The following is a 69,796-nucleotide window of genomic DNA, read 5'->3' as shown; positions in this document are numbered from 1 at the left end:
ATGTGTTTGTCCACGTCTCTCTGTTTTGTTCAAGGCCAAAGCCACAGGTCACAGCCCCCCCCCTCCCCCCCTCCCTCCTCATACACAAACATATCCCTCCATCTCCCATCAGCCTTCCTCCTCCTGCCCCCCTTTCTCCATCCATCCTCCCCTCTCCTACCATCTTGATAATGCAGCTCTTTTCTCCCTCTCTGGGTGGAGGGCGGCCCTGAACCAACATTGTCCCTTACGCTGGCTCTAGTGGGGGGCCCTATTGTGTGTGAAGGAATGGGGAGTTAACACCCATGTCTGAACCCGCTCAATGGGTGCATTGTGTCTGAATCTTCCTCTGGCTCACCCAATCTCACCCCGCGTCTTTCCAGTGCACAGACCGAGGCAGGGTCCACTCCATGTACTAACCCACTGTATGAAGAAAACATGCATATCACTCAAAATGTGCAAACAATCAACCCCACATTTGAACCCTGTACTTTTCATGTCTGGTCTTTTTTTTCTCAGTAAAACACAATGAGCTTTGTTTATGCTTCTGGTTGGTTCAGATATGGGGGAAAGTGGGTGCACAGTTACTAAAGGAGGCCCCTGCATCTCATTTTTCTGATAGAAAAGAACAAAAGAACACATAAAGGACAATATTGTATTAGCATGATAACAGGATTCAGATGCTTTCAGTGTTTTCAGGATATATGGCAGTAAAGGGATCCACATAAAGTAATTCTCAAGATTAAAAAGAGAACTTGTGCAAAGCTAAAATAATTTCGAGACAAAGAAATTACGAGACAGTATATACAAATATGTATTAATGATGTTGGTTACTTGTAATGATTCTGATGAGAGCGATTCAGATGTGTGGTAAAACATTTAAGACAATGAGCAGAAATGGACGCGTCTGTATTCTGAACATTTTATTTGTTTCTGTAGAAGTGAGCGCCTCAAGGCAGGTTACAAAAGAGCAAGTTGGTGTTTTCTTCCCACATATTTTTAATCAAAGTGTTAGTGTTTACATTTGCATTTGCATTGTGCAAAGGGAGGCTGAATGCCAAAGGTGAGATTTTGAAAAACACTCTATTTTCCCTTATTTTTTTTGCAGATGGAAACAAGGGTGGGTGGTTGGAAGGCTGCATAAAGGCTGCTACATGACTGAACTCAGAGACCCAGCGTAACTCATCATCATTGCCACGGGCTTTCGTCTTCCTCCTCTTCCTCCCGTGGCCCCGTACCTTCCATCCAAGGGTCCAGCAGAGTCAGTGAAGCCCGGGCGGGGAGCTGGTGAGTGGGCCGGGAAGGATGGAAAGGCTCCCTGAAGGCTGGAAACACCTCTGGAGCTAGCGGCATGCAGGAGAAATCAATATGAAACACAGAGCGCTGCACAGCTCTGAGTGGGGTTTCCTGTGTTAGTCTGAGGCCTCAGGGCCCCGCAGACCTCCAAAGGACAGGCCCTGTGTGGCCCCTCTCAGCTGCAGAGACTGGACCTCGGTCCCGATCTCCGCTGGCTGTGTGTGGTTCTGCTGAAGGGGATCGCTCCCTGAATAATACCCAGAATGTTGAGAGACTGCCGAGAGGGATGTTTCCTTTTCTCTTGATTTTTCCTTCCTTCATAAGATTGACATCTCCCCCACCTTCTGCCTCCGGCTGCTTAAAAACCAGTTTGGGAGTTCTGCTTTTGACTCACTCCCCATCCTTGACTCGCCTGCTGCTTAGTCCCTGGCCATTTTTTATATTTGACAAAGAGACTGTACCATCTTTATTTTCTCCTTCACTTTCTCTTGGCTTGCCGTTACCATGGTGAGCTGTAGACAAATGTCTGTTTAAAACCATAAACACTGGCACATGAAGTTTGAGCATCTTTTTTTTTTTTCCCCCAACATGGTGTCAATGCCACTCTTTGAAAAAAAGTGAGTAAGCAGCAGAGAGCAAAGAAGATCAGAGCGCAGAGAGACACTAACAGTCTGTAGTGGAGCTGGTGAAATGGCAAGTATCTCTCATTCGCACTCCGCATTTTCCACTTCATGAACAGCTCTCCATGTGCTGCCATTAAGTCATTCCCTGTCTAATGTAGTCCATGTGTGTGTGTGTGTGTGTGTTTGTGTGCATTTGTGACACACCCAGCTAGCACCCTATACGGCTCAGAGAGGATCATATTAGGATGTCAATGACAGCCTTAAAATACACGTCTTGAACTTTGAGAAATGATTGGGATCTGACTGTTAAATTGAATTATAATTTGGGATCCATATATTTTAAAATAATTTTTACACTTTATGTTAAACTTTATTACACACAGGGAGCTTTAGGGTTATTTTTGAGTAAATGGTCTGTATATGTTTGTCCTTAAAGCCTTTGCCAGCCTGCAGTAGTAGCAGCAGCACCCACAGCTCGTCGTCACAGCGATGCAGTGCAGTGGTTTCCATCCACATGGGCACAGATTCAGACAAAATGGCTGCCAGTCTCCCCTTTCTGCCAAAGATGGCGGCGCATCTCTGTCGCCTGCCATCTGTGCATCCGTTAACTGTTGTCGAATGCAAATCGGGGCTAATTGCATTTGCATAACCTCCAACCATCATGTTGTTTGCATGCGCTGATAATTGCTCGTATGAACGGGGCGTAGCAGAGATGAAGCTCCAGCGAGGTGGCGTTTTACAGCGTATTAATGGCTTTTGTTTTTCTCTAAGATTGTGGGGCTTTGCACCTTGAAATGTGTCTGATGTGTGTTCGATTGCTCCTGAGATCAAGATCATGGGTGTTCTGTGCCATATGCCGTGCTTGCATGTTATTCGCTCGCATGCAAATGTCACACTGTACAAAAAGATTAGGTCGGACTGTTTTTCAAAATCAGATTGCGCTCACACACACACACACACACACACACACACACATAACTCTTCGATGAAAACGTTAGCTCAGACGCACACACATTCTCTAATTAAAAAGGAATCTATAGGCCCAACAAACTCCAGACCATAATAGTCTCATTTTAATGCACATGTGTGTCTGGTTACCATGGCTCTGAACAAATAGTGGGGACGAATGATTTTGCGAGAGAAGGACTTGACGAGTCAATAAGTAGGTGATCTAATCCTAAAAGGATATCTGGATCATAGGTTTTGAAGAAATCTATCTGTGTTATTCCCCAAAAATACTCCACTGATGTGGATATTAAAAACGTACTTAAGAATAATCTTCACTCTGTAATCAAGGACTGAGGCGCTGTTTAAATGATTACCTCACGTTTGGTCTTTTACCGGGGTTATGCCGTTTTTGTTTCCCATTTGATGGAGCTGCTCTTGTTTGAATGCAGGCGTTAATTCATGAGACAGAAGACGTCTGAGTAACAATGTGGCGCTCGTATTTGCATTCGCCCATCAGGCCAGCTGCCGTGCTGTACAGTTATGTCTACTGTGGGCAGCAAAATGGCGGTCACGCAAATCATAAGGTCCGTCTGCTGGTCGTGGGAGCTGAGGCGAGAGGAGGAGGAAGGGGGGAGGAGTAGGGGGGAGTTTGGGGCGTCTGGTTCAAGTGAGAGAGAGAGGGTTTCGGGGTCTAGACTGTGGGGTGTGTGTGTGTGTGTGTGTGTGGGGGGGGGGGGGGGGGGTCGTTCATGAGGGGAAGATAGAGTGGGGGGCGAATTTTGTGGAGAGGTTATTATTTGAGAAGAGGAGGGGGGGGGTGTCTGGTTTTAGGAGGAACAATTAATGAGGGAGTGAAGGGGGGGTAGTTTGTCTGCATTTGTGAACATGCGTCTTGGACATTTACATAGAGCGAGTAGGGCGTCCATATGCTGCGTGGCGAAGCAAACCTTCTGCAGGGTCTCTCTCACATGATCTGAATGAAGACCCCGCCAAACGCTGCACCCACCCAATCACATTATCGGGAATATACACAACCACGTTTCTCACAAGAACACTCAAGCGCTTCGACTACACTGACGTTAGTAACATCACTGTTTCGGTCTTTTGGAGCAGCCAATGAGGAGATGTGAAGCTGCATCAGCCAATGACAGAGTGTAAAGAAGCAGGAAGAGGAAGGGAAGGCAAGAGGAGTTTACCCTTGATGTGCCGGGTGAGAAAGCATCAACAATAAAAAAGGATTCTACAGGGAGAAACCAAAGAGGAGAAAGAAGAGGGGAGGGAAAGAATATGAGCAAAATTGGTGATAGCGCAAAAATGGGGAATTAAGCCGTGTATTAGAGGTGAGAATGATTATGAATGAGTCGCATTTTCATTCTGCGTCAGTAAGAGATGAGATCATATAATAATTACACATCAATCTCAAAGGTAAGAAGGGAAAGGAAACATCCCAATTACTAACAAGAAAGAAATAAAGCCATCAAGACGAGGGGAGGCCCAAGTTGAACCTGGGGGGTGACGTACGTCTCTTTAGATAAAAGCATCTGCTATGTGAATTGTATTGACGGGAGAGAAAGCCAACAATAAAGCATTCAACATGGAGAAAATAAGCTAAACACAACAAATAACAGCCATATCCTGTGGTATGTTGCCAAAAAAGAACACAATGTTAAAGCACACAATTAGGACAGCAAGTATGTATGAGAGGCCGAGAAGAAATAAAGTCGTGAAGACGAGCCTCAAATATGCAGACACCCAGACACAATGCAGATGTCCATAATGTGGCTTATGAATACTGACGTGTTTAAACGGTGATCGTCTCCGACCTAGAGGTCTGAGCGGAGCGTGGGAATGTGAGGAGAGCGTATGCAGAATAGTTGGGTGCTGGCTAGACACTCCCGCTAGCATGAATGTTGTAGTAGCAGGTGTAAAGAGGACCCTAGAGTTCAGGGGTCAAGGCCAGAGCTGGGGCTGTCTGGCTCGTGTGTGTGTGTGTGTGTGTGTGGGGACACTCTGCTTGTTGTCTGGGTCTTGCTGGATGCTAATGAAGTAGCCCTTCTGTTTGATTAGCACTGCTGTCTTTTGTTAGCCCAGTCTGCTGCTTCACAGAGGACTAGACTGAGTGTAGACTTGAACAAGAGCTGCTTCATCATCTCACAGTCGCAGCAGAACAGCAGAAAGGCAGATCGACAGGCAGCCTGAAGTCAGACCTCCCCTGCTGAAACTTTGATTGTGTTGTCTGGGAGCTTTTTTCTCCACATCTTCGCTTTCTATGACATTTCTCCTCTGAGTGACACGTGGGTCTCAAGCTCTGCAGTGTGGTGCCACTCGCTGCTTCTCTCAGGATTGATGGCAGCTTTGTAACTGAACTCCATGATTCAGGGCTTTGGAGGAAATTGACAAAATCCTGTTAAGAGTTTATATTCAAATAGTGAATTAGCACCTTTGATGCGGTTGTTATTTCTGTCAAATCAAACGTTGAATTCACTTTGGAGATAAGTAGGAACCATGACGTCTCAAAGTTTAAACATGGTGTGATTTAATATTTCTGTAATGTCAATAAACCCCTCATTAAGAAACCACTGACATCATTTTAATTACGAGAATGCTCAAAGGCCTTCTCCTCCCATATACAAAAAATATTACAAATATTCAAATGAGCTACACTATTTAACTGGAAGGTGTGATAGTTTATTGCAGTGATCCCGGGTGCGATGGTTTGTTTTAAGTAAAAAAAATTTTTTAAAAACACTGTCTGGTGAGAATACGTCTAAGAGTTGAAGAATTATGAATAAATTGCTGCCAAAAATAGTCCCCTCACGGAAATCTCTGATAGGTTTGCTAAAATAAAAGTACCAAACCTTTTTCAGGGTGCAGTTTTGACCTGTTAAGAATTTCAACGATATGTTTGTGAACGTTTTTATTTCAAGATAAACGAATGCACTTTGGGTCCTATTATAGTATGAAGCAGCAAAAGACATACTTTGGTGTTTCTGTCTGATTTGTTGACGATAATAAAAAGCTTTGACTGGTGCCACATAAGTATACCAAACATCAGTCTTTAAACAGCTTTTCACGTAGGAGACAACTGTGTTACTTTGCTGTTACACGATCGCATCCAGCTGTGGAAGCAGGATTGTGTCTTCGTCAGACTCATATTTTTTGACGACCCCAGTGCTCATAAAGGTGTGTTACTTACAGTATCCCTTTAAGAGTTACAGCATTACCTCATCAGGAGTTGTGTAAAGGCAGGAAGTGGGTGAATGGGTGAAGGAGCCCGGTGCTAACTCTCTCTCTCCTTTATGCTTGTGGGTGCAGGCTTCATTAGCTCCACAGAAAGAGACAGCTCGCTCCCCGTCCCCTCAATAGACCCATAGACCTGTCTCACCGGCACAGGCTCGGCTCAGTGGGGAGGGTGTGTGTGTGTGTGTGTGTGTGTCAGCAGTATGTGTGTATGTATCTGTGTGTTCTCGAAGCATTCACACGACTCCGGGCTTCATAGTTTCTCACTCATGCCTAAAGGAAGCTCAGCTTTAAAACTGTTTTGAGACTCACATCTTTGTCCCTCGTTCTCTTGTTTTCTGTCACTTGCTCTCCATTATTCTCTATTTCCATATTGTGTTTTTTTTAATGGCCTTTTCTCTTAAAAGTCTTAGATCTCTCGTAGTGCTGGACACTCGGTAAGGACGAATGAAACATTTCATCAGTCTTACTGCAGAATATTTGAATTGTAGGACCTTTAATCGCATGTTTTATTTGATATAAATATTACTTTAGTATTTAAATTCCTGATCATTCTACGGACTATTTCAAATGCCCACTTGAACAACAACTTCAAACTTAAAATTTAATAGAAACACTATTAATTACAGTTATTTAAACTACCATAAAACAACTGACCCGTGGACCATATGTAATTATCCACTATTTGATTGATCTTCTTTTTTTCCCCCATTTTGCTTAAGACTGACAACATTAATTTAGCACATGCTCTTATCACATTTGTAGTAGGCGTATTTTCTCCAAAGAAGTATTTGAAAATAATCTGTATCCTGTATTAAGAAGCTCTGAGGTTGGTCAACATTGTTAGAATTCAACTGAGCTCCAGCATAAAGAATAAAAATATTAAATTATACTTCCTTTACTGATTTTCTCTTTAGTTTCTCACGCTGCTAAAAAGCATTTAGTAAATACGCAAAGCATCACCTAAGTTTGATAGAAAGAGAAATCCCACAGAGATGGTGGATGCGTATTCTTTTAAAACACCACCATGATGCCTCTGTTTCCCATCAGGCACTGTGCTCAAGCAGCTACTTGGCGTCCTCGTCTAGTGAGGGGGAGGAGACACGTGCATGAGAAAAGGTGCTAGCATGAATGATTAGCATGTGCAGCCGCCATCGTAGGCTCTGCTCATTGTTGTAGTACTGCATTAATGAGTCCAGTTTGTATCACACACGAGCAGAGCCTGAGAATAACATCTAGCAGCATGCACTCAGTCTCTGCAAAACAAAAAATATATATGGACATAATATAATGCACACATATATTGTGTGATTATTGATCATTTTATCCAGTCATGTCCATATCATATCTCTGCAGTTTTAAAATGCTGATCAATGTATAATGAAGAAAAGTTTGTAGTACCTGCGGAAAACTGCAGGCTTTGACTTTGAAATAGAAGCATTACGAGAGAGAGAGAGAGAGAGAGAGAGAGAGAGAGAGAGAGAGAGGAAGGAGAGTACCACGTTGTGGCCTGGTTTGAGGATCCACAGGGATAAAAACACTTTTTCCCCTGCAAAATGAGATAGGATGAATGTTTATTACACACACACACACACACACACACACACACACACACACACACACACAAGCACAATCACACTATCGCACTAACACACAAATGTTGTTCCCTCCATCAGAGTAAGCTTGGTCTAGAATTGTGCAGCTTTGTTGTTGAGGCAGAAGACACATATTGCCCCAGATTTAAGTGAACCTCTTTCACACATGGAGCAGTTACTTGTCAACTCTGGAAACGACTCCAATCATCATCGTATCCCTTTTTTTCTGCATCAATTCGTACCACAGATATCCAGTAAACTGTCTGCGTGTGTGTGTAACAGACAACCTGACCTCTGACCCTGCCCCGCTGAGAAGCTTTCATTCCCTTAGGGCTGTGGCCCTATCTCTCTCTCTCTCTCTCTCTCTCTCACACACACACACACACACACACACACACACACACACACACACACACAAACACAGACACTCTGTTGGCTCTATTGGTAAAGCGGTCCCTCGGCCACCCATTCAGGGCTCAGTCACGGCCACTTAGAGCGCAGCAGACTCAGGGATTCAGACGAGCTGTGATCCAATGACATGTATTTATAATGAGGGGGCTGCGGGAATGTCTTTGTTGGACGGACACAATGTCAGCAGAACAGTGTGAGACTGTGTGTGTGTGTGTGTGGTTTTTTTTCTTTTTTGGGGGGGGGGGGACTGATTCAGTCAAGTTGAAGTTGTTTTAAAGTCTGCCTTTAAAAGGATTGAAACATTTAATCATTTAATCACCAAACGTGAGGTAATCATTTCGTAGAATCAGGACTCTCATCATCTTTTCATTTGAGGTTTTTTTTACTCACATCAGATCTGACGTCTTTAAACCGAAAGACTGAATAGACAAATGTTAAACCTGTGTGGCTCATGATGGCCTGCTGTTGTTTATTTGTTTGTTCTGTTTTATCACAGCTTTAGACTTTAGAAGTTTCAACTCAAGCAAAGACCTTAATAAAATAACGTTGAGTAAACTGAGCCTCCAAGCTGTCCAGACTTAAACTCTGAAGTATTTTGCATTCATTTGACAGTATGTAGACTGTAACAAGTGGTGTGTTCCAGTCAGTCATAGCAAATCCACTTTTTTTTTTTGGTATAATTTGCCCTCTGCAAGGTGATGTCGTTAAACGTTACAACACATTATTTTAATTCTCAGACAAATTGCCTGGCAATATATAAACTTTAAGTAACAACATGGCACTTTGTTCTCGTTAGTCTGTGTAGTTTGAGTATGTAGTGTTGTGTAGACTAGTGTTTATTCAGGACTGCAGTCTGCCCTCTGCGTGCATGAGTCAGTCTTTGGGACAGTGTGGGCAGAAGAAGAGGAGCCCTGGAGAGTCCTCCAGGCTGAGGAAGGCCACTCATAATGACCAATGCCTGAAACACTGCAGCTACCCAGGGACCAATGTCTGCTTCTGATCTCCTCAGTCACCTACTCAGAACCCACACAGCCCTGATTTTTACTGAACTGTTGCTGCATGATATTGCACAAAAACATGACATTTTGAAAACCTGCAGAAATGTTGTGTTTCATTGAAGGTTTTGCAGAGAAACAAGAACTTCAACTCTCAGATTTCTACTGGTCATGTCCATATGTCGTTCAGTCATCGTTCAGTCATGACAGTGCAAAACCAGACAGCGGAGCGTGTCGGCTCGGTGGATGTGTGTGTGTGTGTCTTCTCCCTTGTGGAGTAATCTTGGGGTTCCCTGCTGATCATGTGTCCCATCCTTGCTCCAGACTACAGAGGTCAAAGGTGTTGGAGTGTGGGCTCAAACACAGTAGCATATTGGCAACCATTATGATATCTCTGCCCTCCCCTTTACACTGGAACCAACTCCGTCATTTTGTTTTTCTATCATGTTTGTGTGTGTCATTTCTGATTCTGAAGTTTCTGTTCATCTCACTGATCCCAGCTGAGAAACTGATATTAGTTGTTGTTTTTATTCCTCACATGTTAATTTCCTTTCCTCTGTCGTCTTGTCTTTCTACAGGTTAATGATGTGCTGAAAAAATCCCTAATTGGCTGAAAAACTTCTGAATCTAGGAAAAACATCTCAGACTGGATTGGATTGGATATCCTGACGGTTTTGGGGTTTTTTGCCCAATTAAATTCTTTACATGATTTTGAATGAACAGTCACAACTTGACCTCTGAGCTGAATCACAAACATGTCAAAAAACCGCTAAACTGGACTGACTCCAAGAAGAGGACAAAGAGCACTCAGTACTAAGATACAGTTTTCCAACCAGCTGTGCCTTTCTTAATGTTTCCTGTAAATTGGTTTTGTTTTATTAAGAATTTACATATGAAAATGTAAAATAATGAAAGAAAAATGGGTTTTATTTATTAAAAAATGTACATTGTATACATGATGAAATGTATTGCACTGTAATAAACACATCTGTTTTTCATGCTGAACTTAAATATCTGTAATCAATCATGTTGTTCATTTTCAAGAGTCTGAAATAATAAAATCCCAGAGTAATTAAAGTGTTTAAACTAAGAGCTCCGTTCGGTTGTCAAGTTTAACTGTGCTACAAAAATCATCCCGTATTTTCTCAATGGCTGATTGATCCGTTTGATTTCCTGTGAACCTTTATGTTTGTGTGTGACGGTTGTATTGTAAAAATTGATGTCTATTAAAAAGAAAATTAACTTTGTATTTCCTTTTTGTGAATTTATTCTGTTTTGAAACATACTTTTAGTCTTAATATCAGTAAAAGTTCGGACACAATTCTCCCAGGATTAAAATCATCAATGAAAGCTTTCATTACTGTTTTGTATTTCCAGACAAATAGGGTGAAGTGCTTCTATTAAACTCATTAACATAGTGTATAATTTTAAATTAAATAACATATTAACAAAATAACCCTCGTAAAACTTGATAGACTGTTTTATGGATTGACTTTTTCTGTTATTCCAGATTTTTTGGTTTCTAACTTATTCATGTTTTTAATAAAAAATATTTTTCTATAATTGAATAGGCCAAACATGACCAGCTAACTAATCTACTGTACAGGCCTGACCTCTCAGAGAGCCAAATGCTACATGTTTTTTCATCCTGAAGATGACGTCAGTGTCACTTTCTCTCCTTTATTTTAAATGCTCTGGCACATTTCAAATAACGTGTTTTCATATGAAAATTTTGATCTTAGAAAAACTCTAGTCCATTAGGCCTGTAGTATTATAGAGTGTATTCCTTTGATTAATATATGGTGTAAAAGAAACAAAATGATGAGGTATCCCTTAAAATAAAAAGAAGGAAAAACCTATAGTTTAACAGCTTTCTCCCTCAAAATTACAATAAATGTAAAAAAAAATAAGAATAATGTTAGTTCAGTCACAAAAAGGGACTTTATTTCCATCCAGTTTTTAAGTCAAATATTGTTTTCCATTTATGTTGGTATTTAAGTAAAAATAACAAGGGGAGATTTGACTTACTGTATTTCAGACAAGAAGAAAAGAGAGAGGGAGAGAGAGAGAGAGGCCATCATCTGAATAAATGCAAATTGTTCCTGCCTCCACCTGGCATCGTGCCAAGTATCTATAGCAACCACATCCTATGACAGCCTCCATCAGCCCCTCCCTCCTTCACTCTCTAATTAGTCCTCTATCTTCACTGGAGCGCTTTTCTTCTGCTGCTTTTTTCTCTCACAAATTCCCAGGAATCTTTGCACAAAAAGGCTGCTTCAGGTTTCATGTCCAGTTCAAAGACAAAACCAATTATCTATAATATAAGACAAAATAAATGTAAAACAAAAAAAACTCAATCAAATTAATTTGGGTTTATTTTATTTTTTGCCAAATCTTGTTATATTTTAATGTATCTGAAACATTTTGCTAAACTCAGTTATATTTGTCAATAAGGACGAATTTGAGTGAATTCTCCGTTGGGTTTGAATGAGGCTGTGTCGTATTCACGGTCAAGTTCAACTTGTCCAGTGAGGCCTCGGGCAAAGACGCAACACTATCTGACCTAGCTCAGCCTCTCTTAGCTCAAAGCGCTGGGCTGCAGCACCATCTATCGGTCATATGTGGAACTACAAACAAAGGGACTGACTTATTCATGTGTATGGAGCTCCCTCCAGCTTTCACTGCACATCATTACTCCCCACGTGTCTTCAGTAAAGAATTTAAGTGCTTAATTTACAGTCCATGGAACAGAAAGCTTTTTCAAAAGAGGCCCGAAAGAAAAGAACACGATTCATTGACAGTAGAATTTTTAAAATGCTGCAATTAAAGTACATTATTACAGTTTCTGGATTAATTTAATCATCAGCTTTATGGAACCAGAACACTCATGATGGATACACGCGCGCGCACACACACACGCATACCTTAATCCATATACTGTATAAGTAAAAGCATTTATCCATTATGAGACTGTTCTGTTTCCATGTTTATCAGTCAGCCTTTGAACTTATGAATGTATTGACGAGGTTTCCAACTCATTTTATTTTAAACATTTGTACATTCATGTTTTTATTTTCACATACATGTTTTAATAATTATTGCTGGTCATGATTGTTTGTTTTGAAACTGTTTGCACATTTTATCTTAATTTTTAAAGTAATGTTGCCTTTTTCCCCATTTCTGAGAAATGCATATATGCTTCTTTCTCATACTTACAGGATAAAATAAAAAGCAAAAGCAAATCCACCACAAGAAAAAGAAGTGGCTTGAAAAGAAAGAAAATTGTAACTGAATAAGATAGAGCATCAATCTGTTGTCAACATCCACTTTTATTAGAGTATTTCAAAATGTTCCTACAGATACAACATCATCAGCAGATACATAGCACAGGTCATGGTTTTTGTCTGCACGTTTACATTCAGTTGGCACAAATCTCAGATTTACAAAACAGCCGTCACATAGCTGTTGCAGTGAAACATGTTGGAACATGCAAACACAGTATTAATAAATGTCTGCACATTTATGATGAAACACCCCAAAACCGGATTTGATCTATTTACTTTGCTTTTACAAAAGCAAATTAAATCACATTTTCACCAGTTGTCGTTGTTTCTGTGTCGCTCCACATTAAGCCACTCTCAGGTTCTCAAAAAAACTAAAACATCTTTCAAATCAAAAGCATACAATTATTTGGCATTTTACGATTGTCTGGGATTTTGTGTCACTGTGAATTCCATCATTTGTTGACTAATCTCTTTTATTTAAAAAGGTAGGCCAAGAGAAAGATATGAATGTCTCGTATTGTTAGGAGTGTTTCCAATTAAAATCAGGGTACAAATATAAAATAAACACGACATTCCTCTGATTAGTCAAAGTGTGTTTTGAATTGATTGGTCAATTCAGTGAGGGATCTAAGGAGCATGTCTCTTGCCCTACACATTAATACCCCTCAAGGCTGTGTTAGTTTAAGTTTGAAAAAGTTTAAATACAAAAACTGAAGTTAAACATTCAGACTCAGAGGTTTCTAAAATCCCCAAAACACTAAACCCCCTGAAGTCTTGTCACTTCAAGACTGAAGCACGGTTAGGAAATGGAAGCAACCTTGAAAAAGGTTGGAAAAAGTAGCTCAGTCATAGTAAAAAAAACATTACTACACCTCACTAGGCACTTAGGAGTCAGAAACTACCCTTTGCTCAACTTTCAGCCAGTGCCTACACCTCGCCAAAGGCTGTCACTGAAATCACCTCAGCTACTTGTCTCTCTCATCCAGTCTAAGGGGAGTCGATTCAATATTAGATGATTATCGAAAGACTCTTTGTAGTCTACATTGTGTCATTTCACTGTTTGATGATGTGAATAATACCTATGCTTCTGAATCAGAGAGCTGCTACAAGTCGATACAAAAAAACCATCACAACATCCATGAACAGACAGGCAGCCATTACATTACATGATGGTAGTCAGACTGAAACAGGTCAGGGAAAGAATGAAGTGTAATAAATGAGGACAAAGGGTCAGAGAGGTTAAACTCCTTCTCTGATCGAAGATGTAAGTATTTAATTCAGAAGCTTAATCTATTTTATTTAACCACTGTGTTTATGTGCCTGTCGTAGTAATAGGACAAATGTGAATGAATCCTTTAAAACTGATAAAAATGTTTCCATGACCAAAAATGGAGGATCAAAAAGTGTACCCCAGGAAGCCTAGCTGTGCTCTCAGGTCCAGCTAACAAATAAACACATGTTCAGTTGAGTTTTCAAATACTAAGCTATCATTTCAGTACAAAGTGAAAGTTAGCTGCACTGATTGTATAAGATAGCTTTTAAAATGAACTGAAACTTTTCTTTATCAGAGATTTCAAGTGTACTCTTCTCATTTCTGTATACTACCAAAGCTTTCTTAAAATCACATTTCATAGAAAATGTCAGTAAGCGTCGTGTTTAGAGTCACATGATTAATCATATAACAAACATGTATCATGAAGCAATTTGTGTTGCCAGATTCTAACCAATACACAGCCCTCATTTAAAAATGATAATAAACACTACAACAGATATAATCAGTCAAATATTTGATTAGTTCACAAAGAAAAAAAGTATCAACTAATATTTATATATCTGTAACACTTACAAGCTGCTCATCAGTTGAAGAGTTTAAGTGGACAGGCTTTTGTTTTTGCAGTCTTTACTTTCACACAGAAGACTTCCTGTTTTATTTTGGTAAAAGTGCCCTCTGCTCCACTTTGCTCTGCAGCCAGCTGCTCGCTCGGCATGTGTGCTCTAATTATAGAAACGTGGACTCTCTTTGAAGACAGTGCGCCTTGCATCAGCACTGCTGAAAACTTCTCAGACAAGTGAAATAAAAGCCCAACATTTGAAACCCAGACAATTATTATTTTTTTTTTTTTTAAACATACATACTTGATTAGTATTTAAATATGCACTGATGTCGAGGACAATACTGGCCTCTAACAAAGACAATTAATTAGATCTTCACCAGGTATGTGCATATTTCCAAACAAGTTAGTCCATGAGCATGAATTGCTACAGCTATGAATGAAAGTCCATCCTTGTTAGAAAATTATTTCTAAAATCTGTCAAAATCTAAGCAAGTGCAAACAAAGAAACGCTGCAGCTGCAACACAAACTGCAAAAGGGAAGACAACATTTGTAAACTATGTCTGTGACTGTGTTGGTGCGGTGATACGCTGATCCAGACAGGATAACAGAAGTACCTTTAAAATATCATGAAAACCCCTAAAAGATGACACGAGTCAAAGCAGCAACAACTGAAGTTTGTGAACTTCATTAGGTAGTTCTCTCTGTCGGCTTGGATCATGTTACATACAGATGTTTCTGCTTGGCTGTTAAATCAGCAGGTTTGATTTAACAGGAAATACGTTTTCAAACAGCTTCATGGAGGTTTCATAGGTCTGTCAGTCATAAGCAGCTAAACTGAAAGATTCGTCTCACTGCGTCAAATCGGTTTGATCTGTACTTAATACTCCAGAGATCGAACCCGTGCTGCACTGAAAAACACAGCAACATAACCACAGTGAAAACAAACACGTTCATCAGGGCACTCGTGTGTCTACACTGAATGTGTACGTGATGTCAAATGATTCTACTTCAACTACAACTGAACGTCTGACCACATGGGTGCTGCTTTTTGTCTGTGCCGGGCAATGTGTTTGCTCTGAAGCCATACTCCTGTGCTTTATTATACACACATGATAAAATCTCATATATAACTAGCTTATCGTCTAACCTTTGGTACAATTCCTTAAAAACAAACTCACTAACAAAAAAAGTTAACAAAACCTCATCTGAAATGTACTCTTCTTTAATCAAACGCATCAAAGATTTATTCAGGCGGCAACTTCCACTGCATTTTCAATTTTAGTAGTAGGGAGACCTGTGAGTGTATGGTGTGTGTGTGTGTGTGTGTGTGTGTGTGTGTGTGTGTGTGTGTGTGTGTGTGTGTGTGTGTGTGTACTCTCTTATTGACAAGAACACTCACAGGTCTACTCTATTAGGACAGAAGTGTTGTAACTTTTGTGTACATACATTAAATCACGGAACATATTGCACTTGGATGTAAATAACAACAGTGTGTACAGGTTTTTCTCAGCATCATCCAACAAACCTCCCGCCAACAGGAAGTGATACAACCCATGTTAAACGCAAATTAGCAAGAGAGTACACTAACATTACCCTCGCATCCTGAGCCATTGTGTTTACTTCTACCCAACAACACACTTGTCACTCTCTAACTGTGCTTCTGTGCGGTGGTACATCAGGGACCTTCTCATCCCACTGTCCCCCTGTTCTCCCTCAGTATCGATATTATCGGTTGGTGTTGCCCCTCTGAAGCAGCTTCTTCAGGAGCATCTGAGTGTGGTCAAACGTGGTGAAGCTGATCCCCACCGCGATGGGCCCTTTGACCCAGTTCATGCTGAGACCTTTGTAGAGTCCACGGATAGCCCCCTCCTCAGACACAATCTCCCTCATGGTGCCCAGGATCGTACCGTACGTGTGACCTGTGACTCCAGCAGTCTGCATCCTGCGCCGGACCACATCAAGAGGGTAAGAAGCTGACTGGCCGATGAGACCCGCGCAGGCTCCAAATGCCATACGCTCATAGGGGTGGGGCTGTGGACGCCCACTGCGCTCTACAAAGAGAGAGACAACACTCCATAAACAAACATGTAACACGTGCAATATAGACAGCAGTTTTTAAAAGAAAGGGATTACAGATGAATCCATTTGAACTGACCTGTGTGTGCTTTCTTCAGTGTCTCATAGGTGAAGAAGCTGAGACCAGCATAGGGAACAACACCCAGGATGGTGGGAGTAAAGCCTCGATACAAAGCCTTCAGACCCTCTTCTCGAGATATCCGCACAAACACGTGAAGGATGTTACTATACCTAAAAGAGTGGAAACACCATAAACAAAACGCAAACAATGAAAACAGCAAATCTCACATTCAATGTGACCTCCACCACTGACCACATACTGCTCCATATGCACACATTCTTGTAGAAAGGGATAAAAAGGTGCAGAAATCTGGATCCATGGTCATGTCTGTGGATTAATGATTGGAACTACAACAACATTGTTGTGATGTTCGCCTTCCACAGACTTCTGGCAGAAGGTATTCTTTTCACACACGCAAACATACTTGTGAGCTGCACGTGTGAACACAAACAGCCAAACTGATAACCCTCACTTTACCTGGAGGTTTTCCTGCCAGCCCCTAAGTCAAATATCGGAATGACGTCAGGGTGAGCTGATGTATGAACACAGCAGGAAATATTCGCAGCGAGCGAGCAGGTGATGACATTTTTATTCTGTGATCGCCGTGCAACTGTATCAGTCTTCCTGCACTTCATGTAGCTGCTTCAATAGTCTTACACTTCCAAGGATGTTACTTTCCAATCTTTTTGTCTCTACTGTGAATATGGCCTCCTATCTAGGACTCCGTTTCTTCATCCACACATTGGATGGGTTGTAAACACAACACTTCTACTTCAGGGGCAATCTGTCTAAAAGATGTCTAAAAAATGTTCAGGGGTTCATGTGTTCAAAGGGTGAGAGTTAAACTACCGTTAATAGCCACTGCTGGAAAGTGGAAGCTTAAGATGAACTTACATTTCCTTTGGAGTTACAGCCATCCTAGCTCGCACCATGTCCAGAGGATAGGTCAACGTGGCCGCCGTGATACCAGCCATAGAACCCGCCAATAACCTTGGAAATGGAGGTAGAGCTCTGAAAAATCGAGACGAACACAGACAGTGTTTAAATCAGCCTTTATCTTGATTTCATTAAAAACACTTTTATCAATTTCCACCCAAAAACACGACAACAGTCTAAAGATGTGCCAGCAGACCTGAGTAGAAGGCATAAACCACACACACACACACACACACACACACACACACACACACACACACACACACACACACACACACACACACACACACACACACACACACACACACACAGACACACAATCTGACACTTACTTCCCCTGGAAGCCGTAGTAACCTCCAAGCAGCGCTTTGCACTGCTCGTATGCACAGAACTGGATGGCAGCGAACGGGATGACTCGCACCATGGTGGCAGAGTTCCCCCTCCACAGACTAAAGAAGCCATCTTTCAGGTAGGTGCGGTAGATCAACCTGTAGGCCTCCTGTGATTCATTGTACAGAAACACAAACATATTGTCATACTCGTGTTCAACAGAGATTAACATCCATACGAGCAGACACTTAGAATAAATATAAGCTTAACAAACCTTGGCTGAGAATCTCGCTGAAGACACTGAAAAACAAAGATGAAACACACATTTATCCTCACAGCTATGAATTACAGACCAATAAAACGTAAAGGTTACACATTAGATCGTATTAGATCTATGTGTGCCATTCCTATTCTAAAAAGAGATTCCACTTTTAGGTCAGCAGAGTCTCCGTCTTACCTTGGAAGATGATTTTCGTCCTGTCTAGTGGGGCGACAACCGTCTTGGCCACAGCTCCTGCTAAAGCCCCGGAGAAGAGCGAGTTGAGGACAGACTTAGTTTGTTTGTGACTCTGAACAGGGAAGAAAAAATAGTCACATTTTAAGGTCATCAACAACAATGGGATGCTGTTGATCATTAAACCAGAGTTATGTAAGAAGAATACATCAGAAGTACCAGCTCATAGGAACTTCACAGAGAGTGAGCAGTTCTCCTTAAATTACCAGGGGACATATAAGGCAACTGGAAGATATTGAGTCCAGATGAGTTTAGCTATTTCATACAAGAGCATGAAAACCTTCTGATAGAATTCAGACAATAAACGGTTAAAGCACACAGACTCTGAAATAACATCAGCCAGGCGACTACAAACCTGCCACTGTGTGTAAATCACATGTGAGGTACAACTTTATTAATCCCTCTAGGGGCAATAGGTTTGGAGCAACTTGTACATAAAATACATTAGGGATGTAACAATTCACTAAACTCATGATACAGTTCTCTCCAGTTTATTTTACAGAATGAGACTGTGAACAAATTCTGACTTTCTCTTAACAAGGGGAGCTGATTGGAGCTTCTCGCGGTGGTGTCGATTAAACGCTGCATCCCGTTGGTTCTGCTGTTCGTGTAGTTCGCCGACTTCTTGCAATATTTGCACACAGTTTTCGTCTCGCCCGTTGTCTTCTCAACTCTTTCTTTTTCTGTCTTGGTGATGCCAAAATGCTTCCACAGCTCTGATTTAAAAGACGGTTGTGCCTTGACAGCTTTGAATCGATTTTTTTCACAATTTCACGATTAATCTTTACATCCCTAAAAGACATACCGTAAATTCCGTACTATTGAGCGCACCTGGATATAAGCCGCACCGGCTAAAAATAAGTAAATAAATGTATTTGTACATATATAAGCCGCACTTGATTATAAGCCGCAGGTGTCCACGCTATAGCAAGAGCTATTTACACAGACGTAGGCTACCGGTAACATCCGCAAATACTGTAGCGTCCGTACGGACGTTAAAGGACGACGAGAGCGTTCAAATAATAACTTTTAATAACCCGATCACTGTCGGCCGTGACCACGCCGTTTACAGCAGAGAGCAACACATAACTTGCCGTAACAATCCAACTCTCTCCCCCAGCGTTCTCTCATACAGCCACTCAACACGTTCTCGCTGGTGCATTCACTGACTCTCCACATAATCGGAATTATGAACACATTATCAACTACTGACTTTACAACATGAACCGTTACAATACGAAGCCTAGCCGACGGTGTCTGTAACACGGCTGATGAAAAAGATGACCGTAATATATTTCACAAGAAAAAGTCCATCCATTCACTGCCTCAGAATGACTTCATTACTCACTTCCTCAGTCTCTGTTGTCGCTGTCAGTGTCATCTTAACGTGCAGCAGCTCTGTTAGCTTCTTTGACAGCCAGCTCGATCGCCTTTAACTTGAAAGCTGCATCATATGTATTTCTCCGTGTGTTTTCCATCATGAGGGTGCGTGCATGAAGCGCAAAATGACTGATATTAAGATCCGACGTGACGAAGTCAAATGTTTTTGCGGCAGAAGCTCATTGTCCCCCATAAAAAATCCATGCATTAGCCGCACCGGAGTAGAAGCCGCAGTGCTCGAAGTGTGAGAAAAAAGTAGCGGCTTATAGTCCGGAATTTACGGTAAATGTACAAAGGAGCGCGATGGACGTAAATAAATGGTGAAAAACATGACAGGATCTTAAAGGACTACTTGTATGAAACAATACAGGGATCAGTCTTGATTAAAGGACTAAAAAGTCCATAAAGAAATATAAACCTAAGCGTCTTTTTTTTTTCTCATTGCTGAGGTGATGAACAATAGGGACACATTTAATAAACAAACATAATGACGTCCTGAAGGCAACACGTCCAGAGGAAGCTCACCTCAGCATTCAGAGGGATCTGAGCTGCTGTTTTCTACAGGCTGTATCTGTGGACAGCTGTGAGATGATGCAATCTCAATTATTCTACAAATGTAATGAAGATGACCATTTATTACTAAATAATAGACATTAACTAATCAGTAATGTGAAAATCATTTCGGTTCAGCCTGTCTGCTCGGATGTCTTACAGTATGTTAGCTGCTCTTTAAAAAAAATGTATACTGATCATTACTCTAGAGAGCAAAAGCTAAAGTGTGAGTAAAAGGTACATGAAGTACACGCAACAGACAAGTGAAGTACAGATGCCTACAAATCGTAGTTCATAGTTACGAGAACAGTCATGTAATAATGTGTCAAGAGTACGACTGAACACAACGACAACAAAAAACAAACCTCTGTATATCAGTAACTGGACACACACACGTCAGTGTAACATTCACAGACGTTAACGAGAACTGAGTGACTGCTAACACAACATTCAACAAACAGGCAATCTGATCTGTTACACCATGTTATTTACTAACTCTGTCGTCTACATATAAATAGAGCGAGTGCTCACTTTGAGTGATGCGTTTCTATTAGGAGGAGCTGACCACAAACATGAACAGGATGACTGTTATACTGTCATAGTACAGTGATCATTACAGAAGTGACTCTTTGAGCTGCTTCGATTAATAACTCAAAAACTAAAGAGCTGCTGACAAATGATATTCTGATGTCCTCAGAGGTGCCCAAGTACTCACTGTCAGTCGATCAGCTCCATTATTCTTATGTTAACATGACTGATGATTGAATCTCCCAGTTTTAGATGGAGCAAAATAAAATGGGCAGAAACACCTTCAAGTTGATTTACCTCAGAGCTGGACTCCGTCTGACTGGAGGAGGCAAGTGGCAGCACATCTCCCCGAGTGAGTGATTCCTGTCGTTCCTGGACTCCATTACCCATTTCCGAGGACTACGCACGGCTGTCACTACGCACGCTCATGAAGTCAACCACTGGGGGGGGCGCTGAGAGAGAGAGAGAGAGAGAGAGAGAGAGAGAGAGAGAGAGAGATGGATCAGATGGATAAATAGAGGTCAGCTTAAGGTTCACATTTGTCATAAAAGTAAAACAACTGACGGAACAGTTGGTTGGCTCAGCTTCTTCTCCGGTTACCATCAGAGAACTTTGTCAGGATCAAATGTCAAGCAGGACTGTAATGTTATGAGGATTAGCCATGCAAACAGTTATAATGAAACACATTTATGATTCCTGAGTCTGGTTTTGGAAATCACTGTGTGTGGTGATCAAAAAGATTCAAGTTGAGCACGTTGGTAACTTATGAATAAAGAAGTCTAGTCTAGTTCTAGCAGTGTCACGTCACCTGATCAAGGCTGCTTACATTAAACAAGAAACTATAAATACAACATGCACCTATACTACACAGTTGCCTGGAGGATAATCCAGTTAGTTACCTTTAGTCAACTGCTGCGCCTATGCCGGCTATATAAAGACGCTGAGCGAAGAAGTAAAGTGAGTTACGCTCACAGATATCTCTTTATAGACAGCTGACCTGAGGAGCTGCAGTCGGTGAAAGGTGTGTGTCTGAGCCCCTCCCTTACTAACAAACCAGAAAGTCACGTCTTGTCATGACAGTGTTACCTCTATATTCAATAAAATAATAATTTAAAAAAACTCACATCACACAATATTTAAAGAGTGAACAAAAGCTAAAAGGGATCTGACCACGTCTACAAACTATGATGTTAGCTAATCATTTTCCAGGACAAATCCACCATTCATGCTACCTTCGACCTTCACAGGATCACTGGCTTACATTTAAATAGTGCACAACTGTCACAGCCGAGCAAGCTCGTCACCTGCTTTACCATTATTCATAGTCACAAAGTTGTCAGAAACCTGAATTACATAGGAGAATAGGGGCAGATGTGAGTTTTGTTGGGTTACATTGATTACTTTTATGACTTTCTTTTCACTTTTAAATCTGACATTTTCAACAAACGTGCAATCCAAACTTCAGCAAAAACAGTGACTGGTTCCATGATTTGAAATATCTGTCATTAAGGGTTAGGATGTGTTTCAGCAAGATATTTATAAGTTTAATTGTTCTGTTATTAACTAGTATGGAAAACAAGCCAATCATAAACTATTTGATATTTCAGGGTTATTAACACTGTCATCTAACACATCTTACTGCATCTTTATATATATATATATATCTTTATATATATATATATATATATCTTTATATATATATATATATATTTGAGTTTCAGACCCCTGTAATGATGGACTGACGTTTTTAAGACATAATGTAGTCATAACCTTTTCCTCTATTGATGTTTTAGACAGTTCATGATCGAACAATCTCCTGGATGATGCCTCGCAGTCCTCGGTAAATGTAGGTAAAATGGAGAGAGTGCTCAGTGGGACGGGAGAACAAACAGAGGGTCTGTTTCAAAGCTGAGTATTCATGAACAACTAATACTGGCATCAGAACAACGGGGCTTAAGCCAGATCCTCAAATGAGCACCCCTAATGGGTCCCTCTTTCACTGTTCCTACGTACAGATCCTTGTCCTTCCCAGCAGCCTTCTTCCCCGGACATATCACTTCACACTCCCTTGTTCCCTTCTGCTTTAAGCTGGATGTTTGGTGTGCCACAGGCTTCACAGCCAGTGCCTCAATACATCCACTTGTCATCCACGAGCCAACATCCAAGTTTGCTGGCATGCTCAATGCTATATCTACTTTACAATTGAAGATGGGATCGCCTCCCTCTCCTTGTTTTCTTGTCTAGCTTCCATGTTGGTCTCATTAGCCAATACTTCTTAACAGCATTGTAAGCCATATGCTATCATTGAAATAGCTTGTGATAATCGTATTTACATCATTCACTTGTACTGCATACCCCCACCACAGTACTGTTTATTTAAATTCAGCGTTTAACATCAGACGTTAATTCAAATGAAATAATCACGAAGTTCCTTCATCTATCTCACCCTGCAGTCCACATACATACACAGCCAGCTCCTGACAGTCGGTAAAGACACGTCTTTTCTTACCTTGTGAACTGAACACCTGCTCGGAGATTGTTAACGTTTTGGTATTGCCCACTTGGTTTGTTGCAGACTCTTAAGTGGCTCCTTTATAACTTAACAAACACGCAGGTCATGTAACGTTAGCCACCTCGCTGCTCACTAGCTTACTGCTACATAACGTTTTTGTTTTTGCGCTACTTTCGTCTCCAGCGTTTCTGTAAATACAAACAATGTAAGTCTTGATAAAAGAATCAATCTTGATGTTAAGTGCAATGTCTTCTACGCATTTCTCAGATGGAGGAAACCTGCGGTGACTTGATGTGTCCAGGCAGCATTCACGCTGTTGTATTTCTGCCGTTACTACTCCTGTCAACGACGATAGCTTGACCAGAGAGGTCTGACAAGGACGAGCGCGGAGCATTGTGGGAAATGAAGTCTAAGCGAGGAGGGGCATGCTTGGATAGGTTGGTCAGAGGGGCGTACACTTTAAGGGCGTGCACATTGCCGGTATCACTTTGGGCTGTGACTTTGGGCGACGACTTGGTCTATTGTATTGTGCTTTTATGTGTTTTTTCCCGCTCTTGTCCGTAGAGTATACTGAGAATCGTTTGAAGAGGATCTGAACTGTTACTGCGCGTCATGGGAACCACACATGCAGAAAGATAAACGTTTATCATAACCATGTAGAATAATGAAGGTTGTAAAGTATTTTAATGGCATACCCATTTTCACATAACCCATTTGTACATGGTAACAAAGCATGTAAAAGTAAAAAGTGGAATTTGAATACATGATCAATTTAGCATTCAATACATTTTAAAATAGTATGGATTGAGCTGGGAACACAATCTGCACAAAAAAAGCACACCTGGATTATTTGCATAGCAGCAAATACACCTATATTTACCCATTGCACACTATCAAAACACAATAGTAAAACAAACAAAAAATAGCATCGACAGAATATTAACATCTAACAAAACAAGTATGCTGCACTCTTGTTATCCTTTTATACTGATCAAAAACAAAAAAGGACTGATAGTATGTTCAACCTTTCAAAGGGGCTGTAGGTCTGATGTTTTCTACTTCAGTTTGTGAGGCTGCCATGTTTGCCGGTCCACAGTTCTCGGAGCTCCACCTGGCATCCCAAATCTCTAAGGGCAGCTTTAGCCACATCACCACAATCTTGATGGGTCTGCAGCGCTTTAGCTATCAGTGCTTCCGCTCCCATCTCTAGGATTGGTTGGCAGTAATTTTGCATCCGTGAAACCAAGTTTCTCATCAGCATACACGCCCATTTCTGTTCATAAAGGGAAAAAAGGGGGACATAGAAAGCTGTCAACTGGCACACGGCCTGCTTTTTAGAGTCATCCATTCATTATTGACAACCTCACATTACCTGCACATTGACCGAATCAGTATGTGTTTTCATGGCCTGCACGGCTGCCAGGGCACCTCCATTCTCCATGATGACTTTGCAGTTGTCTGGTTTGCGTAAAGCAAGGACAGACAGGCATGCACAGCCCTGCTCACACACCTGCAGCAGAAGAGGAGCAGAACCTTAAAAATGATAATTCTTTAAACAAATTTATTTTTAAATAAAAATGTAGGTATTATGATGTGATATGTTTTTACTTCATCTCTTGTAAATGTTTAACCAAAACTATTTCATAGTCAGATCAGGTGTACATTTGACATTAAACTCACAGCCGAGTTGCTCATGTGTCTGTTCATGGCAATGACAATATACTGGACTCCACCAGCATTTACTACAGCATCTTTCACGTCATCATTTCCTGCCACGGCTCGTATTGCACTCAGAACCTGCCGAACCAACTCCTGCAAAGACAACACGAGTTTATCGATCACATTAAACATGAAAGTTTGAATCCAAATGCTTTGATTTAAAGTTTCCTACTGCTGACTCGTAGCTGTCTGCAAGCAGTGTTATCATGAGTTTCAATCCTCCCAGATCACAGATGTCTTGACAGAACTCGTTCCTTACAGCCAGACGAGACAGAGTGGCACACACTTCACTCAAAACAGAAATATCCCCCAAATGAGCTGTGAGGGAGGAACACAAAAATTAAGCAATTTTATTAATGAAACCAGAAAGAGGTTGACGTTACTTCAAAAGAAGCTAAAGTTAATTACCTGATAGACTTACCTTTTGCAGCCTCTATTAAAACCTTTAGTCCTTTGTGCTCCAGAACTATCATCTTAGCGTGCTCGTGAGCATGCCCAAATGTAACTCGCACATCATCATCAAAGGTCATGACCCTGAGAGCTGCACAGGCCTCTTTGATCAGACCAGCACATCCACTGTGTCGTGTAGCAGCATCAGTCAGCAGAGGAAGGATGTTGTCTTTCACCAAATCCTGCCTGTTCTGTTCATGTTTCAAACAGCAGTGGCGCACAGTGCGAATAGCTACAAATGTCACTGAGGAGTCTGCCTGGTACTTCTTGAGGACATCCAAAAGGAGCTGTTTACCCTCTGCATCTAACATGTCAGGCTGTCCATCTGTCAGTGCAGCCAGAGCAGACAGGGCGGTCAACATAGCTTCCTGGTCCTCCACACTCTTTTTGCAGTAGGAGAGGATGACAGGGTAGGCGTCTTTCTGAGCTGCCAGGTACCTCTGGGCAAATCCAAGTGAGCATTGCTCAGTGAAGCATTTTAAGTCTGCTGTAACACTGGCAGCATCTTCTCCAGTTCGGAGGGAATCTAAAGCCTGCAAACGTGGAATGACATGTACAGAGTCAGAGCTGTTTAAGTTAAAAGAGTAGACTGTTTTTGTAGAACTGCTTAAAGTTTACCTGCAAAACTTTGTGTGCTTGCTCCTCTTCTTTTACTTCAGATGCCACAGTTAGAACAGCTTTCACTATGCAACTGAGGTCCACACCTGCATCCACACGTACGATCATGGTTGATGTTTTGGACAACAACAAATTGAATACAGCAAAGGTGATGCATGTGGTTTCACAAATGAACTGACTATAGAACAGATGGCTTTTGAGGAAGCCATGTGGGACTGTACAACTGCATTTTCTTTTTTAAGAGCGCACTCTCAGCTATCCTGAAACCTGACTTTATGTGTGAATTATTAGGTAATTATTCACACAGATGATAGACAGTTTATGTTTGCTGTACGCTCAAACTAAAAGTGGTACGGAGACGTAGCACAATATGTTAAGCTTTCCACTGTAGTCAATAATTAATATCTCACAAATGCAACGCACTGATATTTCGCATTTATTGTTATACTTGTGTATGTGGCTTGGTTTTATGAGCAGTCTACAAAATTGGCCATTTATTTCCTAGTTAATTATATTACCTTGAGACTCAAACTGCTCCACAGCCTCCCTCAAAGCCTCCTCAGGATCCATCTCAAACTCCTCCATGTTTTCTCTGACTGCAGCGTCAAAGGTTTCCTGTGCGATCCTCCGCTTCGCCATATCCGACACGTTAGTTTTCCCCAGTCTGAGTGAAATATGTGATAATCATGAAACACATCGATTGCACTCATCATCATTGATAACAACCATTGCTAGCTGCGATACGGTCTGTTTCTACTCTTTGAAGACAGTTTAAATTGTGAACGATAAATAAAGCTGGCTCGGACTTATCTCACAGTAAATATCTGCATAAAGACGATAATTATCACTTAACTGCTAACACCGCCCAGTGACAATCTGCTCCTCTCTTATCAATGAACTGTCGCTTTACGCACTTTTCCTAGGTGTCTGTGCAGCTGTAAACAGAGTTAGGGCGTGAATTGTGCGGAACAATATAAGGGAATAGCAAACTGCGCAATATGGGTCCCACAAGGACATTATCTCGGTTGGTACATAAACTGTGAAATATCAGTTCCACCCTCAAACGGAGGGCTTTATTACTAGGGTTAAACTAGATTACAAAAAGAAACGTTGTGACAAAAAAAAAATGATAATCAAGGAGAACTTGTGTTATTATTGTCACGGTAATGGCGCGATTTGTTTTAGGAGGATAAAAACGTGTACTTTTTTTTCCTTTTTTTTTTTTTTTTTTACTTCGTAGGGTACTTCTTAGACTACATGCACAGGTAGGTTACTACGAAGTAGCTTTCTGTGTACTTTTTGAAAACCCACGGCCAAAGTCCCCTATGAATCACTATAATGAGTCTTATTTTTCTTGTGATACTGATTTGGTCGGAGTAATTCTTATACTCTCTCTGCAACAATCAAATCAGAGTATTTCCTGTACTGTATTTTTTTTCTTTAAAGGTTTCCTGTGGTGTATTTTTTGTGAACAATCAAAAGTATTTTTAATGTTATAAATTGCTTATTTTTCCCCAGAAAAAACAGTTGTAATGCAATTTAAACAAGCCATTGGTCATATACAGACAGAGCAACTTAATCTGTTGCTGCATGGATTTAGCATCTGTCTTCTGAAACGTATTGTTTACCAGGATACACTTGGATATATAGTACACTGGATATCTGTAATGATAGTGTAGTGAATGATTTATGTGATGCATGTATTATTGTTTCACTGGGGACAGACCAATGAAATAGAAGACATGTATTTTCAAGTGACACCATTCTATGTTATATTTTCTGAACTGTTTGGAGCTAAAAAAAAAAAAAAAAAGCTACCTGTGAGTTACAGTTTCACCGTTACAGGCCCCCCACCATAACTTATCATGTAGCATTTTATCTTTAAACTGTTTTGTAGGGACCCAATTTTCCAGTTTGTTAATAAAGTTATTATATACCATTTGATCTGTACATTTCTCAAACTTTCACATTTCAACCATATAGTCTTCAAAGTCACGAGCAAACTGCAAATTATTCAGATTTTAATAATTCTTCCCTTTGAAATGTTATCTCTTCACTCTACTGTGGGTATGATGTGTACGTTGAGCTTTTAGTTATTAACATCTAATGATAAGCTCTTTTTTTGATGCAAGCGTTTTGTTTCTAACTCCTGCTCTTTCGCTCATACCCATTTTGTACTCACATCTTCCAGATGGTGGCAGTATTAATCCGTATCTAAGTAATCATTTGTTTTTTGTTCCAACAATATAGTGAATGCATTTATTGCCTGTAATATGTTTATAAACGCCATCTAATATACATTTAAATAAGTGGTGCAACTGTGTTTGTTTCTGTGAAAACATCTTGTTACACAGTTCTGATTATTTTAAGAGGAGGAAGTATTTTAAGATAAAGTACAAGGTCCCGTATGCTGTATTTACAAATTAATGACTTCAAAACAAACTACTGCACCATTTGACCGTATTTGGCATTTTACGGTATCTTATAAAATGCATATTTTATTGTGTTTTTTGTGATTTTAACATCACTTAACTTTTACCAATGTCATTTTTATTAATGAATAACAATAATTTTAATTTTAGCTCCACATATCAATACTGCCAAATGCTAAGAAATAAAACAAAGATTCATCACCTATGTAAAAAATAAATTATGTTCTGTAATGCTGGCTTTGCGTTCTATGCAAGAAAAAAAACTTAACAGCACATACTCTGATGATATGCAATGGTTTATTATTATTGTCATATAAAATGTTCTAAATATTGGATTTTATGTGGAATATTAATCCCTAAGACACATTCTGATTTACACAGTTTTTTGGAGACATGCTTCTCACACATAGACCGGCCCAAATCATACCCATGCATAAACAGGACCTGTGGACATTCACAAAGTTTAATAAGGGTGATATATGTTTGTTGTCTATTATAAAATGTTTTATAATCTGACAATATGCTATTTGCCTTATCCAATGGGATGGGTCAGGCACGTGAGTGAGGTAAACCAGAAACATGCAAAGTCCTGTCATAAAGGGAGACGAATGACAGTGAATTTTGTGTATTTGTTCTGCATTACTGACATGAAACTATGCAGGTCTACTGGGATTAAAAGGGCTTCTGTTACCAAAGTCTAGTTTAAAGCCAGTAGTTTAAATGTTTTATTCTTCACACCATTACATGTTTGTCCCATGTTTCTGCTGCTTTGTTATGTTTGAGTTGTTTAATACCAGGCTTAAAGTCCTTTTCAGGTCAATAAGGCTGATTCTGAAATTAAACAAAAAAGAAAACAATCAAGGGATGTATTATATCGTATTAATACTATTGCCAACACATTTAAAACTACTTATTTTAGAATTCATATTAGGCTTGACTCCATCATTGGACTTAGTGTTAGCAAAGTGGTTTAAATTAAAGCAGTCCAAATTGCTGCTTTGCTAATAATTTGCCTTTCAATGCGCCTGATATTGTATAGGCTATTCATTTGAACATGATTAAGATGTATTTTAATTAATATTGAAAGTAGTCTACATATGCTGCGTTCTTTAATTATTACTCGTCCTGGCATTTAAAGGGAGGAAACCCTTAACATGAACTTTTAGACAAAGTCAAGGTAACGCAGTTCATAAACACGTCGGTGTTCGAGCCTTCTGTTTCATTTCATTTATTTTTGATTTAATCAAAACCCGGTGTGTCTCATCTCGTATTCATATATGTTATTCATCTGTGTGCGGCTGTAGTGAAACAATCTTCATTTAAGGAAGAAGAGGGTAAGTTAGAAGTGAAAACTTTTTGGATGCTCGAGGTGTCTTGGACGCAGCTAAACGCCACTTCCTGCCAAATAGTGAGCCTGTCTAACCGTGACTGCAGCAGCTACTTCCTGCATTGTTACGGCTCTTAATGAGGATTAAGTTGAAGCTGTCATGTCGTAAGGGGCGGCCATTAAGCCTCTTCCACGAGGAGAGGGAGAGAGATAGGCTGTATGGACACTGACCATACATCTGTTTGACTATAGATCTGACGCTTCCACCTACCACATCCCTAAATTCAACCCCATTAAACAAAATCCATTTTAAGATCACTGCCATGTCGAGTGATATTTATTACAGGCAAGAATAGGCTACTGAAGGTGATCATCGTCAGGTGTTTCTGTCATTTGTTCCACCACTGTAAGAATATATTATTATCATATATAATTTTGTCTGCAAGTGTATTTGAGGTTAATCTCTGCAAATCCACGGATAATGGTGGGGGGAAACTATTGGAGAAATGATTGGATATTCTGTTAGCCTTCCTGAAACAAAATATGAAGGCATATTACGCCTATATGTTTTAATCATTACTGGATACAGCCAAGTAATAGAAAAATAGGTGCTTATAGACAGCATGAGATGTTTTGGCCTCTTTGGTACAAAATGATTTTTTTTTGATAGAACTCCATGAAATTGTGTACAAACAGTCATGATCCCAAAAGGACATTTACTCATGACTGGATATTTCCCTGGGCTCTATCTTGTTTCCACACTATTAAGACTTTTTGTATTTCTTAAATGGCTTGACAGTTAGACGGCTAGCCATATCATTTGATAAGACCATAGCCTGAAAAAAATCTTTGTTCACAATCAACAAGAAATAACAACCACATACAAAGGTATAACATGTTGTTAACTAAACTTAAATAAAGTAACCCTATGGGACATTTGCAATTGAATGAATCAGGCTGGATAGTCCTCTGCCTTTAATACATATTTAAGCATATGAACTAACAGAATGTTAAATTAATCAGAAAATAGCACAGATGTTAAGGACTTGTTCACTTCTAATGACTTTCCCCGTCTGCTTTTGTCTAGCATCACACACAGGTTAAACTTATTGCATAACATGCAATAACATTGGCAAAAAACTACTTTTCACATGAGAAAGAATCCTTATGACCTTGGTGACCTTGTGACTTTTTCACTGTAACACCACTCGTCATCATGTGAGTCTACACACTGCAAGTAACCCTCCAATAAACGTTCATCTATTAATGCAGAACCTGTTTTTGAGGTACAAATGTGTGGTGCAGGAAGCTGATTGGTTTGTGTTTGTCGTCCAAGTAGTTTTCACCATCCATGTGTGAGATGGTTGATTTACGTGCAGGAAATGAGTCCATGTGAAGAAGAAAAGAGGCAGGACACAGTGGCCTAAATGCAATTTAAAAAACGTTATTGGAGTCTACTATGGGAACACAACTTTAGTGTCCTCAGGTGTAGCTGGTCCTAATAACTTGTAATTATGCAGTATTAGACCAAAGTAACAACAACTTTTCCCTGGGTTGAAATGAAGGGAGTCAACAATAATCGAACGATTTATGATTACCCATTAGGTCATAGCATTGTGTTAACATTGCCTGGGCTGGGTGATTATGAGAAGATGGCCTCTTGGTATGCTTTTAGTTGCATTTATTTGAGACACTCCGAGGCCTCAGGGACAGAGTGATGAGAGGGTGAAAACAATCAGACCTGATGACACAGCATCATCCTGAGAGGGCCTTTTTTGTCATTTAAAGAACAGCAGGATAATGCTGATGAAGCACACACTGATCACCCCCCCCCCCCCCCCCCAGCTGTTAGGGAACAGAAGCCCCTATAGACCCATGTCAGTCATTATGGACTTTTTCTCTTAGAACAGTATTTCAAACACATGTGCGTGTGTGTGTGTGTGCACGTGCTCTGGGTGTTCGTGGATGACAGAGGATTAGTTTGGTTCACAGGGAAGCTTTGAAGGTCTTGTCATGAAAGAGACAGCCAGCTGTATCCTTTATGGAAGCAATATACTGCAACTTCTGATGCATTATACCTGCTGTGGCTGCTCAGATTCTGACTAAGCTAAGCATCTAACTGCAGCTTTAAGCTCGTTTAACCAGCTGTTTAATCCCTGAAATGTAAATACTGTATATTAGGTGCTCACTTCGAGTTTTAAGGAGAAATGTGCAGACAATTTGAAGGTGGGCGCTGAAATGTGTCTTTTCTGTGAATGAAACGAAAAGGAAAATAGTGTGCCATATGGAGTCAGGTATTTAGAGACAAGTAGCCTAAGTAAGCATAGTTAGGATGAAATCATGATGCTGGAGTGTTTTGGTACAAATGTCATGTGTTAACCCTTTAATTATCACAGGTCATTATTTCAACATGTGAGGATATGAGTGAGTGTGTTGGAGAGGGTCACTGGGCGTTCTGCTTCACTGACACACAGATTCAGTCTGAGGAGCCCATGGCCCCTGGCATGATCATCCTGGCTTGGCCCTTTGGTGGTCAGTGGCTTACATGATGTGATCCGGTCGCCCTGGTATGCCGAGGTGCGCATGCCCACTAAGAGGACGCAGCGGCTCCATGTGTGTTGAGGCGCATTATTTGGCAACAGACGCGGCAGTGGGGAGGGCCGAAAAAAAAGAGGATATCCCCAGGATTTCTAAAAAGCAAAGATTTACCGAGGTAAACAGCAGATTTAACATTCCTTGGTCGACCATCGGCGAAGAAGAGGCGACAAAGCGACCGAGTAAGTTGAATGAGGCGAAGTCGAAGTTTTTTTAGGAAGTGGATCGAGGGGAGCCTTTTATTCGGAGTCGTCGAGAGAAGCCAGGTCTTCCTCCACCTATCTGTGACGATAAAGAAGCTGATGGGCTGTTGAAAAGTAACACTTCTCCGCAGAGCCAAAGGTTGAGTGCCGGGGAGGAGAGAAGGAGGGGAGGGGAGACACTTGCCCAGCCAAAAAATGTATTATTTTACGTTTGTGGCGTGTGCCAGTTTGTAAAGTATGATCCCTGGACATGATGTTGTGCAGCTGAAGTCGTTCAATGAGGTGAGGATTATAACGTAACATCGCCAGCGGCTCTCTGGGCGGGCGGGCTCAGTCTGTGGGCCGGTCGATGAAATTTATGAGTTCCGACTTGGTTTCTGTCCTCAGAAAGGGACATACAGGTAAACAGTCCACGTGAGACTCACACAGGCTCACTTTTGTGCCAACAGGATTAAAGTTTTTTTTACCCATTTTTAACTGATGCATCTCCCGCATCGGAGTGCAGACAGGTCAGTGGTTCGGGCTCGGTTCTGGTTGTGTGGGTCACATTCACGAGCAGCTGTCCGACACGAGGACTTTTACCACTTTGACTTTGTTCTCCGTTTGACGGACACGAGCGGGTTTCACGCGAGGTGAAGTGGTGTTGTTTGTGCGATGTGGCTAATGTTAGCCCGCTAACTAATAACAAGCTCACCTCCTCTGAGGAGGTTTCGATAATGAGGGAAAAGCCGGCTGGTTGCACATGCAGTGTGGGCCGGGTTTAGTTTTTAAAGGGCTGAGCGTGGTGTGCTGGTTGGTGTATCGGGAAGGTGTAACGTTAATGGTGGACGCTGCTGCCCGCTTTAAGCCCCTTGGCACCAGTGTTGGTTCTGCTATCTGGTAGCTAATCTTCCTACTTCTCTCTGTGACAACCGTAGTCTTCCTCCTCTTAAAGCTGAACACACACACACACACACACACACACACACACACACACACACACACACAGAAACACTGCACACACTTACACGCGCTACCTCTCTCACAGACAGGCGCGCGCACTCACAAGTTCGGGACAAAGCTAGGGCTCAGGATGTCTTTCGTTTAACCAATTTAAATACGTTTAATACAGTCTTTTTTTCCCTTTCAGACATACTAATGATACTTAATGATTGAATATGAAAGAAGCTTGTGTTGCTTGCTGTGTCTTGATGTTACCATATGCAGCATTTCTCGGGTGCTTTGAAGACAGGGGCTTTTCTCCTTTATGTCATTCTACAGCAGGACTATGAAGAAATATTAGTGTGGACTCCCGTTTTTACTATATTATTTAATATGTGATGTCATTGGAGTCTGTCAATGACTTTTCTAGTTATACATTATTTAGTTAACAATGTTGGACTTACGGGAAAATAAAAACTAAACGATCAAAGACTTTGCATTTTTAATATGCGTTAATATATTGCTGCTAATGTTTAATAATGCACATTTTCAGATAATCGTTTTTATTGTAAGCACCACAGTTATTGATTAATAGAACAATTGTTGCTTAATATGTCTCTAATATTGTTTATTTAATCTCTTAGTTGTTTGGTTCACAACATTTATAGAAAATTGTCATCTAGGTCAGTTAACCATGTGCCATCCAAAGTGGTGTCTATACAATACAACATGCCACCCAGTCAAAACTGTCCAAAATCCCCAACTTTATGTCGAAGCAAGAAGCAAAACTAAAAAAACAAACATTTTTTTATTAAAAAATAATAGTTTAAAATTTTACTCCCAGGAATGGTTATCAGGCTGCTATTTATACCATATTTGTCAACTCTTTGATGAAGCTTGAGGCTACTCTTCTTAAGTATTATTAATTGGGACGCTCACTACATCGCAGGTGAAGTGTGAGTTTCCCTGTTCAGTGGGGAAAGTGATCTGCTGTTAGGAGACTTTATTGTCTCTTTGCAGAGCTCTGGAATGACCCTCTAGTTGTCCACGTTGAACAAAGGCCTTGTAAAGTGTTATTTGAATGTTAACAATCTGTTGCATTGTTATTAACCCACTGTGAACATAATACATGTTCCCTTTAGTGACACTGGTCAGAAAAGAGGAGAATGCTTTGAATCAAGTTGTACATCCAAAGTAGGATGCAATGGAAGTCCTACACCCCCACTGTGACTGTACTCGTAGTATAACAATTACAGCAGTGAGTTAAAACATGCACAGAAGTTTCTGCCTTGTTGTTTTTTACACTGTTGCAATGATCTCTCACAAGACTGATCCGGAGTAGGTGTGTAATCAGCCACTGTTCTGGAAAAGGGTCGTCTGCTTGCCACATTTAAGCTGCTGCACATGATTGCAGGGGTCACAGGGGAGCTGTTTGGTTAGACCTCAATGACTTCTACTCTTTGCTGTGTAATTGCCATTTCCAGCCTATTTTGCGAAATCTCCTTTGCAAGTCTTGAAAAAACAAACATTCTAAAGTGACCCACAGATGTTGACTTCGGTTATGAGTAAAAGTGCTCAATTCTTCTATTGTGATCAGACCATACAGGATTATAGTTGGTGCTTGTTTCTGTCATTTGGTTTTCTGACAGCTGCATCCAGATGATCGATAAGAATTTATTGCTGGTGCAGCAGTTTTACATGTGCAGCTACATGGTTGCACACTACTCTAAAAACCCTGTGCTGTTTAGAGATAGGTTTCCTCAGGTTAAAGGTCCATCAGAAGGTAAATAAAACACTGAACACACTATGCAGCCAGACATCGATGATAGTTGAGAGTTAGAAAGGGGGGATTGAATGATTGACAGTTGACATGATCTGTGAGAGACTAGATAAATATCCGCCTCCTGGAAATACGGTAAGACAACCGTCAGCAGAAAACAAGACAGGCGGATAAACTGTAGATTCAGGTGATTGGCACTCTGATAGTGAGATTAACATGATACTAGATTATTAAGTATGTGTATTCTGTTGGTGAACACCTCCAAGAGTCAAGAATCTGCACAGGACTAAGTGGTTAATGTTATTTAATTACACTGCAGATGTCAAGAGTGGGAGTAATTAAACTGTTGGTAAAATGCCAAAAATGACATGATGTGATTAAGCAACTAAGATTTCCTTTGCATGCATTGGTTTTGGTTCATAGACTTTCTCACTCTTTAAACCAGTGTTGTGTTACATTTGATTTGCTATTTAGGCCTCCAAACCTAAACATTTATTCGATGTAAAGCAATAGCAGCAGAGTGGCTATAACTGTCTATGATATGACAACTTCAGTCAACTTTAAAGCAAAACAAAAAAAAAAAAAACACATTATGTACTCATCTACTTCTTCAACAGATATACCAAGAGCCTGCTGAGAACAAATAAAGATAGCCTTTTTTTTAATTAATTTATTTTTTTGCAAAGACAACAAACCATCTTTCCATTTCAAAACATTTTTTTCCTGGCGTGTTAAAGTGAGTTTGACAGAGTTTCTGGTAAAGAATTGTTTTGCTAAAAGGATGCACTAAAAAAAGACATCCAAATAAAACAGTGTCCCAACAAACCATGACCACAACACTGCACAATAGGAACTACACAGTGTCGTTAAATGCTGTTTGAGGATTTCCATCTCATTTGAATGTTTATCAGGATCATATTGTTCAATGAGGTAATTGTACCATCCATGAAACATTCACCCCACACACACAGTCTGAAAGTTGTTTCACTCGTTCTCTTGATATGTGGTTCATTGAGTAATCTGCTAACTTGGTTGTGAACTTTGTTTACATTGAAATCATTTGTTCATCAGGTGTGTAAAGAGGATTTGCACTGGTTGGATTTAATGTGTGGAGGTCTTGGATGGGTGGGGGTTTGATGATCCACCGTGTGTGTGTGTGTGTGTGCTCTGCAGAGATGTGTGTAAAGTGCCATGGAGATGTAATGTGAAACCCGTCAGCCATTCAGACCCTTGCTTCAAAGATGGGGTCAGTGTAACTTTGGGGGGGGGGGGTGGCGTTCCTGTGTTTAACCCTTCCCCAAGCATCATCTCACAGCTTTATGCATCACACTTTATAATTATCCCCCCCCCCCCCACACACACGCACAAAAACACACATACACACACACACACAAATACACTCACACTGTCATGGCCATCAGTGTAACGTCTGCGCCGGCACCTGAAGGGTTAAAACTAGCTTCAGCTTCCCTCTTAGTTACACACACACACACACACACACACACACACACACACACACACACACACACACACACACACACACATAGTCATACACACACTAGCCAACCGGTTTAAACCAGTTCTCAGGAAAAGTGCTTTGTGTGTCCCACTGAATCCTGGGAAGGGTCACGTCGTGCGTCTCAGTGATGTCAGAGTATAAACTTAGTCAGCTCAATGTTATCAGATGGCTGCCCTGCATGAGGCATTGTGATGCTGTGTGTTTTATAGGTACATCACGGATACACTGTGTGTCTTATGCTTGCTGCCATCACCGCTTTGAGAAGAGGAAGGGGCTAGAGAGTGTCCAGTGTGTCTCAGAGAAGTAGTAGGGGTAAATTGTAGTTAAATCATACCTTCCTGTAGTGCGTCGCTGGGAAGACTGAGGGCCTCCACAGACTCACACACAGGACTGGTATTCTGAAAAATAGTACACGCTTGTGTATGAAGGACAGCACTGTGTTTCTACTGTGTGGTTCCACATTAAGCATCAATCCCAGCCTAATGTCTTTAAATTGGAGTTGTATTGTCTGTTTGAGATTCTGTGACCTATAAGGCCCTTTGTTGAAGATGTTGTCATAGGCTGGCAGGCGTTTGCCTTTAACACAACAGAAGTTTTCATAACTCACAATAATACACTGGTTTTGATATTTGTCGGGATAGTTCTATACATGAGACACGACAATCCCTTTCATCACATTCTTGGTTGTTATCATGACAGTATCACAGATGGGCATTGATCCGTTACATAGGAACTACTTTGTGTTTTCAGCAGTTGAAGACGGTGGCAATGTTGGAGTCTGTCGGGGTTCACAGGGGGCACCTCCAAACAGAGTTCATCCCAAAAAAATGAAGCCAATGTGGAAGGGCAAATTCCTTCAGTTTGTCGAGTGTTCGCTTGAGGCTGGCTCCAGGAACATCAGGAGTGACATACAGTACACACACCAGCCCCAAAATCCATTTTTAAAGCATAAATTGACACTTTTACAGTCTGGTACAAAAAAAACGAAATAGGTCTAATTAATCATTGTCATCACTCGCACGCAGGGTACAAGGGTTCGTCCATACTTAGTCCTAGACAAGCATCATTCAGTCATGTACTATTATATGGATGAGTGCTGTACCGTTTCCTACTGTCATCACAAAATTTGCACATTTTGATCCACTGCTGTGGTTTTAAGTTTCAGCCCATGGGGGCCCAAGCAGTTGCCTCCCTTGCCGGTTGACAAGCAGCGCCTGTTGCAGGATAGACCTCGGTTCAGTTTCTGGTTTTCCGTTATTGCTTCATTTTTCATTGCGTTTGATTTAGGAACTCCACAAGACCTAACAACGCTGTAATATTAGCGTCCCATGACACTTACAGATTTCCAGTTTGCTGGTGGGATACTCGTGCAATGTGAAACGCACAGAGGCAGAATAGTGGGACGAAGTAGCTACATCCATTTTCCTCCCTATACAGAAGCAAAAACAGTGGCAATGTGCAACATCGCAATAGGTGAGGTGGAACAGCTCTGTGTGTGTGCACTGTTTGTGCGTGTGTATGTGAAGCTCACACACACACACACACACACACACACACACACACACACACAGGCATCACAAAGATAGTAAAAGCAGACAGTTACACTCATGCATTTAAAAAATCCCACACTCAAACCTGAACTAACTCCAACTAGTTTATCAATTGGATCAAATGAGTGTTGTGATGTAATAAACTAGAAAAGTAATATTTAAAAAAACACATTTTAGAATTAAACATCGGCGTACCAGACCAATGTGCGCAACATTTTTTTTAAATGTACGAGACCTGCTGTATGATTAGGGAGTGGTTGTGGTTGCCAGATATCACTGATTAGGTCTGCTATGGTTGACTAACCTATTGTAGTGTACGTCTTCTGTTATTACACAGGATAATAAAGGCACGAGGTCTTTAATACATAAATGCATCTTCTCTCATGGAAAGTGCATTAGAAGCGGGCGCACAATTGTGTAACTGGCCATTATCAAACCCATAAAAGTAAAGATGTATTGACCCATGTGGTCTACCATCTCCCTGTCTCCTCTTCTGTTTCTGACCTGACACTGTGTGTGTGTCTGTGGGCCGTGTACTGGTGCAAGTCTGTGACAGGACGAGCTGCTGTGTCTCTCGCTCTTAACTGCTACAGCTGGCATGACATCTGAAGGTATGGCATTTCTTGCTACAGCAGATATCAGTCTGTAATGAATGTGGAGCTCTTTTGTGCCTAATTAAACAAAATGAATATGTTACCCAAGCTGGAGTCTTTAGAATAATTCAAACTTATTTCAGCAACACTTATCAATTAATACTTGGATTCATGGGTCTTCATGATACTTAACAGAAATCATGCTCCAGTTCATTTTGGATTTCTCCCCGGTCAACAAAGTTGTCATGTGCTTCACCGTGTGATGTCTCACTGAAGGGTTTTTTTGTTATTGAGACCATATTTCTACTCTAAAGTGTCATCAAGAACTTACAAAGTTCTCCATTTTCAGTTTTCCCTGATTTTTGGGTTGTGGTTTTGGGTGAAATGTGGATAATTAGATGTTTTGGAACAATTCTTGAGTCATCATTGTCCTCCTGTGACCTCCAACATGTTTTGTCTGGGGGCCATTTTAGTCACACTGTGTCTCTCACAGCTTATTCAAGGTTATTTTCTGTCTCCCTTTAGTCCACAATCAGCCATTCTTTGAGAATAATGGGTTACATCAGTTGTGATAGGGCATTTGCTTTGTAATATATAGGATAAATATACCTTCACAACAGTAACATTGATTGCAGACACCAATGATCATGAATTGTTTGCACATAGCCAGAGGTGTCTTTGGTTGCTTTTATATCTCTTGTCCAATTCGAATATTAACTGCAGGTATTAAGACTAATAAAAATGTTACAATCCTACCGTTCATTTAGCTTTTATCCAAAGCAACGAACACCAGAGAGTAAGAACAACACAAGCAACAATCTGGAGAGGAGGAGGAAACAGTGTCAGTAAATGAACATCTTTAAGTCTGATTGGACACCGGAGCTGTCACAATAGGTGTGTGATGAGATCCTGCGCCACGAGATCTCGTGATGATTAAAACGTGATGATATTTCAATTTGAGGTAAAAAAAAATAAAATCTTGTGATATCGGTATATATGCTGCGATCTTGTGCTGCTCAGGGAGTCCAAGTTTTTGGTCATTTAAAGGGACAGGGTAGACTTTTCACGTAGCTAAACTATATACTGTCAGCCATCTGACTAACTAAACCTAACCCTCTGAGATCTAGGAGGTTGTACATCATGGATGTAAAATAAGAACTGGATTGAGCTTCGCAGGCAGAGCTCCATTTATTCCAAAGAAAGTTGCTCACTGTTGTGCAAACCAAGAAGTTTGACTTCCCTTTTGGATATCCTCCCCTTCCCATTAGTATTGTGTAGCAGGGTTTCCAATGAAGGCTGTCTCCAGAGTGTCCCTACCTATTTGTTATGTCGAGGACGTACAGGACAGTACAGCAAAGATGTAAAATAAGTTCATGTTCTAAAATCGATTGGAACTGTGGAAGAGTTGAACACAGTTTACATTTGTGACACAATCTTCTACTGCGTCACCTGTTCTTGTGTACACATGTGATCCAGTGTTTGTTTACAAACAGCTAAACATAGACTTTAAGCATCGTCACTATTTTAAATTCAAGTCACTCTAAAAGCACTGTTAAGTTTTTTTTATTCAATTGCAACTACCAAAAATGTTTCCACATGCAAATAATATAGGTTTTAACAGACTGACGGATATTTGAGATGATTACATCTATTCCCTTTCCAGCTATTTGAACTAGTTTACTAAACAAAAAAGTTACAGTTTAAAAAACCCATTCAGTGTCTGCTCAGTAATCTCTTGTAAAGTGTAACTTTTATAGTGATAAGACCCATTTAGTTTGTGCCAGCTGTAGTTTGGATAAAATGTCATTTGAATATGCATAGAAAGCTTCAAAATAATGCATTTCTGTATCTTGTGGGATTTGACTTGTAAAAGTCATAAGGCCTTAATTTATCACAGTAAAGATATGACATCCTGCTCTTCCTTTATCTGCAGGGGATGTCTGAGGAGGCTGTTCGCCGGACACGCAGCCAGAAGAGGGCGCTGGAGAGGGAGGCTGCTCCCCAGTCTGTAGAAGCAACTAATGATGACAATGAAAGCAAAAAGCCTAAATTGGATTCGTCAGATTCTACAATAGAAGAGCAAACTGAACCTACATGTGAACCTGCACAGGATGATAAAAGCCTTCCTAGAGATGGCTCAGCAGAGCCGGAGAAGGAGCTGCCAAAGGAGCAGAGCAAGTCTCCGTTACCTTTAGTGTTACCTCTGGCCTCTCAGACAGTGAAGGATGATGAGGAGCGATCCCAGAGACAACGCACAGATGAACCCAGCTCAGACTCACGGACTGATTGCAGTGACAGAGCTGGCAAAGTCAGGACAGAGTCAGCTAGTGATACAAGGAGCAGAGTTCGACTGTTGGAGCCGAAGGCGGCCAGTGGCATGCTGGCTGCAGGAGAGATGAAGGCCACCATCAAAGTGGAAGTTCAGACAGGAGAGCAGCCTGTGGACATGAGCACTTCCAGAGGGTGAGAAGCAGTTTAGAGTAAACTTTCTCTCTGCCAAGTTCAAGTCAAGAAACTCTGTGTGCACAGAAGTGATTTTGTGCACACAGTTTTGCCGGCTTCTCGATTACAGTTTTTGTTTAAAACTTTAGAGAGTGTAAAAGAACTTAAACTTAAAGACTTTAATTTCAGCATTACAAAGACTGATGATGTTTGGTGGATTTTATGATTGTGATGTTCGTGAAGTTTTGTGTTTAGAGGAACAGTTTGTTTCGAGTCCACAGAGTTGAACTTTAATCTTCTGGTCTACCTCCATTTTCCCCCCACTCACTACCTGAACCCTAAAAACTCCTCTCGCACAAAATGAAGCCGTGTGTCACAAACCAGTTCCAGCCGGTTGTTGCCATGGTTTCCACAGTGGAAGGAACAGTGAGGGGAGGGGGGGGGGGGGGGGGAGTAAGTGTGTCACGTGATGAGGACTTGGAGGTCATGTGACTTCTTTGGAAAAATAGAGATTAATCCACAGGAAGTGATGATGGCGCTAAGCCCTGAAGAGAGAGTAACACACAGACACACACACACACACAGATACCACAAGAAAACTAGGAGAGGTCGACCTCATGTTGTTAAACGTTGACTATAACTACTTGTTACGTGTCATGAATATACATAATCTGAGACACATCACTCTTGTTCCTCACTTTTTTTGAATCCCATAGTCAAAGAATTTAGGTCATCCACTCTCACACGCAGCTGGCAGTCGCCCTAGTCACTTTGCAGGAGAAGCTGTACGTGTACATAATCATGTAGAAAGAAGAGGGTTGAGCCAAATAGACAACAGTATTCCCATGATGCTTTGATGTCCTTATCTTGCTTGACAAATGTTTGTACAGGTCACCCAAGAAAACGTCTCAAACACCTATTTCTCAGGAAATCTACCTTCTTAAACAGTAATTCGAGCTTAACTCTGAGAGCTTTATCAGAGCCACCATGCTCCTCCTTAACATTTAGGATGGTCTGCTGTCAGAAATGGCATCAACCTGAAGAGAAGCTGTATGGACAATCTCTTTGGACTTTCAGGGATGTTATAGGAACTGATTAACCCACTGTCAGAAACTGTAGTTCAGGTTTGAGACGCGACTAATATTTGAGCAATGAGAGGTTAGTACTCTATCTACCTCAAACATCCATGTCAGTTGTTCATTTTCATTTACTGCTCCTGTGTGTGTGTGTGTGTGTGTGTGTGGGCACATCTGATGTATTTTTTTGTATACCTTGTCTGGCTTGTGTCCCGCAGTATAAAAAGGGAGAAACGGCCTCCATCCCCTGAAGATGATGATGATGATGATGATGATGTCATCATCTTATCAGATAACGACTCCCCAAGTCCTCCAATGAACGGCTTGAGCCATTTTAAGGAGCTCGACACAGACCTGCTGATGGTGAGACGGGCCCACAATCAGCTGAAAGTCGTGCTACTTTTTGACCTTTTTTTTAACTTTGCAATGTTAACATTAGAAGTTGGTTTAGTTGTGACCTGCTAGTCTCAAAAAGTATAATGGGTGAGCAGATAAGGGTGAAACATTCACTGTAGTCGATTCCATATTGGCCAGTTAAGGCTCCATTATTGAACAATTTTCTTATTAGTTATAGTTTTGTCTTTTATAATTTGTGTTGTTATTATCTGTACATACAGAAGAACAGTCCAGAAGAGAGGGAGTGCATCATTAAGCAGCTGAAGGAGGAGCTGAGACTGGAGGAGGCTAAGCTGGTGTTGCTGAAGAAACTTCGCCAGAGCCAGATACAGAGAGACTCGCTCCAAAAGGTAAATAGTCCGAATGTAAATCAACCAAAGCTACTCAATAGTTACAAAACCGGCACACAACAAGTATTCATTTTATTACCACCTGTGTTCTGACTGAGCCAATCACAAGAGGACAGCTTGGGAGCAAATTTATCAATGCACCTAAAACGTATTGCAAGCACACTTGGATCACATAAAGTAGTGATCTGGGAGTGAGACCCACAAGTGGTCGGTTTCACATTGAAGGTTTGACTTCTGTTTGGTAACCAGGGCAACTATTAGGTTGCAAGGCAGAAATTTTGGTATCTTTATGACACTAATGTCGGTAATCAACCTGTCCCTTGTGTTTCTCTCTCTCAGCTACAAGTCCATGTTAAAGATTTTAGTGAATGTAGGTCATGATGAAAATGATGTTCCTGTTATAGTTGGAAACTGAGATTGATCACATGTGGCTAGTGGAGACTCATTTAATAGCAAGGTGCAAACAGGTTTACTTTCCATGTACAAGGTATGCTAATACCATGTTTTATCTTTGTTGTCTTTCTCCTTCTTCTTTAGCCCTCCTCTCTGTCTGGTTCCTCTGCTCCCCCTCCTCTAATTCGTGGAACAGTTACAAGCAATAAAGGCTCACAGCAGGTAAATGCTCTACCATCAGACCTGCGGTCAGGGCAGGATATCAGTACAAGAGACCATTTTTAACAGAGTTTGAACTGTTTTATGGGGTTTTGTCAGCAGATATTGACTGCGAGGAGTTCTGGGACAGTCATCCCTCCACCGCTGGTGAGAGGAGGACAGCAGATGTCATCCAAACATGGCTCCCAGATCATAATGCCACCTCTGGTGAGAGGTGCACAGGTGAGTCATGGGAAATTGTGATTAATGTATGACAATACTTTTAAAAAGCGTTTTTTATTCATTTTTAACATTTCTTGATTTGTCCAACAACAGCGTAAACTGTAGCATCGAATTGCTATCTTTCAGAGATGTTAGAGACAAACAGCAGGGGAATAATTTCACCTAAAATAGACTTATTATCTCTCTTTGCACCTCTCTCTCTTTGTCTGTGCCCTTGGCCTTGGTGCTTTTGATGTCCCTCCCTTGTCCGACACTACCTGTCTGTGATGCCCCTCTGTGTCATCCCTCTCATCGTCCTGGTTAGCCCATCTCTGTATCTCCACAGCAGATCCAGGCTCTCCGTCAGCAACAGCAGCAGCAGTTGGCTGCCTCCGGAGGCTCAGGACCCCCTCCTCTGCTGGTGGGCCCAAAGACCTCTGCCCCTGCAGGCCAGGGCCATAGAGGGATGGTCCAGCCAGGCTTAATAAGAGTTGGCAGTAGTGCTACCACCCTGGTCAGTAAGACCTTTATGTTAATCAAACCACAAAGGCCCATAAACATTATTATAACCAATGGTGACAACAAAAAACCACAAAATTAAGATGTGTACCTTTTGATTGATCAATTGTATTCAGTTAAATACGTTTCCCTGGTTCCCTGTGTGTCAAATATTTAAAACTGTTTTATAATATGTTATTTAATGTGTCTTTCCATATTTGTGAGTTTAAAAGTGATCCTGTGAAGTGATCCAGAAACCGTTCCTTTAAGTTCAGAAGAAGTTTTCTAGGGTCTGTTACTAAACTTTAAGGCTCTGGACGCTTCCATCCCGTACGTGTTTTTATTTTTCAACTTCAGTCACTTTCAGGAAAAAACAGAAACAGTAGTATTTATAAATTATTAAATACGTTTAATATTTTTTCAAAATTAATGTAACATTTTGAAATTTCACCAGATTTACAGAAGTACATTACTAGTAGCAATAACAAAAAAAGGCCAAATAAATTGTAATTTCCTCACACACAAGGTTAGATAACAGTTATTTTAGAAGCCCCGCAGGTGTGTCACCGTCACGTGACGCAGTAGGATACCAGGTAGCCTTCTATCAAAGTGTTTACGTACTCTGGATTTTAATCTCTGTAGAAATGAATTACTGTTTTCTTTTGTATCGGCTTTGGAGGAGAAGACATACCTCTGACCAAACTGTGTAGGAAGCCTACCTGTGTTCACTTCAGTTTGGTCATGTGTACATATGGTGGTACTTGGTCAGTGCAGAAATAATAACCTTAAGAAGACAAGACGGTTGTATTAGCAACAGAAAGAAAATGGTTCCTGTTGCTTAGGTTTTGTTTCGATAATCATCGTTTAGAACCGCGGTAGTTGTAACTGTCTCTGATTTGTCTTCGTATAACATTGTTCTTATAGTTTACTTTGTACTACATAAGGATTCTAGCTAATCATAAAGTCCCCAATCACATTAGTGCGTTTAAACCGAAGACTAAAATATTAAGGTTTAAACTGTTGACCGACAGGTACAAGTGCACCAAAAGTCGACGTTAGCATAAAGATATGGTTCACCTTTAGCTCACCGTAGTCCGCGTGTGTTTAGCTAGAATAGGTGTGAGCTTAACTTTTAATAAATATGACCCAGTTACCCATTACAATTTTTTTTCGAAGAACTGGCGGACTAAACGAAATGGTAACTTTATGTTACGTAAAATAAAGTATTAATGAATAATGTATAGCCAACTTGAATTTGAGTAGTTGTGAAAAAAACAACCTTTGAATAGACTCCAAATGGCTAATAACCTATCATTTATCATTCAACGCTTTACAATTAACAGATATTCAACACCAATTGTACTCTTGTCATCTTGGATTCTTAAACAAGTCAAATATTTTCCCATTCTGAGTTGTCTTGTTTCTTTTTGTCTTTGCTTGTTTCTCAGGGCTCGCCCTCGAGTTTGAAGGGCTCCTCCTCAGGAAGCAGTGGCCTGTCTTTGGTAAGCGTGAATGACTCCCCAGCAAGCCGACAAGCTGCAGCTAAACTTGCTCTGCGGAAACAATTAGAGAAGACCCTCCTTGAGATTCCGCCCCCCAAGCCACCTGCCCCAGAGTTTAACTTCTTGCCTTCTGCTGCAAACAATGAGTTCATCTACCTGGTGGGGCTAGAGGAAGTGGTACAGAACCTACTGGACACGATCCACAGAGGTGTGTAGGACTTCTTTATATGATGGCTTTGTTGTTCAATGTACAGGTAAACTGAGTTATTATTCAGTTCATCAAGAGTTAATAGTAACATTCACTTATTCCAGCTTCTGAAGTCAGCGAAGTGGTTACCTTAATTTACAATAGTAAACGTTATGTTTGAGGTACATACTGCTGGTGACATCTCTTTGGGCTTACATACAAAATAATGAGTATTTTAGTTTAATAAACATTTGAAATAATAATATTGTCCACTTCAGCCATAAAGACATTTATTAGTTTAAGCCCTTATTGGTAATCTGTTGGATCTTTTTCAGATGAGCTTTACAAATAGTCCAGCCCTTTTATAATGATTTGAAATACTGTCAATGGGAAGTCATTTTTATCCAGACTTCAAATGTATGCTTTACTTTGTCTGTCAGTTTGAATGTCTTTGGATTTCCCATCTCTCTCCACACAGGAAAGACGGTTGTTGCACTGTCCAAGGCCAGTGTCAGAGATCCCTTCATCTGCACCCAGTGCAACACTGACTTCACCTGCCGCTGGAGGCAGGACAAGACAAAAGGCGGCGCAGTTCTCTGTGAACACTGCATGTCATCCAATCAGAAAAAGGCTTTGAAAGCTGAACATACCAACAGGCTGAAAGCGGCGTTTGTCAAAGCACTTCAACAAGAGCAGGAAATAGAGCAGCGTATAAGTCAACAGACATCCTCAACTGTTTCCCACAGTAGCTCTTCGTCCTCCTCTTCATCATCTCTGAAAGCAGAGCAGCTGGTGTCTCAGCAGCTAAAGCAGTCTCAGGCTAGAGCGTCCTCCCTCCAACATCACCACCAGGCCAGCCGAGGCACCAACATTCTTCACCATCACTCCATCAAGCAGGTTAGAATCTGTGGTTTCATCATTTAAAACGCTCATTCAGAGACACTACAGCTTTGCCTCAAAGCCTCTTTCTGCCTCTTTACTCCCAGCGCCAGCTCTCCCAGGGCCAGCTGTCCCATGGTATCTCATCGTTAGGGGTGAGGGGGGTCCCCCACTCCTTCTCTTCCTCATCCCAGCTGCAGAGTGCAGTGGCGGCCGCAGCTTTGGTCAGCCGGCCAGGTAAGCACGCCCATGTTTCCCACCGCTCTGTCCAGAGTTCAAAGGTGAGCAGCAGTGGGATCGGCGGCAGCAGGAATGTCAGCGGAGGTAGTTCTTCGTCCACTGCATGGAAGAAGCAGAGCAACCGCAACACAGGTAGACTCACATTAACAAAAGCTCGACTCTGGCGACTGAAACCTCCTCTTTTTCAAATTCCTGTCTGGTCCAAAAGCAATCCTTGAATATCCTTGTGCCTACCCATATCTGGTTCTTAGGAGTCTTTCACTAATGTTTCAGTCTAGTGCGATCTCCCTCTTTAGAAAAAAAGTAAAGAGACACATAGGATGAAATGTTTTCAGCCAAGGTGATCCCACTCTCCAGTTCTCACCCTGCCAGTGATCTCATTCTTCCTGATTCTGTCCCTCAGTTTGGTGCTTCATTCGGTCACTACTTTACCTTTGAGTAGAAATGTTGTTGTTTCTTTGTGTCCGCCTGGGTTTTGTTGAAACATGGGTGCCTATATATTCTGGGCTCTGTCGAATCTTGCTCCTTTTTTCATTCAAATGAAAATACATCAAACTGGCAGAACACACCTCCTTCCACACCTTTAACCTGCTGCACTTTCTGATGTTCACAGGAGTCACCATGGCCTATGTGAACCCAAGCCTGACGGGTCACAAGACATCAGCCACCGTGGACGCTCGTCAGAGGGAGTACCTGCTGGACATGATCCCCTCCCGCTCGTCAATCTCGCAGACTGCAAACACATGGAAATAATGTACACAGTACCTTGCTTTTCATTTACAAGTTTTGTACAGGTTCTTCAGCTTAGATAACTTGGCCAACAGCTACCCCCGGAGGACTGTTAAGCAAATACAATCTCCTGAAGTAAGGGAATGTTCCTTCCTTACATTTGTTTCGACTGTTGTTTTAGTTTTCTTATATCCTGTTGTTTATTTTGAATTGTACTGTTTTCTGATAACTGTGCTGAAACTATTTTGACTGAGTGGGTATTAAAAAAAACTTGAAGGGCTTCCCCCCCTGGGATCTGTGGGATCTGTGTCCTCTTGACTGGGTGGTTAAAACATTTTGTGTTAAGAGTTTGTTTGCCTTGAGTGCTTTACATTTTTTAAAAGTACTCTGTTTAGGGATTATGCGCTCTTTTTGCCATGATGTTGGTCAAGCTGACCCAACATTTGACACTTGAATGCTTATAGTCATACCCAAGAGTTAAACATTAACAAAACAGTCATTAATAATAAATCAAAACAAAAGAATTCAGTTAATTATCCCTGTAGTTGTGTTAGGTTTGATTTTGTTGTATTTACAGTAAGTTATTTAAAATCATCCGATACTATGGTTTTCACAAATGAAGGGTTTATTTAGCTTTTTCCTTGTTTAACAGCATGCCAACCTTGAACCACTCTGTTCATTTTGCACCTCAGCTGAGAAAGCATGGTGTCTTTGCTTAATTCACCTGTAATAGCCATTTGTAATTTACTTATTTTATATCAATGTTCAGATTATTTTGAGTGTAAGTTCAATGCTGAGAAAAAAGCAAACTCTGATGTACAGAATTTGCCAGGCTGGAGCCAGAAATCTTGGCTCGGATTTATTCAACCCTAATCCTGCAATATGTCAAGATATAATAAATCTAGAATCAGTCTTAAAAAAATAAAACCAGCTACCAAGATCTTGGAACACACCAGACCATCTTCTTCCATATCCTCACCAGAATGTGTAATTTCTCTGCTTTCCCTGCAACGTACAAACATGTTTCAAATTATTTGGTTTACTTTTTTCCTATCTCCTGAAAAAATAATAAAGTACTATACATTTTAATCACTTGTTTTCATTTATGTGTGAAGAACACAATCATCTCTGGGGAAAAACTAAGCGGATTTGCTTAATTTGAAGTGATTAGACGATGAAGTTTGTCAGATCAGTATCAATTATTCTTCACTGGGCAACACTACATTTAGTAATACAGCCAGAGTTTAAACAGCCCGTCATGACTAACAGTTAATTTCAGTCTGAATGTCATTTGAGAAAATAAATCTCTCTAAAGTCTAAGGCAATTCATCATGATGGGAACAAATCCATCCCTCCTTTTGACAGGTTTTTGAAAACGGGCGTCAAGTAAGGTGCAGGTCTGCACACTGGTGGGGACAGAAGATTTTTTGTACCACAGAGGAAGAATTGATCTTGTGAAAGTGTAGAGAGACTCATGTATCTTCATCTTATGAACCCTGCCTGTCTGATCAAAGAAAAAACATAAAACTGTTCAAATGTCTTCTTCTGGGATATGCCGATGGATGTAAGGACGTAATCATTGATCACTTCAGCCTATGGAGGGCAGCAACACTCCCCAATGATGCATCTAGTCTACCAAACAAAAGCAGAAGAAGAGTTCACTTTGTGACGTCACCAGCGTGTTGCCGGAGAAGGCCGGAGCAAGATGGCGGGGTCCAAGGTGAAGCAGGACATGCCTCCTCCGGGAGGCTATGCAGCTTTCGATTACAAGAGAAACCTACCAAAACGAGGACTTTCGGGTATTTACAAAACACACTCAAATTACTAAATACTACAGATCAACACCAGAGCTCCTGATTATTAATAAGTTGTTAGCATGTGCTACACTGTAAAAAGCGGCTAATGCTAACAAGACAGAGGGACAGACTCAGGACTTGTACTCTTGTACACTATATATATATATATATATATATATATATATATATATTTCAATGTTGTTTTTTATATAAGCTGTTTGTGTTAAACAAAATGTTCATGTGAAGTAGACAGATGATGGCTAGCTGCTAATCTGCACAGGTTATGTTTGAAGCGGAGAATCAACTCAACAACTTCCTCACTATGTGTGTATGTGAAACTATAATTCATCTGAAAGTCGTGACACTTAAACCTAATCATGCTCACCATGAACACTAATGTTCCAGCCTCAAAGAGTTAACAGATCGTGTCACAGTTCTATCTGAGAAATAAACATTAGGCATTAGATAGTTGTGTGAATAGCTGCACACTTTGAATATAGAATAATTAGATGTGTGGTCGAAGGAGGACAGTGTGTAACTACATCTCACTTGTTATGGTCAGTGTTGATGAGCTGAAGTTAGCCAGGGCAGCTTTAAATATCAAAGTGTAAGATTTGTGTTGAGCATATTGTGATTCTTGCATCTTTACATCAGTGTAACACTCTTTCAAATGACCTGTCATCATTCTCCTTCATAGTCCTGATTATAGAAGTGGTTTGAGGCTGTAGGGTAACCACTCTTGGGGAAAGGGCCATGCTCAGTTTATAACAGAAGAAACACAGAGACCGTTATTGTGACATAGAATAATAAACGGCCATGGTTTTATCCTTTGTTTTCTTGATCACTGGAGTCAACTACAGTCTGATTTAGGCTGGAACTGAGGGGTCACCCTGTGAGACCTTCCTTCTCCTGACAAAATAAAACAGTGGTTATTTTTTTTCTCTCCACCAGATGGCGACACTAAGCCGTTTTTGTTTTAATCATCTTAAAAATCCCCACTTCATAAACTGTCATTCAGTTTAGAGATGCAGAGGCTACTAACAGTCATACACAGTCAGCACATGTACAACTAGAGATTATTACAGAGCATGACAGAGTAAGAGAGCGACCGTGATATATCGACAGGTGAGGTGTAAGTGCTGTAGTCATGGATCTCTCAAGCTCCAGGGTAAAAAACTCTGGAGCTGAGAGATCCTGTTTCTGGATGATCATGTTTTGTAACCGTTTTTCAACCGTTTTTTCAGCTTTAACCCTTACCACTTTTGATGCTGTTTGGGAGCATGGTAGATGATCGATAAGGCTTCTTTTACCATATAATCGACCAAGTAATTATTTGTACTAAAGTTCCCTTTATGAAACAAACTTGAGAGAGCGACGAATAAAGTCGCAGTAGTAAGAATAGTAGTATGAATTTGAAACCACAGCTCTTTCTTTAACATGTTTCATTAACTTAAACATTTTCTGCTGAACACTGTGGAGAGTGCCACCTTGAGGTTTGCAGGCTTTAGTAAACTGTTGCGTCACATTATGTAGGTCAGGCAGGTAACTCGGGCAGGTTTTTACTGTGAATGTTAATTGTCATGAAACAGGTTTGACAGAGAAGCAAACAGCAGCTCATCCATGTGGCGGATGTGTTGCAGTTTGCTGTATGTCGTCGTTGTGCGTCAGAACTCAATTTCACAAAGCTTTTTCTTCAACACAAACTACACAGCCTCACTGACTTCAATGTCATTTGTTCAAAAAGGAACTCTTTGTGATTGTGTCAGCACACTGTAGTTCAATGAAGCTCTTTAGGCTGTTGCAAAATGTAAACCACAAAATGATCAAAAAGACGCGTTGCTGAACTTTTAATGCCAGACAAATGTGTCTAAAAGGGAGGCTGCCTTTGTTTCATATATCCTGCTTTAAACTGGTTGGATTGGTTGCCCAGTATCTGCAGGCCTTCTGGTTCAATGTGGTTGGAACTCAAATCCCATATTAAATGATCTTTGCAAAGAAACACTAACATTAAATGCTCACTGTTATCTTCTTTGATTGACAGGATATAGCATGTTCGGGATTGGCATTGGCATTATGCTGTTTGGTTACTGGAGGCTTTTCAAGTGGAACAGAGAGAGGAGGTAGGATACTTAAAACAAACGCATTTGGAAGTCAAAGTTCATTACATTTTTCATGGTTGCGCTGTAGCCGCTGGTGATTTTTGTTTGTGCAACACAGGCGTTTGCAGATTGAGGAGCTGGAGGCTCGGATAGCTCTGATGCCGCTGCTGCAGGCCGAACAAGATCGAAGGTGAGAAAAATAATCGAAGTACAAATATGTTTTCAGATTTTAAATTGTGATTGTGACTTTCAAAAGTTAAAAAATGTTCCTTTTCGATCAGGAACCTACGGATGCTGAGGGAGAATTTGGAGGAGGAGGCGATCATCATGAAGGACGTTCCAGGTTGGAAGGTAAAGGAATCGTTCGACTTCTTACATGTCAGCCTTACATCTTGTTTTTGTTCTGATTAAATGTGGCCTTCAGTCTGCTGTTCAATATCTGAACTGAAGGTAATTCAACACATTCAGATTGAGGGTGAACAGATGAAGCACTCGGTAAACTATAAAGCCTTGCATTCATTGGTGGTTAAAATTTAACCTACTGGTCGTTCAAACACTTTGCAGCTTTTCATGCTCTCCAAACTTATTTTCTCAATAAAGTGCTGAAAAGGTTTTCAAATCAAATACAGTGTGCACAAGCATTAATCACCGACTAGATAAATGAAACCAGTTGAAAATAATTAGCATTGTTGGTTAGGGATATAACAAGTCACTCAACTCACAATACAATTCTTTCACAATTATTTTTTTACAAAATGAGAATGGAAAAAAAATTACGACTTAAAAAACAATTAAACTTTTAATGAAAACACCTATTCACCTCATAATCTCTTTGGCTCTTAAACTTGTTTGGGTGTGCAGGCCTGCTTGTAGTCTTTGCAGCTACCATGGTAACGCCTGCTTGTTGCAACAAACTGCCTCTGCTCTACAGCTGCTGACGCTCACCATATTACTGACAGGGTCCCAAATTAACTCTTTAACTCACCGGCCGCAGGTAGATGGAAAATGCAGGCCAAACACGTGTTGTAACGGCTGACGTTATCGTTATGTTAGCTGCAGATACGGTGACAGTGAACCGTTTGACCGGATCACATGTTCTAGACTCGGTCGTATGGATCACGGATCAACTGTGTGCTGATGCACTAAAAGTTTTAATCGATTTTTAACTGCCTCACAATTAATCTTTACATCCCAATTGTTGGTACTGCACTGTTGACCCCATTGCTTCTGTTCAGATAAACTGGCAGCTTTATTTTCTGTTAGTTTTCTGACTTAATGTCAATCAAAGGCTGTTTGAATTTTAAAGACTTAAAATAATGAAATCTGCTGCTTGAAAGCCCGCTAACATAACTGGTGTTTAATATTTGTCAAATGTTTGTGCCAAGGCTCTAAACACACACTGATGTTTTAATTACCTTTAAGAATCTTTGTATAGTGTGTAGTCTTCAGTGAGCCACATGGTGAATATGAAAACAATAGTGGTACTAAAGGAGCCATACATTACATTTTGTAACTGCATTTTTATCAGTAAATAGTAAGACACATGGATAGATATAGATTATGTAATAAGAAAATAAATACAGGAACATCTATAATCAAATAATACCTCATTTGGGGATGGGCATGTGTGCAAACTTTGAGATAGTGTTAACAGAGATAGTTTTTTTCTTCTTTTTTTGGGGGGGACATTATATTAGTTCAGGTAGTGCAGCACTTTAATGTATGGTTTGATTTTGGAGTTCCAGGTTATTATTTCAGTGTCTTAAATACTCATAAATACTCTCATCACATGCTTTAGGTTGGCGAGAGTGTCTTCCACACAGACCGCTGGACCCCCCCTCTGACAGAGGAGCTGTTCAACCTCCGGCCCAAAGAGGAGTTTCTGCATAAGCGTTATGGCTTCTTGTCGTACGTGTGAGCAGCTTCACGACTACAACAGCAGACAACTTGTGCACCCAAGCCCTCCCTCAATACAGCTTGTAAATGTTCAATATTAAAGTTTCTTTTTCTGTACCTCATCTTTGTTTAACTGTCATTTTTTTTTTTACAATGTGGCTTCAATTTTATACATTATTTAATACAAGAGTTGCTGGTGACCTGCAGACATTGTGGGGGACTGGGGGGTTTAATGACCTCGTAGTTAAGTTGTGCAGTGTATATAGAGGGCAAGTGAGAGTTGCAGTTCCTGATCAAAAGGAGCTTTGAGTGATTGAGCTAAAGAGCAGTTTACAGTTAGATTCTGTATGAGCTCAGTTTAAATATTAATGATGTAATAGCAAAGTTTTTACATCAATTAGTGCTGTGATCAGGATTTCATGACAAATAGCAAGCCTGCAGGTCTCAGGAGATTTTTCCCCACAGCAGTTACTTTTTAACACTGGTATATGGTACTAGATCAAGACTAGCTGCTACATTACACTTGCTATTCTCTCGATAACACCCTGTATGCCATTATAAGCACATAGGAACAGACTTTAAGGATAGCAATGTTTGTTTCTTCACCAGTCTAATTGTTTTACTAGTAATCTATTGCAGACTCCTAAATGTCACCCAGGTGATGATTAATAATTCAGTTTTTAAATAACCCATTTTAAAGTACTTTTTTTTTCCAGTGAAGACCACGTTATGAATCAGTGCAAAAATATTTAATAGTTTCAAACATTTACATTACAAAAGGAATGTAGAGCATACCAACATAAGAAATGAACAAAAACAATGGGCCATCCATTCAGTTTGTGGTTACGTCAAGCATCATTCTGTAAAAGTTGAGTGCAAACATTAAGTTACACCACTGATGGAAAGGGGCCCCTCTGTTTGAGACAACTTCTTCAAGGAAACGGCCCAGTCCCATGTACAGGTCAGACTGACTCAGACATGGTAAAACCGTATTTGTCTCAAACATTGACGTGCATCAGAAGAACATTTTTCAAAGGCCTTGATGTCGCTATTGGCAGGATCCTGGCAAGCTCCACTGCTGTAGGCTTTAGCGTACAGGTGCTGCACGTTGGACCTGAAACAGGGCAGTGTATGTTTATCAGTTGAAATAAGAGCACATAGGCTTTAAGTTTGTTTTTGTCTTCCAGCATTCAAGACAAGGTTTTACCTGTTCTGTGCATAAATGACTGTTGGAGGCTTAACTGGATCTTGAGGTTGAAGTGAGCGGCATTAGACAGCAGTCAGTTTTACTCTAGAGAGAAAGAAAACATTGATTAAGCCTGGCAAATTACAGTCACAGACAAAAAAAAAAACAATAAAATGCATGCAGCCCTATGTATGAGTCTGAAACTCACCACTGATTCTGAGTAAGGATACAAGAGAAACTGGAAATTATCTAGACACCTCGCACATCAATAAGGACTGCGGTGGGATATTTCAGGAGCAAATTTGAAGACTAGTGCAGTGAACGGAAGTGGACTGAGCATAAAATTACCCACGAGGCTGCTTTGTGTCTCAGGTGGAGCAGAACAATCCAGAGGGGCTTCTAGAAACATTTAAATGGACTTTGTTTTATGAATCAGATTCGAGAAGAGACCATGGCATGTTGGCGACATCTGAAGCAGGGTACTATAAACGGCTAACTTGAAGGCATTCATGGAAACAATGAGAACTGAGTTTGAAGGATGTGAGCAAAGCAAAAGGAGATCGTTACCTCACGTGCATTGGCCTATTTTCTCCACATATGACCTAGGCAAGAGCAGCTTTCATCTCTGATGAGCACTTGTTGGTAGGCGCAACACTTCACTCTCCAAGGACTTGTAGGTTTTTGTAGTAGCTGACCTCTTGAACATAATGAAGCTTTAACATGACCAGACACCAGCTGATGTTCCCCCGCATTCCATGTGCAGGGGCTTAATACTCAACCCTCACCAAGGGTTTGATCAAAACCCTTGTCCAATGGTTTCGAGACCTGTACAAGAGTCACTGGGCCAAAAACCATCTTTACTTTTTATGAACCGGACAGGCAGTTAGTTTCTCTTTTTTTTTTTTTAAATAAGTGGACATTTTCCAGTAGTACACCCAATTTCAGCTAACCCCTCCTTTATCTCAATCAAGGCTAATCCAACTATGGTGACTTGGCCGTCGCAGTTTTAACTCCCCATGCGATAAGTTTTAAAATGCAAAAGAATCAAGATTATTTTCCACAGTCTGTTTAATAGGCTCCATGAAGCCAAACTGACAAAGAAAAAATTGTTGATCATACAAAGAACATAAAGTACAAAACTGTTCCCGGTTGAGATTTTACTTTGGGGTAACGTAGTTACATTTTTCGATCACTTAAACAAGATTAGTCCATTTTACAGCACATTTAAAATGCAGATGTTGAGCAGAGCACAGAAGATACCTTGGACAGACTTCATGAACAGCCGGCCACTTCGGATGTGTAGTTCACCAGTCTGAAAGGAATTCACTCTTTTGGGAAATTGAACACACAGGAACCTCAGCTAAACTTAGTTTTTAATAGTAAAAAGGAATTTAGCAATAAGTCCCCCAAAAGCCTTTTTGAGTAATCACAGCTATTTTCTTCTTTCAGTTTAAAACCTGGCAAGACGAAGGCCAGTCTCAAAGACTGACATGAGAAAAAAGGAACAAAACAAGCCCCATCGGATATTTCAATATAAAAAAACAAAAATAACTAAGGAATCAAAATCAGGAAACACTTCTAATGTGCAGGACAAAAAAATAAAAAGAAAACGTCTACAGCAATGGTAGTTGCTGTTCAACGAAAAGCCATGTGGAGAGCTGTTTGATCCCCTTACTGGGACTTGAAAAGTACTTATCAGATTATACAGATGCCTTTTAGTTAACAAACGACCTTTGAGGAATCAAGATGCCCAATTAAGCAAGATAAGAGTCGTGAACTGTACTTTGTTACATGGTTTGTTAAGGAATGACCAAAACTCATGGCTACATTTTTTTTGAAGATGCTTGAGCTACTACAACAGAACTACAAAACTAAGGTCAGCAATAACACGTGGACGCTTTTCTTGAGGAGCGCATCTTTGAAATACAGCCAGCCAAGTGATGATCTTGAATCAGGGAGATGTTTACTCTTGTGCTGAGGATAAGAAGTGGGCACACAGGTAAAGACACGGAAAGTTCCAACACTGGAGTTTCACAACACCCCCCTCAACCCACCAGACAGTCCAAAAACCCTCCCGAAATGTTTGCGTCAGGTGCTCCGTCAGCTTAGATGCGAGAAATATCCGATTAAGTAGGTTTTATTGTAAAAGGGGTTGGGGGCTAGTCAAATTTGGGACTGGTTATAGAGAGGCATCAACTTTGGCTGAGGTACAAGACTGAGGGGCGTTTATGACACAGGTAGTCATATGTTGGGGCTGTGAAATGTCTTCTATATCAATGAGATTTGGAGTTCATAATTTACATTAACAACTTTCCAGGTACTTTTCTTAAATGTCCTATTAGTAATGCATGTTTAAGTTAAAGATCAGTCTATATGCAGATTTATGTTTTTACAAACCTGAAAACAGCCCCAACATAAGTACATACACAGTACAAATACACATCATTCATGCTTACCATATTCATATCCGTCACGGTAGTTCTGTCGATCATATCCACCCTGATTCCTGGAAAATAGGAGAAAGGTATTAATTGTGTTGCACTACACCTCTAGAAAACTCAGGTCAGGTGGCTGTGATCACATTGACAGCTCACCTGTTGTCTCTGTAGTTGCTGCCGCCGCCACCACTGCCGTAGCCACCACTACCACCGCTCCTGTAGCCGCTGCTGCCGCCACCGCCGAAACTCCTTCCTTCACCTCCATAGCCCCTATCCTGATAACCCCTCTCGTAGCTTCTTTCTCCGAATCCTTTAGTGAGACAATTGCACAGACAGCAACTAAGCATTTCTCCAGCAGTACAAAAGTTGGATGGATTTAGTAAAATATAGAAAGAGGAATTCCTGATGCAGACTGACAGTCTTCACCTCTGGAGTAACCTCGCCCACCTCTCCCCCGGCCTCCTCCTCCGCCGCCACCGCCGCCGAATCTTCCACGTGACTGTTGAAATCCTCCCCTGGGGCGCCCGCTCTTTCCAGCTGCATCCACACGAATTGTCCTGCCATCAATGACCTGCAACAAGAGGCATCGGTTAGTTTTTTTGTATATAAAACTGTAATTAAAAATAAAATCGTAAATGGTCATACACAACTAATGATGGTTGAATGTTGTAGTTACCTTGCCGTCCATTCCGGTCATGGCATCTTTCGCATCATCGATGTTTTCGTATTTTACAAAACCGAAACCGCGAGACTTCCCCGTCTCTTTGTCTCTGATCACATCCACTTAAAAAAAAGAGAAAAAAAATCCAATTTCAAATAAAACATCAGATCACTCGCGTCAACAGAAAATATAAAAGCGGTGTACAACATTAGAGATAGAGAAAGGGCGTCAAACCTTTTTCGATGGTTCCATATTTGCCGAAGGCCGCAACCAGCGAGTCCTCGGTGGTGTCGAAACAGAGTCCGCCAACGAATAATTTACCTTCGTCCGACATGATCAGTGTAGCTACAATCAAAAGGATTTTACTTTTAGTTTCTCATTTAAATTCAGTTCAAAATAAATAACTCGTTGAATGAATATGCGTTACAAAAGTAGGTCACGGTTCCTGTAATTAAGGCTAAATAATCGTTAATTTCATGCTTATGTTTTTAATGTCTGATTTATTGCTTTTATTTCGATCATATAATTGAAACATTTTTCCATGCATCGTCTCAGCCTTTGTGAAAGCAGGTGGAGTGAGGCCTGAGGCCTGTAAACGTGGTTAGCGGATTAGTACCCCGCTAGCTGGAGTTTTGCTTTCAGCGCCATTTTGTAGCAGCAGCGAGCTCGTGGTCGTCCCTTTTGTTTCGCAGCTCGCGCTCAAGATGCGGAGAGATGACTCCTCTGCTTAGTTACATAATGCTTACATAAAGAAACTCAACCTTTAAAACCACACTCGTCCGATCTATTTATTTGCATGTAATATAAATCTTTTAACGCGGACAAATGCAGTTCATCTGACTATCATTTATAATTATAACGGTTGTGTTCGGAGCGTTTTAAAAGAAAGATTGAAAACTTCAAAGTAAACATGAACAGTGCCTGCAAACATGATAGGTACTGTTGTAGATACAATCCCTAATAAAGCGCATTGTATTATTTAATATATGATAGTCTTTACCTTTCCTCTGGCTGTAGAGCGTCTGAAGGGGAGGCGGGCTGCAGGTCGAGTGAGAGCGGAGAGAGAGCGCGCTTCCTTTTTCAACTCAGCCTGCGATTACGTCTTCTTCGCTCCCTTTATCTGCAGCACGATAAATAACACGGCTACTCCATACTGCCCCCTGCTGTATCTGATGCTGTAAACCTATTTGAAATAGTGTGATTCCCCTCATATTTAGTTATAGATTGTTGTCTCTTTTGTTTGTTTTCTTATTGTATTATTTTTTCTTCTGCTGTTTTGTACTTCACACTTTTCTTCTTAACCATATATTTTAAGGGCTTCAAACTGTAGACATGTTGCTACATGGATGATAGATACTCATACTACCATATTATGCAAACTTCCCTACTTAGCTGTAGTGCATCTTCTGAACTGTTCAAATCTCAGTACGCTAGACAACACTCACCCTACTGTTTATTACCAGAGTATAATCTGCTAGTCTATGCATAAATCAACTAAATATTTATGACGACGTTGATATCTATTCCCTATAAACATCTATTAAATTATTTCCCAAAATTAAAACATTTACTTTTTTATGTGTTTGATAAAGGAATTATGCCTCATTCTCATTATTTTAAAAATGGCCATAAAAACATTTATTTTGTACTATTTGAGAGAACTATTGGTCTTGCATAATATTACTCTTCAGCTGTGTACCTCTTAGGTGCCACATATCTGGTAAGGGTTATGATTCTTTTAACACAATTACATTTTTAGTTTGAAAGAGGCAGACGTAACAATAAACATTGAAGACCCCTCTTCATAACAGAAAGTTTAGAAGACAGAAAAGTGACTTGTTTTGCGTCTGAAAAAGGCTTTACACACAAAGATTCATGTTCTCCCTTTATTCTTTACGGTTTTTCATGTTGCTTATGTGTACATTAAAATATTGCATAAGAGAAACATTTTTGAGGAACTTTCTTTACTCAGAACTAAGCAGTTTACATTCAGGACATGTACGGATAAGGCTTTGGAGTACGTAAAACCTACAGTCAGAGGTTATTTTATGGAACATAACAGACAACATGACAAATGCTACATTATCATCATTAATGACAGAAATGTCTCTGCAGGACAGTGTCAGATAAAGTTACATACTCAGAACATTGATACCACAGAAAGGACTCCTTGGAGACTTTGGGCTTATTTTCTACAGAAACGCTTATAATGTTAAAAAAAAAATTTTAAAAATGGAAAAAACATTCTTCAACGTCTCTCAAAGTTTTTTGCTGGACTTAGGTGCCTCGGTCGCTCTTCCACTGATTTTGCAAGGTTGAGTGTCAGCTCAGATTTCAATGATGATACCACTACCATCACAGTGGAAGAATCTTTTCTTTAAAGCCAGAGAACTATGGTTTATGGTGAGGAGGCTGGTATGGGTGAGACGCCTGTGAGTTCCTGTGAGTCCGCCTGCGAGTCTGCCTCTGTTGCATTAAGAACTGCAGCCTCTGTAGCTTACAGTGTAACGCCTGATTCTCCTGTGTGGGTGAGTGGAGGGGATGACTGTCTTCATCTACAGGAGAGAAAACCATAATTACATGTTAGACACTGCCTGAAAATGATTTTTTTTGGATGTAACTCAATATATCATGAATTTATTGAGATAGAGATGTAAAAGTTAGATAAAACATGAAGTACTCCACTGTAGTCACTAGTCCGTTATCTAATGAATCAAAATATTACTCGTAAAAAAACTAAAAGAAAAAGATAAGAAAACAGAAAACGTTCAGATTTCAAAAGTGAAAGCAAAGAAAAAAAGAAAACAATTTGGAGGTTAAAAAGGAAGCAAATGTTTCACAGCAGAGAGTGAACTTTTGACTGTATGCAAATTTCTTGACCCCCAACACAAAAGCAGAGGTTCTTGAGCATGAGCTCCAAGGTGTTGTAAAGTTTTATGGCATGAGGCTTCACATCTTAACAGGGGTCTGACAAAAACTGCCCCACAAGTTTGGTCAGTGTCATTTAAGCCAACTGAGATGTATATTTGCATAGAGAATATGTGAATGTAATCTTTAATTAATAAAGCTCACCAAGCGTTTTACCAAGGTACTTTTCCCTCTGTGTCTCCAGTGTTTTATCTTTATCGACGCTTCGCTCCTCTGCAGTGAGCACTGGGCTGACTGGAGGGGTTGAAGCAGCACAATGCTGGTGAGGGCTGGCAGGTGAAGCCCCCTGGTGGTGGAGGGCAGCTCTAAGGAGGTCTTTGAGGATCTGGAGGATAACAGCAATGCCACCTTGAGAATGGCTGATGCTGCTTTGACTGCAAGGGGCCAGAGTGCCTGTTGGGATAATAGTAGATTAAATACATTCATATTAGTGTACAAGAAAAAGCTAAAAGCTCGAGTGACTCCACCTGCTCAAATAGTGTGCAACTACTTAATGTGTTTCTTTTTCATCAGTATTTAACAGGTTTGGATTAAATAAATGATCTTAATTATTTTCATGTTTCTTGATTTATTTATTTTCATGTATCTTAGTTTTTACTCATGATATAAAGTTTTGAATTGTTCTTTTTTCTTTTTGACTACCTTATTTATTTAAGTAAATCCTTTGACCTTGCAGCCTCATTACTATATCTTTCAATTGATCTATCCAAAGTGTTAAAATCTATTCAAAAACATTTATAGGGAGAAGCTGGAAGACAGAAAGCAAAGAATGCAAAGAAGGTGACTCCTTAGAGGAGGGAGACCCATAACCTGCTTCTACTGAATTCTATAGGTTTTCCACAAACCCCCACCCAGTGTGTCTGGGTCCCCACCCATCATCTCTGCCAAAATTCACACTACTGCAGGGGGGAACAGTTCTTCTTTTCATGGAAATGACCCACTCCTTTTCTTTTGGTAAATACAAACATTTAGAGGACAATTCCCTCTTAGACGTCACTGACCAACATTTCCATAACACTGAAAGAAGCATAATGCACTCCGCCCCTCTCCACAGCAGGTCAACCACTGCTGTGACTTCACCCACTTCATCCAAAAGAATCCAACACCTACCCCATCTTTACCCTGTGCAACGTGAATCAGGAGATAACTGGGCTTCCAATAAACAAAAATAGTGGGCCAGACAATCAATCAATAGTCCTCCAATACATGAAATATCTCAGCTAGACATTTTTTTGTAGTTTTTCTGGACAAAAGATGTGCAGTATTAATTCCCTGGTACACAATGATGCAATCGGTATTGGTTGAGGAATGACTCGCTGCAATACCAGGTTTCCGTTGGGGACATCTGAACCAAGCCATTTTTTAAAATAGCAAAACCATAAACAATGGTGGACTCAACTTGACGCTCAATTTAAAAAAGACCTGAAAAAGGTGCTGTTGTCTTTGTGTTTATGTTGTGTAGAAAATGTTGTACAATCAGTTGGGTATTGCTTTTACAATTCTACTGAATATTAATCACATTAAGGGGAAACTGCAGAACGGGCCATGCATTGGCTATAAGGCAAAAGCATGCTTAAAGCATACATTATTTCCTTGAAGTTCAGGATTGTGACTTAAGCATTATTTATTATTATTAGCAACTTTATTTGTAAAGGGTCCATGTACAATATTAAACATAAATGTTGCCATTTGATGTGTTGCACCAGAGTTAGCTCAGAGCTAGTTTACATCTGCAGTCCCTCGACTGCGGAGGGACTGCAAGGAAGAATCCGTCACTCAGTGACTGCAGGCCTGTGAACAATGATTCAATGATGACCTCTGAGTCTAGTTGTATATTTTCCAGGATGTCCTTCTGCAGTTTGCATATTAGCAACATATGTGAAGGATGAAGACTTTGTCACACCTGACAGTGAGTGATTACTAAGGGTTGTCTTCTCTACTTAACTTTTTTTTAACAACAGCCAGCCCTGGCTCCAAGAGTAAGGCTTATATTGCTGCTCCCTGAGACAATAGGCCCTAAAATACCTAACCTGGTAGCTGGTAGAGAACTAAAGCTGGAGCTAAACATCAGCTAGATCCTGGTGGTGGATTGCAACAGGAAGAGAATCCCCTTTTGCCGTTATCCTCCAAGTAGATGAAGTGGGGATAATGGGAAAACAACCTGAAGGCCTCCTTTAGAAAAAAAACACTAGTTTGTATTAGTCTCTGACCTTTGCTGTGGTGACAACAAGCTGGCAATGAGGTCACTAGGTGTAGCTCAGAGGAGGCGGCCTGGAGTCAGTGGGTTAAGGTAAGAGGAGTTCAAGGACATTATCAAAGCCATCTCAGTTTCCTAGAGCAATGGTCATTTTATAAATATTTTGACGTAATGATCGACCATAAGTTTTTCTGAAATGACCAAATTGAATATGAAAAAAAAACAATACAAAAAATGTATTTCGCCTATCAACTGACATTGTGGTGAGTAGACAAATTCTTGTTTTGTTTTCTTCACGAGTGATTTTCAGTGCCCTACAGTATTGTCTGATGGTATATCTGTCCTTCCACCACTTTAAAGTCTAATCTGATTAGATTAAAAACGGGCTCAAAATTGTAGGCCAACCACTCCAGAGACTCCATGAATCAACTCACAAGAAGTGAATTTGAAGTATTACCAGTTAATCTGAGAAACAGGGTTCCAAGTTCAAATAAGGTCAGACAATCATAAACTTGAATATGAAGCGGAATCCAAAATCAAAGTAAACTGAAGGCAGCTAAGTATATTATTTATGTTGCTAATGAAGCCATTGTGATGCAAGACAAATGTTAGACTTCCTAAAGTTCTATTCAGTCATTATCTCAGTTAAGTTAGCCAATTATAAATGTTGTGTTCTTCTTATGCCGTCACATCATATTCAGCACATATTGTTATCACACTTACCAGAAAAAGTCCCAGAGAAGACACCGGGAGAGTGGCTCACAAAACTTTCAATTACTGCTCCTGGCTGCTTGCACAGATGATCTTGTGTTTTACACTGTAAAGCAATTGGTAAGTATTACTATAACATACAAATATAATCAGAGTAAAATGTACTGAGTAAAAAGAAGGAAAGATCATTATGTAGTTGGTTATACGTTATAATGAACAGAATTAGTAGCAATATCAAAATGGGAGATTTTGAACTGAAAACTGTTTCATTGTGCAGTAGAACTTGTAAGGCTAACCTCACTGAAGGTAGAGGCCGGTGCTGGACTTGGAGGTCCCGGATCAGAGCCAGTGGCAGCAGGTGAATAGACGGGTGTGGCTGCTTGTAGCGGAGATCTGGGATGCAAAAATTCTGAGGGCAGTGATGGGGTTGAAGAAGTGTGAGGTGTTTGGGGAGGAAAGGACTGATGCGGATGGCAGTTTGTCTGGGCAAGGGTGGATGAGCAGCAAGTGTTGGCTGTTGAGTGAAAGGAAGTCCTGTTTCTTTCAGAGTTTAACTGGATCGTGGATTTAGAGTCAGAAACAAGTGGGGCAGAGGATCTTGCACTGTTGGTGGAGCAGCAGGAGGATGGCAAGTCAAGACGGTTCATTCCAACTGCAGCAGACAAGCCAGTTTGAAGGTCTGTCCTGCTCCCAACATTTAAGTCCTGTTTGTGCTGCTGATGCTGCTGCAGATCGGCCACGTTCTGTGCAGAAAGCTGCAGCTGCACGTACATCACATGGGCACCAATGCCAAGGTTTAAGTTCAGAGGTGAGCGCCCGGAGAGGAAGTCGCTTATCTGAAGCACAGTAAGGAGAGAAACACGACACAGTGAGATTTACAATTTCATCCAGCGTAGTGTAGCAACACCCCTGGTTACCATGGTAACAGCAGGTGCAGTTTAACTGTGCAACACGAACGCTTATTTGTTTTACTTTAAGAAGGATAACTGAAGCAAAAGAGTGTATCTGTTTATAGTTCAGAAACATAACCCTTATCAAACATGGAAATCCTGGTGATAAATTGGTTTACATGCATGTATTGTTTCCTGCGCATTACTGACAGTCTAAAAGAAGAAGGTGTATGTGTGTGTTAGTAGTTACATGACTGCCAGCTAACAGAAGTAGATAGGTGAAGGACATGAGGCAATCACCTTTGCATGTGCTTACATGTTTTGTTAAAGCCTTAAAACTAAAGTCTGTAGGGATTCACACAACTATACTTTGTATCTGTCAAATGAAGTAAGTAACTTTAAACTTGGTCAGTTTGTTCCCCAAAGGGGTTTTTCCTTTGTTGCTTTAGTAATTCTGTGTCATTGTCGAAAAATGACGATGTAAAAAAAAAACCATGTTCACCTGAGCTAGACATTAGAGGCTGAATTTCAGAAGACATTGTTGAGATGGTGAAAATTATACAACGTGGGATGTTAAATGATGTATTTGTCTTAATTGTGCTTGCAAACAACAGGTGCATTCAAATGAACTAAACTCTTACCTGGGCTTCTGTTAAGCTTTCCAAGACATCCATGATACCTCTCTCTGCTTTGGCTGTTGAGCACTGTGACAGCAAAAACAAAACTACTTAACATCACATAAATGTGTGCATGGAAACGTGTATTTTCTCCTCAGTGCAACATGGGGCTTACTTACTGCTATTCCAGTCTCAACTACAGGGACCAGGGTCAGTTTGCTGCCATCTGTTACACCCAGGTCCAGCAGCTTACCTGCAGTCAGCTGACTGAAACATACCCATCATTAAAGTCAGGACATTTACATAAAGACATTTATTTTCATGTATACTTCATAATATAGGCTATCAACCAAAGGATCAGTGTAAAAAACAACCTCACCTGTCTTTATGGAGCAGGACGATTCTGTCTGTTTGCATTCTGAGTTTGTTGGAGATGTGAGTCCTCAATCCCTCCACTGTTTCCCATCGGGGGACAGTCAGCTCCACTGGACTGCCGGTGGTCGAGGTGATGGTCAAACGCATTTTTGGCGAACCGGTAGAGATCCCAGACCCGCAGCATGGAGACCAGCCCGGAGTAAAGCTACAGAGACCCCGCTGCTGCTGCTGCTGCTGCTTCATACAGTTGAATTTTTAAGAAATGTCCAAAAGCTGTTTCTGGTCGTAAGATTAAACGAAAAACAGGGGCAAGAAGGAGTGGTTTTCTTTTTTATTAAAGCTTTCATTCGTCATTGGACAGTGAGAAACAACTGTCAAAATATACACTTGAGTACAAGATATAGATCCTTTTTTCCGGCGGTGACACGCGCAGCACTACTCCATCGAGTGTAAAGCACCACATCCCTGTCAGTGTAAGCCCCGCCCACATATACACATCCAATAAGCGACATCCCCAACGCCAGGCAGTCTCCTCTGTCTAATCAAAACGCCTGTTATTTCACATGGTGCCTCCCAGTTTTGTGCCTAACTCACCATTCATAAATGATGCAATCTGCCCAGTACCATTACGTTGTGAACAGACGATCATCATGCCAGCATTCCTTATTGATAAATAGAATGGCACACTGTTATCGATAATAGGCCTATAGAAATTATTGATCACATGATCGAAACCTCTCCTGATAAATAGCGCAGTTTTCCCTGCTCTAACTAGCCCTAACTAGTCTACATGAACAACAAACCAACCTACCTTAGACTATATCTTTTACTTCCTACAGGAATATAAGAGTCATGTAATAACCTTTCTAATCTTTCATTTTATTATATATATATAGGCTTGATATCAATTGTTTATCAGTCATAAAAGATTGAGACAGACGTGTAAGGAACAGACAGCTATCAGAAACAAACGTGTGGTGTCTTATGAATGTACTTGTACATATAAATAAACATGTAAAAACATACATTCTCACATATTTATGTCACATATATACCTATGAAACAGTCACAAAAGGACAATAAAAAATAGTCTGTAATGAAGGAGGAAATAGCGCAGTCATTCCGTATTTTTCCCTTATTTTGAAGGTCACCTGGGTGCTGAGAGCTGGCCAGCACACTCTGTACTGAATGCTTACAACACCCTGAACAGTCCACCACATGTACGTTTATTACCACTGTATAGTTTTCCTGGTCAGCCAGTGGGAGGACACCTTCACAGGCAGCATAGAGCCTACCCTTTGTGTTCTGCAGTCTTTGTCCCCCTCAGCTGTTTAGTATTCTTGTCACTCCTCTGGTGGTCTGCAGTGGGGCCTCAGGCTGCACCTGTCACATGATGCTCGGAGAGAGAGAGAGGAGCAGCTTGGAGTAAAGTGACGTAGGGTGCCGGGGCGGGCGGAGAAATGCAGTTAATGTGAGTCTCCACATGCTGACTAAAAATAGCTACACCCACAACACCCCCACTTTATCCAGTCTGCGTCACTCCACTCCCAAATCACCCACCTCCCTTCCCCACCCCTCCCCCACACTCACTCCTCTCCACACTCTCCTATGCAGATATGGTGGGCTCATTGTTCACGTTGTTCGCCTTAAAGCTAAAATAAAACAAACGCCTGCAGTGCAATGCATCTCATATTTCTCTAGTCTGTTAAAGGATGTTTTAGAATTATATCATGGATTTGGCTCTTACCATTCACTGCTAATATGATTTATAGACATATTAGACAGATATTTGAGATAATTGGAGTAATTACAATCAGTGGAATATATTTAAATCCTCAATCGTGTTCTAATTTTTGTTGAACTTCATCTAAATTAAAAAAAATCTCTTCCATTTCTTCTTCTTCTTTTTTAAATTCAGTGACCAAATGGCGATCTCTTCCTTCAGTGGCGTTCTCCACCCTGTCTCCTCCCCTACATTTCTTATGGCATATTCCCACATGTTACGCAGAGCTGAGTTAGACGGGTGAGGTTACTGCTTTACATTCTTCAAGCTTCGCTGAGAACAATTCAACAGGATGTCCTGCTCTCACGAGCGAGCAGAGACGCAGCTCTGACGTCAACAAGTACAGAAAAACACACACACGCACGCGCGCGCACACACACGCACGCACGCACACAGTGTACCTCCACATTCTTCATCCCTCTTTACGGCCTCTCCTGGCATCATTTCCAAGATGTTTCAATATTCTGGTATGTCACACCTAAGTCATAAAAATATTTGCATATGTGGATAGCGCTAAATATTTCAACCAAAATCTCAAATACAGACTGAGACTATCAAATGGTTGATGTATTGTCTGAAAATAAAGCAATACGGAGGAGAGCATTTAGGTCCTTATCTTAGTGTTATACTTTTTCTAAATTCTAAGGGAAAAGCGTCAAATTTCTAACTACTGTCTGAAGTTTGACCATTTGTCCATTCACCTAATTAAAATAATCAACTCCCCCCATCATGCGTGAAAGTTTTGATATTCAAGACCATAATCTGTCTCTTTAAAGTCGTATTCTGAGTTTGATAAACTCTTTTTTTTATACCACATGTTTTTTTATTGGTCAAAGCCTGATACCTGTATCACCCAAACTGCAACATGATGTCCATTGTTTTCAGATCTGGATGACGCTAGCAGTCACTGAACTAAATGGCCAGAAGTTTTCATAAAGCTGTCAGTCTTAAGCACGTTGTTCTCTCTGAGCTACAAAATAGTTTATTGAACTTTACTCACATTTCTTCAGAACAGTCAATCTGTGGAATTTATGAAAAATAACAGACTTAATATATGACATTCAAACATTGTTTGTTAACATTTCAATTTAACTTATTACTATGAGTGAGCCCTGCAGCAAAAAATACTGATGAATTCCTCAGTCCTTCTGGGTATGGAAAGAAAGTGTAATTGGTCATCACACTATGAATGGATTATTTAATGGACTCACTAGACACAGATCCAGCGTCCCAGGGTACCTGAGCATTTGCTTAAATGGAACTGTAGACATTTGTTGTTGGAAAGTCAGTTAAGAACAACAGATAAAAAAGAGCAAATATGGACAAAACTACCACTCAAGGGAGTACAATGTGACACAAACAAGCAATCAAGAGACTTAAAAAGACACACACAATGATCTCATCCAATGAGATAATAAGAAACTGCATTCAAGGATAAACACAAAATGCAGAAGAACAACAGCAAATGTTTCTTACAATCCTCGATAACTTGATCTGTGTACAATTCAAGTAAACATAGCAAGCAATTCAAAGACAAATCTTTGGAATTAAACTGACATAACACCAGAGATGTATTTAAGCAATAAAATGCTAAACTGTCTATTTTTCCAGCTATGTTTTATACTCAGTCCAAGATATTAAAAAAACATTAAGTGTAACAGTTTTGTTCCATCAGGGCACTTTTTGTAATGTTTGGACAAAACTAGGTGTTTCTTATGTGCACAGTTGTCCAATCTTAACCTTAACAAATGGCTTTGTATGTTTATATAATCACTGAGACTTTGAAGACAGTCTTCTAATGTCCTGTTACTATGTTTTAGTTCGTCTTGCAGACTCCTTGCTTGTAGAGTATGTAGGAACCTATTGAGCGGGTGGAAAATGAGACAGAAGAGCTCAAATGTCCTGGAATGTTAGAACGTAATATGCACAGCCTGAGAAGCTTACACAGACAAGATGAAGGGAACATGAGCATCTCATCTGCATGTCTAAAAAAATGGGTGGCCTTATTTCTGCAACAGGTTTCACAGGTCGGGTAGGTCCAGTAGGCAAATACATATTGGTCATGTTGGGTCTCCGGGGATCCGAGCCACTCAGAGGAATCAAACGGGTCATGTGTGCAGTTATTTCTACACAGCCATGATGCTACGGGTCAGTTTTGAGTGAGAGGGTGCGTGTGTGTGTCTGTGTGTGTGTGTGTGTGTGTGTGTGTGTGTGTGTGTGTGTGTGTGTGTGTGTGTGTGTGGCCTTAAATTAGTTCCTCAGATGTCAAACATATTAACTCAGTCAGATCATACATTGTATTAC

General features: G+C 40.6%; 6 protein-coding genes and 1 long non-coding RNA gene across 23 annotated transcripts in view; 3 read left to right on the top strand and 4 right to left on the bottom strand.

Annotated features, from left to right (window-relative positions):
* LOC306826585 overlaps nt 1–9,713 on the top strand; it is a 25,686-nt gene extending 15,973 nt beyond the window's left edge. For all 3 annotated transcript variants that reach the window (XR_013779453.1, XR_013779454.1, XR_013779455.1), the window contains exons 3-4: nt 1,088–1,968; nt 9,666–9,713. This is a non-coding gene — a long non-coding RNA (uncharacterized lncRNA). The remainder of the gene's footprint in view (nt 1–1,087; nt 1,969–9,665) is intronic.
* A 2,685-nt stretch (nt 9,714–12,398) lies between these two features.
* Nucleotides 12,399–21,036, bottom strand: slc25a42 (solute carrier family 25 member 42). Its single transcript, XM_079349289.1, has 7 exons — nt 20,882–21,036; nt 18,068–18,179; nt 17,885–17,910; nt 17,613–17,779; nt 17,239–17,355; nt 16,363–16,514; nt 12,399–16,258 (listed from the first exon to the last, which is right to left on the bottom strand). Exons 1-7 carry the CDS (start codon nt 20,972–20,974, stop codon nt 15,933–15,935), a joined length of 993 nt encoding a protein of 330 aa, XP_079205415.1. The 5' UTR covers nt 20,975–21,036; the 3' UTR covers nt 12,399–15,932.
* Nucleotides 21,037–23,761: 2,725 nt separating this feature from the next.
* Nucleotides 23,762–26,878, bottom strand: armc6 (armadillo repeat containing 6). The gene is made up of 8 exons (XM_079348997.1): nt 26,737–26,878; nt 26,402–26,547; nt 25,884–25,969; nt 25,237–25,798; nt 24,988–25,133; nt 24,777–24,908; nt 24,469–24,606; nt 23,762–24,369 (listed from the first exon to the last, which is right to left on the bottom strand). The coding sequence occupies exons 2-8, from the start codon at nt 26,520–26,522 to the stop codon at nt 24,157–24,159; spliced, it is 1,398 nt and encodes a 465-aa protein (XP_079205123.1). The 5' UTR covers nt 26,523–26,547; nt 26,737–26,878; the 3' UTR covers nt 23,762–24,156.
* A 5,148-nt stretch (nt 26,879–32,026) lies between these two features.
* On the top strand, nt 32,027–49,004 carry LOC306827367 (transcriptional repressor p66-alpha-like). 12 transcript variants are annotated; one of them, XM_079349140.1, is made up of 11 exons: nt 32,027–32,355; nt 40,737–41,266; nt 42,540–42,684; nt 42,939–43,067; nt 43,605–43,682; nt 43,779–43,901; nt 44,230–44,394; nt 45,827–46,088; nt 46,546–46,964; nt 47,054–47,318; nt 47,800–49,004. In XM_079349140.1, exons 1-11 carry the CDS (start codon nt 32,212–32,214, stop codon nt 47,937–47,939), a joined length of 2,400 nt encoding a protein of 799 aa, XP_079205266.1. In that variant the 5' UTR covers nt 32,027–32,211; the 3' UTR covers nt 47,940–49,004. The 12 variants fall into 12 exon arrangements, with proteins under 12 accessions (XP_079205266.1, XP_079205268.1, XP_079205263.1 ...); XM_079349142.1 differs by having other exon boundaries at nt 44,206–44,394; nt 47,054–47,183; XM_079349137.1 differs by having other exon boundaries at nt 32,028–32,355; nt 43,782–43,901; nt 44,206–44,394.
* A 559-nt stretch (nt 49,005–49,563) lies between these two features.
* ndufa13 (NADH:ubiquinone oxidoreductase subunit A13) lies at nt 49,564–53,828 on the top strand. 2 transcript variants are annotated; one of them, XM_079349474.1, is made up of 6 exons: nt 49,564–49,714; nt 51,753–51,831; nt 51,929–52,000; nt 52,092–52,161; nt 53,609–53,732; nt 53,766–53,828. In XM_079349474.1, exons 1-5 carry the CDS (start codon nt 49,621–49,623, stop codon nt 53,726–53,728), a joined length of 435 nt encoding a protein of 144 aa, XP_079205600.1. In that variant the 5' UTR covers nt 49,564–49,620; the 3' UTR covers nt 53,729–53,732; nt 53,766–53,828. The 2 variants fall into 2 exon arrangements, with proteins under 2 accessions (XP_079205600.1, XP_079205599.1); XM_079349473.1 differs by having other exon boundaries at nt 53,609–53,828.
* Nucleotides 53,829–54,440: 612 nt separating this feature from the next.
* Nucleotides 54,441–59,119, bottom strand: cirbpa (cold inducible RNA binding protein a). 3 transcript variants are annotated; one of them, XR_013779390.1, is made up of 8 exons: nt 58,992–59,119; nt 58,226–58,336; nt 58,007–58,113; nt 57,757–57,901; nt 57,487–57,640; nt 57,349–57,398; nt 54,914–54,997; nt 54,441–54,820 (listed from the first exon to the last, which is right to left on the bottom strand). XR_013779390.1 is itself a non-coding variant. In XM_079347441.1 (7 exons), exons 2-7 carry the CDS (start codon nt 58,323–58,325, stop codon nt 56,856–56,858), a joined length of 567 nt encoding a protein of 188 aa, XP_079203567.1. In that variant the 5' UTR covers nt 58,326–58,336; nt 58,992–59,118; the 3' UTR covers nt 55,943–56,855. The 3 variants fall into 3 exon arrangements, 2 of the variants coding, with proteins under 2 accessions (XP_079203567.1, XP_079203568.1); XM_079347441.1 differs by lacking the exons at nt 54,441–54,820; nt 54,914–54,997 and adding an exon at nt 55,943–56,866 and having other exon boundaries at nt 58,992–59,118; XM_079347442.1 differs by lacking the exons at nt 54,441–54,820; nt 54,914–54,997 and adding an exon at nt 55,943–56,866 and having other exon boundaries at nt 57,778–57,901; nt 58,992–59,118.
* A 744-nt stretch (nt 59,120–59,863) lies between these two features.
* LOC306827056 (midnolin) lies at nt 59,864–66,245 on the bottom strand. The gene is made up of 7 exons (XM_079348687.1): nt 65,714–66,245; nt 65,514–65,601; nt 65,359–65,421; nt 64,124–64,663; nt 63,840–63,933; nt 61,064–61,312; nt 59,864–60,546 (listed from the first exon to the last, which is right to left on the bottom strand). The coding sequence occupies exons 1-7, from the start codon at nt 65,950–65,952 to the stop codon at nt 60,383–60,385; spliced, it is 1,437 nt and encodes a 478-aa protein (XP_079204813.1). The 5' UTR covers nt 65,953–66,245; the 3' UTR covers nt 59,864–60,382.
* Nucleotides 66,246–69,796: the final 3,551 nt, after the last annotated feature.

The sequence above is a fragment of the Symphodus melops genome, assembly GCF_947650265.1.
Source record: "Symphodus melops genome assembly, chromosome: 7".
NCBI lineage: Eukaryota > Metazoa > Chordata > Actinopteri > Labriformes > Labridae > Symphodus > Symphodus melops.
Note: the sequence above shows the minus strand (reverse complement) of the source record. Positions and strands in the feature narration are given on the sequence as shown.

Coding starts and splice junctions, on each gene's coding strand:
- armc6 (XM_079348997.1), bottom strand. CDS start 26,522: ATGGCGAAGCGGAGGATCGCACAGGAAACCTTTGACGCTGCAGTCAGA. Junction 24,607..24,776: donor GACACATGAGCAACTCGGCT/GTGAGTTTAATG, acceptor CTTCTGCTGCAG/GTGTGTGAGCAGGGCTGTGC. Junction 24,370..24,468: donor CTGATTCGGTCAATGTGCAG/GTAATGTGAGGT, acceptor CTTTATGAACAG/AAATGGGCGTGTATGCTGAT.
- LOC306827056 (XM_079348687.1), bottom strand. CDS start 65,952: ATGAAGCAGCAGCAGCAGCAGCAGCGGGGTCTCTGTAGCTTTACTCCG. Junction 64,664..65,358: donor AAAGCTTAACAGAAGCCCAG/GTAAGAGTTTAG, acceptor ACTGTGCTTCAG/ATAAGCGACTTCCTCTCCGG. Junction 60,547..61,063: donor GTACCTTGGTAAAACGCTTG/GTGAGCTTTATT, acceptor TCTCTCCTGTAG/ATGAAGACAGTCATCCCCTC.
- ndufa13 (XM_079349474.1), top strand. CDS start 49,621: ATGGCGGGGTCCAAGGTGAAGCAGGACATGCCTCCTCCGGGAGGCTAT. Junction 52,001..52,091: donor CAGGCCGAACAAGATCGAAG/GTGAGAAAAATA, acceptor CTTTTCGATCAG/GAACCTACGGATGCTGAGGG. Junction 52,162..53,608: donor AGGACGTTCCAGGTTGGAAG/GTAAAGGAATCG, acceptor CACATGCTTTAG/GTTGGCGAGAGTGTCTTCCA.
- slc25a42 (XM_079349289.1), bottom strand. CDS start 20,974: ATGGGTAATGGAGTCCAGGAACGACAGGAATCACTCACTCGGGGAGAT. Junction 17,911..18,067: donor GACGAAAATCATCTTCCAAG/GTAAGACGGAGA, acceptor TTTGTTTTTCAG/TGTCTTCAGCGAGATTCTCA. Junction 16,259..16,362: donor ACTGAAGAAAGCACACACAG/GTCAGTTCAAAT, acceptor CTCTCTTTGTAG/AGCGCAGTGGGCGTCCACAG.
- cirbpa (XM_079347441.1), bottom strand. CDS start 58,325: ATGTCGGACGAAGGTAAATTATTCGTTGGCGGACTCTGTTTCGACACC. Junction 57,641..57,756: donor TGGGCGAGGTTACTCCAGAG/GTGAAGACTGTC, acceptor GTCTCACTAAAG/GATTCGGAGAAAGAAGCTAC. Junction 57,399..57,486: donor AGCAACTACAGAGACAACAG/GTGAGCTGTCAA, acceptor CCTATTTTCCAG/GAATCAGGGTGGATATGATC.
- LOC306827367 (XM_079349133.1), top strand. CDS start 32,212: ATGCCGAGGTGCGCATGCCCACTAAGAGGACGCAGCGGCTCCATGTGT. Junction 32,356..40,736: donor AAAAGCAAAGATTTACCGAG/GTAAACAGCAGA, acceptor CTTTATCTGCAG/GGGATGTCTGAGGAGGCTGT. Junction 44,395..45,826: donor GCAGTAGTGCTACCACCCTG/GTCAGTAAGACC, acceptor CTTGTTTCTCAG/GGCTCGCCCTCGAGTTTGAA.